The following is a 59335-nucleotide window of genomic DNA, read 5'->3' on the forward strand; positions in this document are numbered from 1 at the left end:
GCTGATGGCAATGATACCTGGGATTATTTATGGGTTTTCATAAAAAAGAAAGAGGAAAATACAGAACTGCACGACTTCTCTCTTCCTTCCCCTTTTCCCAACCCCCTCCCCACAGAGGAGTTTAATTTTAAATGATAAATGTGGAAATTAGAGACCGTCGAGAAAATCCAATTTGGTGAGGAGTTTTAAAAATCCCATAATAAACGCAGAGTGAAATGTATGATTTAATGCGGGGCGCCAATGGCTGCTATTATGTGCTATTAGCAAATCGGGGTTGAGAGTGAATCTTTATCACTTGGTGAGTGCGGGCTAGGCCTGCCTTTGCTTCTGCTATTGATTTGTAGCCGCTTGTCATAATGACATCGGGAAGCAATGAATGGAAGATGTGCTTTTGATAGGATTGAAGGGGTGCAAAGGGGGGAGAAAAAATTCAGCAAGTTTTCTATCTCTTCTGCCTGATTAGATTTTTTTCTTCTTTTAAGAGCTTTCACATTCCAATAAAAATGCTAAATCAGCTCTGAAGCAGAATTGTTAGGGAGTAAATAGCTAGTCACATTTAAAGAAGGAAAAGATCTGACTTTACAGCTCTGACTTTACAGCAGTGGATGAATCTAAAGAATATTTCTGGCTCCACAAAAATGATAGTGGTGGGTGGTGTGAGGGTGGCTGAGAGCTGGGTAAGAGCATCTGCACTGATGGCACTGCAGACAGCCAGGCCCAGATAAGGTGGTGTGTGCACCTGACGTGGCTCATCAGAATACATGGAAATTAAATTGCTGATGTGTCTTTATTTAAGAAAAGGAGAATATGATTCTTGATCTCTGAACCAAAGGTGCCTGAAATGAAAAACCCAGACTTTGCCTTATAGAAGCAAATAATAAAAGTCTCCTTTGCATGTGGGAAAGGGAGATCTTTGTCACTTTAATTATAGACATTTCTCAACGGAAATCTAAAACAAGTTTTGATCAAAGGGAGTATAATTGCTGCACTAGTTGGCAAACGCAGTATGCCTGTACTGAAGGACATTCTGGAACACAGGTTCTTGGGAGACAAGAATAGGCTTGCTATCCAGCCATGGCTCTGGTGCATGTGGTGAATAAGACAAAATCTGTGTGTACTCAGGAGTGTACCTGTGTATGGGTCTACTCATGATGGCCCCCATGAATTTGCATTTCTTATTAGAAGATCCTTGCCATTTTAATTTCCTGCCTCTCTATCATTCTGCCCTCCCTGGGAAAGGGAGGAGGGGCTGTGTGCTTCCTGAGGAGCAGAACTCCACTTTGAGTTCCTTCTTTATGAAAGTCCATACAGATTTTCTCTTGTTATTGTTATTATTATTACTCCAGTCTGTTATGATGAAGAGCTGTAGGCTGATTAAGGGTTGTGACTCTGATAGCCAGTTCCTCCCTTTTGCCCTAACTAGCCTTAACTATTCTTACTTACAGAAACCTTCATGGGACAGCTGAATGAGCCTGCTTTACAGGGCTCACTGGCAGAGCATGAAATGGCAGATTAGAAATCAATGCAGAGAGTCCAAGTGCATACTTCATCACTCAGGAGAAAGAAATACAGTATTTCTGGTCTGAGCCTTGTACTCATTAAAATCACATCCTTTAAAATAACTTTTAATTTAAAACAGTGATCAGTAGGAGTGGGGAAAATTTTATGCAGAGGGAATTTTCCAAAGGAGGACAAGCTGAAGGCAGCGTGCAGATGAAGTATGTTGTTTACCGTACTGCCCATTGGCTTTATGGAGCTCTCTATGTGTGTGCACTGCTTGTGTTCAGTAAAAGTTTGTTTGTAACCTAATGGACCCATAACATGGCAGCCCAGGGAAGCTGAAAATACTCAGGAAAGGGATCAGAAAGACAGACCTGCTTGTGGGAGATGGCTGGCAGTGCTTGCTGAGGGCAGCCTCACAGGAGCGACGAGGCCTTGTGCGAGAGCGTGGGGCGGGCTGGGGTGTGTGAGGCACAAGGCACAGCAGCAGCAGGAGGCCCAGCAGCGCCCGGCAGTGTGAAGCAGGGGCAGGAACCGACGGGACACAGCCTGGGACAGAGACGGGGGCAGCCGGACCGTGCCCTGTCCCGTGCTCCCAAGCTGGCTGTCAGCGGGCAGAGGAGCTGGCCTGCGGAGCCAGCCCGGAGCCTGCGCCACCTCCCAGCGCGGATCTGGCTGCCCGGCGGCCGACGGCACGCTGCGCGGTCTGCCCTAGCAGCAGCCCCGCTGGGCAGCAGCGCCTGGGCAGGTTGGCCACGGGGTCACTGCTAACCAAGGTCTGGAGCCCTTGGACTGTGCAAATCCCCTCAGCTATCTCCAGCACCCACGGAGATAATATTGTTCCTCAAGGCAAGATGTGAAATGGAGTGAAACATAAATAGCAGCAAGGGGAAGAAGAGAGAGATGTGCATAAAGAGGGCTTGTGTTCATTCTCCTTTAAAAGCAGTGTGGTGTTTGGGGTGTTGCACATTTTCTCACTGGAAGTGTGCTTCAGTTTAGCTGTGTAGTGTGTGGAGTTTGAGAACAAGACTTTTTCATTAAGCAAATATCTATCTCCTTTACTGGGTTTCTGTCATTGTTTCCAGTGAGATGGAGCTGAAGTGTCTGGTCCCAGCCTGCAACTTTAATTAGGGCTTCTGTACTTGTAGTTGCAGGAGGTTTGGAGGATGTCCTTGTTTGGTTGAGAGTTAATTTACTTCATAATATGGTAGATCATATGGTGTTATGTTTTGGATTTGTAATGCAAATAGTGCTGATAATGTACTGATGTTTTAGGTGTTGCAGAGCAATGCTTACTCAGAATCAAGGACTTTTCAGCTTCTCATGCTGCCCTGCCAGTGAGGAGGCTGGGGGTGCGCAAGAAGCCGGGAGGGACAGAACCAGGACAGATGATCCCAACTGGCCAAAGGGATATCTGATACCATATGGTGTTATGCTGAACAATAAAATGGGGGAGTTAGCCAGTGGAACTGTTGCTGTTCAGAGTCTGGCTGGGCATTGGTGAGCTGGTGGTGAGCAGTTGTATTCTGTACCACTTTTTTCCTTTCCTTTCCCTATTAAACTGTCTTTATCTCAACCTACAGGTTTTCTAATTTTTTGCCCTTCTGAATCTTGTCCCCCCATCCAGCTGGGGTGGGATGGGGAGTCAGCAAGCAGCTGTGTGGTGCTCAGTTGCTTACCGGGGTTAAACCATCTACCACTGCAGATGCTCTGCTCTCTCTACATTTCCAGATACTCTGCAGAAGTTGGAAGGAGGCTCAGAGCATTTACCCAGACCTTCTATGTTTGCTATAGCAGAAATAAAAATAAGTGAATTCCAGCAAGAACCAACCTGCTTAGAAGCGATTACAGTATACTAAATGTGCAAACTGCTACAAACTTAAATTTTCACTTCACACAAAGCATACTGTGTACTTTGTCTTTCTTTCTTGTTTGGAGTTCGAGATGAAGCCAGAGCTGTTACTGTTGGAATGTATTAAAGGAGAACATAAACTGTGTTTTAAATATACAATTCTGAATTTGGAATTGAGATTTGATACTCTTGTAGAAAGTCCATTTTTTGGCCTGTAACTGGATTTTACTGAGTTGAGGCCATGAACTAATTTTGGTGGGAAGGAATATGTTATTCCACAATGGAGTGGAGGATGAAACTATTCACTACTGGCTTGGTTTTCTTTGTGTGTTTCTCTTTTTGCTTGTTTGTTTTATGTTCCTGAAGTCTGGGCATATTACAGTAAGTATTGGCTGAAGAATTAATAGGCACTGTGCAGAGGATGCAGCTGAAAATGCATGATGAATTAGGCTAATGCATAGACTTTTCATCTACCTTCACATTGTTGTGTATAATGGAAAACATGTTAAAATACACTATGGTTGCAGTTAACTTTGCAGTCCAAATATGTATTCCTATATATGAAGGAGTTCCCATTCATTCAGAACCTAATTATGTGTTTACTGATCCCATCTTGGACCAGTCTTGTTCCCATTATAGTTGCTGGCAAAATGCTCATTGACATCCAAGGTGCAGGAGAAGGGCTGCACTGCTCTCCTTGCCTGTTCTGTCACCCTGGCTTACAGCTGTCTCATTGCGGACAGAATTGGCACTCAGATGTGGAACATGGGTTTGTTCCTTGCCAGCCATCCAGCACAAGCAGGGAATAAGGCTGAGGACTTGAGGAAATAATTGAGATTTATGTGAAGGGATAGTAATGTATGCACACAGCTTGTCTTCATCATTCTGAGCTTTGAGTATTTATCTTCCCTGCTTTAATATTAATCCTGTTGGTATTTCTGTGGTTGGCTGTTTTTATTGGTGGACCTTAAGAAAAGAAATTGCTTTCTCTCTTCTACCCTGAACTAGAAGAGAATAGCTACCAGGAGAGAGAATGTACATGCAAGTGTGCAGCAGTGAAAAATGAAGACACCATGCAGTAGAGTTGTATGGAACTGTATGTTTTTAAAATCCTCAGTGTTTTAAATGCAATGTAGCACCTCAGCCTATCTTTTACAGCATTCCAGGTTCCTATAGAGACTTTGTGCTATACTCAGTAGACAAGTTCTTTATATCCGGTTGGGATATTCAATGCCATTTGCTTCCATTTAGAGCATGAAAGGAACAAGCCTGTTTCAAAGCACCATTCTCCTCATCTAAACATGCTCAAATTGCAATGTATCCTTCTGCCCTAGCTGAATCCCAATATATTGTACATAAATGTAGATGCTTTATCTACCTGCTAATTTTCAAGATATGTCTACCTACTCTAATCCTAAAGCTATTATGAAAAAGGAATAGAATTTGCAAAGAACATGCATGTATTTTATAAAATTAAGAACTGAAACCAACCAAAAAAAATTAAACGTATATAATTTGTCAACTAAAGATGCTAACTGTAGAGATGGGAGACATACTGGGTAGTAATGAGAATTTTGCCTGTCATGATAATAATAGAGGAGCCAGTTTTATGCACTTGTAGGCTTACCTTTTTGAGTTACAGCTTTAAAACACAGTTCTGTATTATGTTGCTTTGGCACTAAAAATAAGTTAGATAAGAATTTAGGAAGGGTAATCTTTTGAACAGCTCAGCCATATCAGTCACTTTTAAAAACAGGAACAACAGAAATGCCCTGCATGTTCCATCTATTCCAGTATTCAGTCTCCAGCAGTGGCAGGCAAGATGCTGCGTAGGGCAAGTCCACAAGCCCCAGTGCTATGAGCAGTAGGTTCCCTCTAGGGTGCACAGGCATTGGTTTTGGGATAGTTGAAAGTGTATCTCTGTTTCCTTACGCTTGCTGAGTTCCTGACAGTATCTACTGGCTAGTCATTTATTCTTCATTCTGGGATGATTTAGTGTTATTTTGCTTATTTATAACTCTTTCCACCGTTTCTTTTATTTTCTAAACATAGTAAATAATATACCTTCAAGAATTTCCATTATGTGGCTGACAAATGCTCCAATTTTACTCAAGTTCTTTGTTCTTCCGTAAACCCTCAGGTGATAGATCCAGGTCAAAAAGAAAGCATGCAACAGAGTTCCAAGTAAGAGCCAAGCCTTTTGACCTTTAGTAGATGTACAAGACTGTGTCTTCAAAGGCAATGTACTGCTTGCTTAGTTACTTGATACTGAAGGAAAATACCTTTTTGCAAGTTGTTAAAACCAGGCCAGACATAACTGTACTGCAGTCTGATGTCTGCTTTCTCCATTCTCAGATATGAACCTGTGCTCAACTTCACAAGCTGCTATCCTACTGGAGATAGGAAAGTACTTGCTACAGAAATTCAATGCAAACTCTTGATGTGTCTCATGTTGCTTTTTTGCTACAGACAAAATAGAGGGGATTACCACCTGACCTGCCTTTGTTCAAGAGCATCTGTTGACTATGAATCACAAAGGGTCAGACTCTTTAGGAATCCATCTCACCTCTCAAGAGCAAGTCATTTCAGCATGCTTGTACAAACAGAATGGATTATTTCTTAGGCATGAATGAAACTGTGGGAGCCCTTTGCTAGATGGGAAGTGCTATTTTGGACCAGTCTTCCATGGTGTTTGATAATAATATAACAACCTGATCCTCTGCATTTATTTATGAAAGTAAATGGAAGCCAGGAATCAACACTGGAAAGCTTTTGGTGCTAATGCAATATTACTTCTAGAATGGTTGCTTGTGTGATACTTCTAAAAAGATGAATCAGCAAAAGTACAAAAGGCAGCATGCCAAACTGTTTTCTGTCTTGTTCTATTGGCTCTTACGTGCAAATTTTATAATAGCAGTAGAGGAGGTTGATATGACAACATCTTTCAAATATGAAGAAGCTTCTGCCAAGGGGAAAGGAATAATCTGTTTTCTGTGTTTAAGAATTAATGATTTAAATAGCAGGTAGGTTAGATTAGCTGCTCTGAACCTGTAGTCTGTAGACCCCTGGGGTTCTTTTGCAGGCTCTCTGGTCCATCTGTCTTTAAGTGTTAGCAGACTTGCTTTTTCCAGTTAAGAGTAATCGTTCATGTTGTGATTTTTTTATATGTAGATTTTTATTGGCATCTTCAGGAACAAAGCTGAAGGTATACTGACAAGTTCCTGAGTAACCTGATCTGATTAGACCTGCTCTGAGGAGAGGGTTAAACAAGGTGACCTCTGGAGGTCCTTTCCACCCTTAGATTATTCTTTCGTACTATGTATTTTCAGAGAGCTCAGAGACATCTTTTTGCAAGGTTGCAGGGAGAGGCCAGTTTTAGGCCTTTGTATGTTTTGTCCCAAGAGTACTGAGATTATGTGGCCTATGGCATGACTCTCAACAGTCTGAGGCAAGTTGCACTAACTTCTAATGACTATCACTGTAAGCTGAGACATATTAATTATGCTAACGCCTTTCTTTGTTCTGTGACAAGGGCAGAGTAGCACAAGCCTAGTTTGACCTTGTATATTGGACTACATGTAAAATAAACCAAGGCTTGAGACAAAAAACCCTAGTAAAATCTGGGCATCTTTAAGTTGAAAGAATTATTTGTACTAAGACAAGGCATTTGGGCAGCTGGATTATTTCTATAATAAGCAAAGATATAATTACAATTCCAAAGAATATTTTTAAATGTGTATGTTGCAGGGAGAATTGGCAACTGTTTTCTAGGAATTTCTTCTCTGGCAGTTAGGTGAGGAAGAAGCATTTTCATATGGCCACCTATAGTCCTTGACTAGAATCCTGCATTTACTATTGCATTACTGTTCCCTGTTCTCTGTAGCCAAAAGGAAGAGGAAGTTACTGTTAGTACATGGGGGCAGCTAAAGCTTTAAATATTTTCTCTCACCTTATCTTTGCTTTACCCCTCATATTTCTTTGCTTTGTATTTCATGAGTCTGGCATAACCCTAGACATAGAAACCTTTAAAACTTCAGTGGCTAAGTGAAACAATGGCATATCAAACCATAGCATAAGTTTGGTAAGACTTTTTCAGAGACTGAAGATATAGATTATCTGAGCTACCTGTTTTTCCTCTGTCTTTTATATGCTTTTCTTTGGTTTAAAAGGGAGGAGGGGATAGTGGGCTTTAACAGCAGCTTTTAAAAATCTCTCTTCTTTCTAGCAAGTACAGGTGACGTATCTTTGATAGCTCCAAAAAGCACATTGGTTATTTTCAATTTGGAAGGTTTTATATAATAGCACTGTGTTTGTTCCCAAAGACAAATTCAGTGATGCTTACTGAGTTACTGTCTGTTAAAAGAGGGTCTCAGATGTTCTCCATGATGATAGGCATCCAGAGCCCTGTCCCACTGCACATGAGCCTCTACTCCCCGGAACCAGCTAGGGTTTAATTTCCAAACAAGACTAGCTGAAGCTCTGCTGGAGTTTCTCAAAGTCCCCAGTAAAGATGAAAATTTACTTAGTCATGATCTTTTCAACAAGATGCAGAAAAATTCTTCCGTGGGTAGTTATAAGGTAGTCTGTCCACTGCCAAATGTTCTTTCTAATTTTCTTGTTTCAGAATAAACAAAGAACTTTCATATCATAAAGCACAAGTGCCTTTGCAGTAATTCCATCCAAGATCTAATCAGGTGTTGTGGACAGTATTGTCTTGTAGTTGTGAATTGTTCAAGTTAGTTGATTTCTGTCCTCATTATGTAAACACTTAAATATTCACAGTCTTTGCTATAGAGCCCTTCTTCAGAACCTAAGGGTGCAGTTTCTGGAGCTATTTAAACATAGATAACCTTCCACGATAAGCAGAAAAATTCCATCCCTCTCATCTTTCCTTCCTAGCCTTTAACTTTTGATCCTTCAGCTACCTTGTGCTGGTATTGGTGCTCCTTCAGCTGCAGCATGAGATTGAGAAGAGAGGTAGCCTGGGTGAGAACTGATGCGGGTTAGTGTCACAGGGGAGATGGCAGGAACACGCAGGAGGAGGAAGGCAGGATGTCCCCCCCCTCCTCCTTTGGTATAATAGATTAAACCCATAGTGAAATGCCAGCCTGACTTTGGATGAAGGGTGCAACATGTTCAAGATTCACTGCTTTGGGATGGAGGAACTGCAAGATAAACTCTAAACTATTTTCAGTGATCAAGGATTGTGGTGTTAAAGCTAACAGGTGAGATGACAGCCATACATCACTTCAGCAAACAGAGCACTTGCTTCCATGTGCTCTGCTGGGAGTCAATGGCTCTGTGGGACACGTGCCAGGTGCTTCAGGAGCATCCTCTAGCCATATATCTCACGGGGCAGGCAGAAGGAATGTGCTAAGCAATAGTCTCACTCGCAGGCTTCTGGATGACAAATATTGCTTAAACGAGTCCATTAAAGTAAAATAAACCCTTCTCAATGTACATGGGGAAGCATATATAACACAATATATGAAGCACATGTATATTTGCTATATTTAAAACCTGAATCTATGAGAATGGTCTAATATATACTTTGAATAAGATACATTCAGAGCTGCCAAATGGGAAACAGTGTTTTGAGAAAATTTGTGGGTTTTGAGAAAATTTTAACCCTCTCCCAGGGCAGTTTTCTCCTGCAACTCCACAGCCTCTGGAAGTAATGAAGCTATAGAAGACAAGTGGAAGTAAGGATCTTTAGGTTCAGCAGAGCTAGTTTTTCAAGCAACATAAAATCCACCAAAACACCTGGGTAGAAAAAGGAAAGTCAGGAATGGAGAAGAATATCTGGAGTTATGAGTGCTGGAGTGTGCTTTGTCTGGGTCCTGGAAATGGGAAATAAAGACAGCTGAAGGAGAGAAAGAAAAATAAAATAGGGAGTATGGAACAGAAAAGTGTGTCAAAGCCTGGGTCAGTGAGTTATGTCATGAAGTGATGTGTCCTGTTGGCCTAGTGGGGTTGAACTAGAAGGACATAAGCATAGTATTGAATTCTTCAACAAAAGAGATGAGAACAGGTCAAGAATAGACCTTTGTATCCCACTAACAGCTTGTGAAAGGGAGGCAAGATCCTTGCTACATATCACCCCAAGTCAAGTACGTTGCATGTTCCATGATTTTAGGTTTGTGGGTAAGAAGGGTGATGAAGTAACAGAAGGTAAAATCACCCCCCTTTGAGGGGGCAAAAAATGTCATGGTGGGCTGGTGAGAGATGAGAGTACGGTGGCACGTGAAAAGAGATGATGAGAGCTGCAGAGAGAAGGGAGAATGCAGTATGGTGAAAAGAACTCTGAAGTTCAACTGATCTTGTGTTGGTTTGGGCACCATGCTTTAGGATTCTTGCAGTGCTGTTCCCTCACGCTGGTGATAGTGCCCTCTGGAAGGTACCATACCTGCCTGTAGGGAGCCCTGATGGCGGTAGGCTCTGTGCTCTCCAGTGAGGGACCACTCAAACAAGACATCTGGAACCAATGGGGTTTGTGCCTTTCATTGGACTGTGTTTTTCTGTATACTTCGTCAGCCTGAAAGTCTGGTGAGACCCAAACTACATTGTAATTATTTCCATGCAAGACAGCAAAGGTTTCTATTTAAAACAAAACTTAGTCTGATATACCTTCCCTGGCAAATAAGCTTGAACAATTAAAGGTTTTTAACAGTAAAAAAAGTATGTTTCAATTATGTTTCAGAGGATTATAATCTACCACCTTGTCTAAGTGGAGAAAGAACAGGTGGCAAAATGAGGTTTCTCTCTACAGCTTAAATGAAATCAGTCCTCACCAACCCCGGTTAGTTCTTTGCCTGCTTATTCCTGTGTTAATTTAATATGGATCTTCATAGGGGCTTAATTTGAGAGCAAGGAGGCAGCAGCTATGTTCTGTCTCCTATCTCTGTACAGATCCTCCCCTCATCGTCTCAGCAGACAACACTTTGGCTTGCTGCCTTGGAAGAATATTTACTACAGTGACTGTCAGAGGAGGGGGATTTGTGAAGACTGGGATTTTTCAAGTGGGTCTCAGTCCTGCTGGCTCGCAGACAGTGAACTGTAAAGGGTCATGAATGCTGTGACTACTCAGGAGCTTCAGCCATTTTACCCCACTTGAAGTTTTGGGAACAACTATAGGAATCAGCTTTGACAAGGTATCAGTGCATTCTACATTAGAAATAATTTCTAGGCCTTGAGCTGGCTTCAAAAAAAAAAAAAAAAAAAAGCTGGAGAGACTTTAATTACATCTCCACTAGTGATAAAACAGTACGGTGCCCCAAAATTAATGTGACTGATGTCTATATTCTATTGAAAAACGAGAGCTGTCCTTTCCACATAGAAAACAATGCACACTTTTATTGTCAATCAGAATTTCCTCTAATGCCTGCCAACAAAAAGGTCCTGTCCTTCTGGGCTACAAACTATTTGTTTCTCTTGTACAACCTCTATAAACGTGATGTGTCTGTCGTTGTTCAGAAAAGGAGAGCTGATGCCTGGGGTATCTACATCTTTTATGTTCGGGAGGGAAGGAATAGGCTTTGCAGTGGGATTTGAGTCTGAATCACAAACTATAATTTTATTGGAAATGGAAGAGTAGATGCAGTGAAAAAATGAAGAGGGAAGTGCTATGAACTCTTTGAAAATTCCTGCACTTCCTATTAATAGATCTGTGTTTAAAACAATGTGAAAAATTAAATCTCTCTAAGGCATTGAACCATGTGCGTTCCCACGAGTGCTCAGCATGTGTCTGTGCTCCACAGATCAGATATTGTCCCTCCCATATTGGCTCCAGGCTTGCATTGCAACAGGAACTTTGGTGGGTCTTGTAGCATCACGGCTTTAGAGATTCATAGCTGGCTTTGTGATTTTATAAAACATTTGTGTTCTCCATACTTTATTAGTCACTGACAGACTCATTGTTTATAACATACTTCTCAGCAAGCTGTTTGCAACTCATCGCCCTGCTTGCTTTATAGTCTATAAATATTTAATTCTTTAATAAACTGCTTATATGTAATATCAAATGACTGATGCATTTCTTTCCCCTCTTCAGCAGTGTTACTATTTGCAAAACAATTCTTTTTTTGAATATCAATATGTCCCATAAATGCTTGAATTTCCTTTTCTAAATAGCAATTTCTTCAGGGTATTTGGTGAAATGACAAGCAGAGCAGTGGTTCCTGTAGTGTTATAACAACTGCCCCTTCCTAAAGCCTTCATGGGGAGATTCACTTCAAAATGGTCACAGACTTGTAATCAGAAATCGTTTGGGACAGTAGTGGCGATATTTCACAGCTATGCATGTCAAAGAGCAGCGGTAGCCTGGACAGGCCAGAACACCCTTACAGAAGCCACATGAGAGCATGCTCACTACTATGCAGATCATGATGGGTATCACTGAGTGAGCGTTGTTTTTGCTCACTGCAGGCTGCATCACCACCTCCTCTGCTTCACACGTGGGCCTGTTGCAGGTATGGTCCAATGCAGGCTCCCCCCTGGGGAGCACTTGCAGGAAGAGTGACTGTAGGCTTTTGCTCCTGAGCTGCTCGACTCCCTCCTCCCTGGGGTTTCCTCTTACCTGGGAGCAGGCAGCGGGCTGGCAGTAGCAGGTTGCTCCCAGTCTCTCTTCCTTCTGGCCCCCCTCCAGTGGTGGTGTTGAATGCCCCCCTCCATGAGGTTGGAGTAAGGAAATCGAGACTGAGACTGCGCCACCAATTCTGTACTTCAGAGCCTGCTTTTTGTTTTTTTTTTTTTTTCATACCCTCCCCCTCATGGCACATTTGTCTTTAGCCTTCTGCCCTTTCAGCCCTGACCTTCCCCTTCCCTAATGAGGAAGGCTCACAGTCTGCGAAGGCGCTGTCCAGGACTGAGGTTCCTGTTGTGCTGAGCCTCCCTGCCAGAGCAGAACCAGGTCTGGGGAAGGATTCATGTACCTGGAACAATGACAAGGACAGTGTTGCCTTGTCTTTGGTTTTGTCCTTCCATGTTGCCAGGCACCATTTTTGACAGAGAGCCTCTGTATAAAGCTGTCGCAAGGCTGGAGACCAGAGCGACAGGGTGGCATGGCGCGGCATCTTCTCGGTTGCTGTTCTGCAAGGTCTAGGTCACAAGTGCCACTGTTCTGGGATCAGAAAGCAGTTGGATAGGGTGGATGGGGTGGCAGTGATCTGCTCAGGTCACTTCAGCTCGTCACAGCTGCTCGGTTCCTTACAGCAGACAGGCTTTGAGCTGATCACTGTATTCTAGGCTGGCTGGCACACCTGCTGCATTTTGTCAGGATGACAACGTGTCTTCTCTGAGCCTTCGATAATGTTGTGTGGTCATGGATGGAATATTCACATCTAACCTCAGAGTCGGATTGATGATCAGGCTATCTCTTGTGCCATGAATCTTTGCACTTTTTGAAACTGCGAGCAGAGAGAGCCTGGATTCTTGCCTAGAGGTGGTACTGGTGTCCTATTTTTTATCAGAACTGGCAGGCTGTTGCCTTGTACTCAGTCTCCCAGGTGGCTTTGCATGTGTGCATGTGTATGACAAATGCATCTGTTGACATGCAGGAAGGAACAAGATGCAGAGAACAGCTAGGTGGGCCCGTGGTTATGAATCTTTAAGCAGCACTGGGCAGCAACATCCCTCTTTGCTGTGGGCCTCTGCATCCTCTACCCGTTAGTTTTAGACAGATGCTAACTAGCACGTGATCTGTTTGGGGCTCTTAGTGCTCCCTTCGTGGCGGAGCCTTCCTAAAGGAGACCTGGTTGCTGCTTGCTCAGAGGTCCACAGCCTCCTTTGGGCAGATGCTCATACTGTATCCTTGTCTGTGTCAGACAGCATACTTTTTAGAGGCAGGAGAACCACCCCAGCCTGACAGCTGGGGATCTGCTCAGTATTGTTCCTGGAGTCACTGGTAAGGTCTGTGTGTGCCCACAGGAAGGGAGAAGAGGACAACTCCTCCCAGAAAGGTCCCATCTGCATTGCCTTTCCTCTCTGTCCTGCCTGCTCTCTTTCTGGGTGTAGAGAAGAGTCATGCTCCCTCCCTGAAGACCTGGCATCAACCTGAGCCTTGTTCACACCAGAAGGTAGTTTGCTGTGTAGGCAAAGCCATTTGGGATCTGTGTGAGGCAAGCACACAAGAAAGACCCTCCTAAATCTAATGTCAAACAATGAAGGAAGTAGGGTGTTGCTGTTTGGTGCTGCCCATTCTTTGTTAACCCTTTCTTCACATATGTAGGTGCATGCCCCTGATCCAGAAGAGCATTCATAGCAGAGCAGAGTAGCCAAGAAGTCCCATTCCAACATGCACACATTTTTGTATCACATTTTATCCGGTGATAACATTCACTGTTTTGAGAAAGAAGCGGCTGAAGTAGCTCCTACCCTGCTGCCAGCTCTCTGGTGGCACAAGCAGCCAGGAGGAGCCCTGCCTTGCCCGGCTTCGCCACGCTGCAGACACAGAGCCAGCAGGGCAGAGACCCACTGCATCGGAGCTGCTGTCCCCTGAGAAGCACATGTGAGCCTGGCATTAACCAGCAGCAGCGTCTAAACACCAACACACACTGCTGTGCTGTCGTTCCACCTTCAAGGCTGTCATCAGGCCCCTCCTTTGCAGATCTGTGGAACTTAACACATTCACCCTCCAGTTCCTCTTCCGTTCCCCTCCTACCACGCACTTCACTGAAATTTCTGAATGGAAACACAGAATTGTCTCGGCATCCAGCTCCCAGCCCTCAGAGACTCCAGGCAGTGAGTGTGCCTTGTGCCCTGGCTTAAGTATGAGTAATGATAAATAAGTAAATCACGCAGTGGGCTGTGCTATTCCCTAATGAGCCTGTTTGTCCCAAGCACTGTGCAGAAAACACTCTTCTCCTTGGCGATAACCTTTCTGCATATTAACATTATGCATGTATTCATGTGACTTCCTCTGCCTCTCCACCACCTCCTTCAACTCATTTGAATAAAAATAATTTATGTGGACATTCCTTCAGTCAGGATCCCCCCCCCAATAATATTTCGTTGATGCTGTGCACCCAAATGGGGTCGTTATGCTTTCGCATATCATTAGGGCTTTATAAAGAACAACAGCGACATCTGCATGTGCCGCAGCGCTACAGAGATGGGGGAAAAAAATACAGAAAACAAACCCCAAATGAGCTCCAAGCTTGTCTGGCTCTGTCTTTCCTCAGTGCCTTTGCCACCACCATGGACACAAGTAATTGTACAGTGTAATCACATCACAGCTCATCTGAATATTCATAACCAAGACAAAGACTTGGAGGAGAAGAAAAGTGGGGGAGGGAGGAGAAGGAGAATTCAAATATAAAACAGCATTTCATTTTGAAGCAAAGTTCTGCATTCAGCTCAAGAGATTGTCTTGATATCTATATTGTCTGTCTGTCTGCCATTCAAAGCCGGTGGGTAGTGGTAGCATTGCACACATAGCCCCCTTCCACTGGGAAAGAAAATAAAGCAAAACAGCAAACAGCAAAAGAACTGCCCCCAGCAAAAGTGATATTTGAAGAGTCGCCAACGGTGGCTAACCAGCTGCTGTTTTACCACGAAAGAAACAGTCTATTGAGGGAGCTTTATAAAGACCCCAATTAATATGTTGTGCATGTATAAGATCTACAAAGAGCCCACTGTGTTCCTCCCCCCGCAACCACCACCTTCTCGTCCTGATCAGTGCCAGTGGAGAAGGATCTGAGCTACCAAATAATTGATTAATCACCTCAGCGGTGACAACACCCCTCTCCAAAATAAAGAGAGAAGAAAAACAAACACAGAAAGAGGCAACTGTTCACTAATTAGTTTGTAAATTACCGCTGGTTCCATCCTTCTTTTTACCTTCAAAAAAAAAAAAAAAAAAAAAAGAGAAAGAGTAGAGAAATATAATCCCCATCTCAATGTATATGTTGTCTTCATTTCTTTTGTTTTACTCTGGCATCCTTTACTAATATTAACCAAGAAGTGTGGTGTTTGTCGAAGCTGTGGCTGGCTCTGCCAGTTCGTTCCCCAAAGAGCTCCTATTTCCATTCCACTGGAGCTTATATTCCTTTAAATGTCTAGCGCAGCATCATTTCCCCCTTTCTAATACATCACTCTGCTGGAATTAGAAGAATCCAAGGTTATATCCAACTTCAAAGGTTTCCAAGTCATCATGATTTTAGTAAATGTAGAAGACAGATCATGGAACAAGTCCCTGGCTTTTGAAGATAGGCATCATAGGGACCTTTCTCTCTCTGTCTCTTTCTCGCTCTCCCTCTCTCCCCCCCAACTTTGTACCTCTCCAGCTCTGAACGTCCCGCGCTAATGCAGTTTAATGATATGCAAATGAAATATGCATAAAACCATTCTACTGTATGATGATTAAACACTGGAGACATTAACAGCCGACGCTTCACTGTTTGACTATAATAATCTTTCCCGAACATCCACTTTGATTGCGGAGTTATGGAAACCCATAGCAGTTGGCAGAGAGAGAGAGAGAGAGAGAGAAGGAAGGAGAGATGCAGGGACGCATCACCCATCTCTGCATTTATCCCACTCCAGGAGACGTTTCCCCCCCTTTGTACTGCGTTCCTACTGCTGTCTTTTGTAATCCATCCATGCGGTCGCACCAGGGCGATTAACGGGAAAAAAAAACCTCTTTTCTCTTAATGTTTCAAAGCTCATTAGCCAAACGATTATTCCTCATTAACAGCGAAAGCTCATTCATTAAAAGAAAAAATATGCCCAAAAGATGCCAGCGCTGTTAATCCCGAGCCCTGTAGCTGGGCTGTAAATCCCATGCTAGTATTTTCCATGCAGAAGGGAAGCGCGCCAATCCACAAAAAAAAAAAAAAAAAAAAAAAAAAAAAGCAAAAAGAAAACATTTTGTGTGTTTTGTAAAATCCGCAAGAGAGGCAATTAATATTCCCGTTGTATGACTTTATTTTTTTGTCTCTCCCTTTTGTTTCCAGTGCCCTTCCCTGGCTCAGCGCCCGGTGCCAACAGAACACCTTGCAGGATCCTCAGCAACGCAGACAACGTAAGTAGCCAGCTGTCCCTTGACGCCCTCTTCCAAAAGCCTCAAGCCCTCCGGACCCTGCAGAGTGTGTGTGGCTCTTTCCCTCGCTCACCCCTCCGGAGTGCCACCTGGGTTTCACAAGTAGCACCTTCCAAATCTCTCTGTCTTCAAGTTTGTGCATGTCTGTGTGGCATCCCTCCTCCTCCTTCACTCCCATAGTGGATCTTGCAAAGGGCTTCAGATCGGCCCCATTCATCTCCCTGGTGATAGCAGTGAATGTAGATAAATCTCTGACTGCCTGCTTGCTGCTGGAGTATGATTTTTATTTTGTCTTCTGTGTATACCTAGGTCAAAAAGTGGGATGTATACTCACATTGTATAAGTGCGTGTGTGTGTGTGTGTATGTGTGTGTGTCTAAATGTGTCTCACCCAAGCACACAAACATACATCCCTCTGCGTGTGTATATGTATATTACATGCGTGCACACAAATATATATATCCACACACGTATGTGTGTATACACAGAGGTATACACACATACCTAGCACACACACACACTCGCACATCTAATCTGCAATCATCTGAGGCATTGTGTGCATATGTGTATGTGTGTCCATACACACACTTCTGTGTGTGCGTATGTGCATACACAGGCATCTCTCGCTCCATCTATAAACATTCCCTCTCCTCCCAGCAGAGGCTGTATGCAGCTGTGATCCTGCCCTATAAGAGCGGTATTCCTCCCTTCCTTCGGCATGCTGTTTGGAGACCTTCATGCTCCTTTCTCGGAGTCTCTCCCGAGCTGCAGAATTGGCATCTTTCCCTGAGGTTGTCCGAATGGCAAATGGCATCATCCGTAGCCAGCATTCTTGCAGCTTCTTATGGCATTTCTCTCTCGATGTCGGCTACTCCCTTTTGTTTGTTGTTGTTGACTGGGCTGGGTGTGGTTGTTGTTTTTTTTTTTTGGAGTTAATTGTAAATGAACCTGAATGGCAAACACGCCAACAGCTTGCAAAAAAAAAGAAAAAAAGAAAAAAAAAAAAAAAAAAGAAAGCCCCACACAAACGCCTTCTGCTGCGACAGATGCCCATGTTGCCCCTGGCATGGAGAACGGGCACAAGGGGTTTGTTGTTGAGGTTTTTTCTTTTGCTGTTTTTATTGTTCGCGTTTCCTTTTTCCCTCTATTTTTAAAGACTCCAAGATGCCGGCCTCGGCTTGGAACAGAACGGTGTCATGGCGGAGACGACGGCCTTTGTCTCACAGGGTGTGAAAGCATCCGTTGTGCTGGCTCCACTGCGGCAGAATGACGTTTAAAGGGGGGAAAAAGTGCTGGAAGTCAGGGTCGTGCCGTGCTGGTGGGGGAGCCCCGCTCCCCAGTAGCTGCGCGCGTCCGAGGAAGGGCTTGCAGCGGAAGAACCTCGTCTGTAATCCTGGCACTCGCGCCTTCGGTCGCTGCTCGCTGTTTGCTCCTGGGGGTCTGGATAATCTCCCTTAGCGTTACCGCACTGTCTGGCCCGCGCACAGGGCCCCCGTAACATATACCCGCCGCCGTTATCACACGGAACTGTGGCGTTGCCACTGAATGGATGGCACTGTGCCAACTCTTCTGCCATCCGCCCTTGCAGCTTTTTTTTCCTCCCTCCTCCCTCCCTCTCTCCCCTCCTCCTCCTCCTCCCGTCGACTTGACGTTAATTAACACACGGGTTAATTGATTTTAAAAGCTGAAGAATTACAGTTAACTTTTCCCACAGGGTACAGCCGCCAGCCGCCTGGCACGGCTCTGCCGCCCGTGCCGGTGCAGGGGGGCAGGGAAGCGCCCGCAGCAAAACCACGGCGGGCTGAGGGAGGCTGCCTGCCCACGGCGGAGGGAGCCAGCACGCTCCCGCCTCGTCCTTCCCAATATGTCACCATCGTGGTTTGCGATAAACAATCCAAACAATCCCTCCCCTCTGCACTCCCGCCACCCTCCCGGCAGGAATGCAGGCTCTGCCCAAGTCGAAGCAGCAAGGCTTTCCCCCCAAAGGCTCGCGGTAACACGCCGGCGGCCAGCCCTGGCTGGATTTCACACCGCAGGGCTCCCCATCCCAAGCAACCTGGAGATGGCGAGGTGGGGAGTTTGAGGACTGCTGTCTTTTCTCCATTTATCCTGTTTTCCCGGGCGTTTTTTTGTTTCCTTAATTGGCTCAGATATGTCGCTTGGGGTGAGGAATCTCAACCACGGGAAAGTTAGTTCATTGTAATTACAAGAGAAATAAACCATGTGAGGGCTTTGTTTTTTTGCGTTCGCTCTCCCTCGCCCCAATCTCTGCTGCAAGTGAGGGTGAATGACAGTGCAGTTGGGAGGAGATGTGGCAGTGCTGGGAACTTGCCGCTTTCACCTTCTTGCGCTTTCATTTTATTTCATTTTGTTTTTTAAAAGCATGAAGCAAGTGAAGCGACAAGAGGAATCCATTATGCAAATCAGGTCACATTTGCATAATGCCTCATGACTGGAATATGCAAATGACTTGTATAATTTATGAGTGCCAGTGTCTGTCTAAAAGTGTTTCCCAGAATTTATAAAAAGTGAGACGTGGGGAGGGCAGCTGGGCTCACTGCCCTGCCAGGAGGGCTCTGTGCTTTCTTTTCAAAGTCTTCCTTCAGACCAGCAGCTGAAATGCTCATTAATGAGAAACAAGCCCCCCTTTCCACGCGTTTCCCCTCATCTTGTTTTCTGTTTCTCACCCCGCCAAGCCCCCACCTGCTCAACTCCGAACTTCTCCAGAAGGCGACCGACTAGTGCACCAGAGCCGGGACTCCTCCGCAGCCAGGCAGCTCTGGGCAGGCTGGCTTGGTCCGTGATTCACTCTGGATGGCTCTGTGGCTGCTACCAGCAGGAGAGACTGTACCTTTCAGGCATGCTGTCTCTGTGGGCACAGCACGCAGAGTGTGTGGACGCCTGCCTCTGACGTGCATGGGGGGATTGCTGCTCATCCAAAACGCGCCGCAACTCATGCCTTGAGTTGGAGACCTGTGCCTGACCTTCCAAAGAGCAGCAAGGTCAGTGCAGGGGTGGCAATGCTGCTGGGAGAGACCTCAGGCTTCCTGCATAGAGCAGGCAGCGTCTGGTTTCAGCAATGAAAAGGTCTCTGGAATACTCTGGAAATGCAGGATAGGGGCCAAGATTGTGGGTTGTTTTTTTTCGTTCTGCATGGTTGAAGATCTCAGAAGCACCAGGAGAATGCAGGTAGGCTCTCATTTCATAGGGGGACGCTGCTGCTCTGAGCTGTCTGCACAGGGAGAGGTAAATAATAACAAACCCTGGCACGTGGAAAGCTGCAGTGTGACTGCAACTGCGGCGTCTTTGGAGCATGCGAATCACAGGCTGCCCGGTCCCAGGCATTATCGCGTGGGTGGCAACAGGGTGGTGAGTCCCAGGGCTGGGGCAGCTCAGTGGCAGCCTTCCTCAGTTCTGATCTCAGCTCTGGGACATCCTGAAATGGCTTTGGGGCAGGAAAGTATGGTTTGCTTTTCATGAGAATCTGTGTTTTGGGTTGTAAAAACACATGTGTTTCTCTATTTTGTTTCAAAACATTTTTTATTGTGTTAGTTATATAAACTGATGAATCTTTAATTTGCAATCTGATTCAAAATAATGTACGTTTTCCTATGCTTTATTTAATAGTTGTATATGCATGGAGAGTACTGGTCTTGATTCTGACAGTGTGTGTTATATAAAACTTCTCCAACACAATGTAATGATTTCCTAAACTGTGCTCTTAACTGTGAGTGTAGGATTTCTAGTGTGGGAATGTAAGTGGAGACTCTGCATTCAGTATAGAGAGAACAAAACTGGCTTGTCTTCTGTCGTGACAGGCAAGGTGAGAAGCACCAGCCCATCCAGACTCCAAAGCATGTTTCGCTCATGACTGCACCACTTTGGTGCCCTCCTTTTGCACTGTGGGGATGACTGTCCTCCAGAGCTGGTCCTCACTGTTGAAATAAGCATATAAGTAGCTGAGTTTGACATGCAGCTTGTCCACAGCAAAGGGCTGGATCACTAGAAATACCTGGTGTGTCTGCCAAGGGCAGCAGGAGGCAGGCGCTCTGTGAGGAGACGTGGAGTTACAGCTACGTGGAGGGCCAAGGGCAGTGGAAGGGAACAGCGTGGTGGCCCTGGGCAGTGTCCTGGGTGGCACTGTCAGGGGTGCTTATACCTCCAAGTAAGAGTCCCTGCTTTATTCATCACAAAAGTTACTTTAATTGGAAAGGAGAGGAAATGATCTGTTTGCTTGTTAGGGCATTTGGTGCAAGGTCAGAGGATCCCACACCAGGATTTTAGAGTTGTTCTCCAGTGGTGCCTGCAGTGGCCGTTCTTGCAGGGACTGGCTGGCACTGAGGCCTGAGGTCACAAGGTGGGAGGAGAACCCCGGTGGCTGTATAACAACTTGCAGGTGCTGGAATTCCATCTCTGTTTGGGGAAAGCCCACAGCTCCTTCTGGAGGGCTGACTGTGCTCTCATCTGTATGGGTTGCTGGCTCTGGTGTTCCTTGCCTACCACTGGTTCTAACCCATGTGGCACAAGGAGAGTATCAACACTGCGGGCACAGGAGCAGCAATGGAGCTCTCTACCCCTTCTTGGGGCACACTGCACAATTCATGTTTCCCTACCACACCTGCTCTCTCCCAATGCACGGAACTGCCCTTGAAACCTGGCACACCATCCTGACCTGCCCTGCTCTGCTGTCCCCAGAGAGAGCTGCCTGCTAGGGCACTCTCTCCCTTCCAGTGTTTCGGGATGAAAAAGGATCTTTCAGGTGGGAGAATGACAACTCATCTGGTATATGCACTGACACTTCCACATTTACCAAAGATTTTCTGGCCTTTGTAGATCATGTAACAATGGTCTGTAGCATGGCAAATCCTTCACACAGTATTATTCATTTATTGTCTGTTTTATTATTGAAGTGGTGTTTCTTGCCAGCTGAACAGAGTGCACCTGACAAACTTGTGTTTTCTTCCCGTGTCTTCCAGTGCTTGGCCTCTGGTTTCCTACCTGCTACATTTGAATGATTCCCTGCAGCCCTCTCCTTGAGACTTACCCAGGCCTTTCTCTGCAATTCTTGCCTTCTGTACCCTGAGGGAGGTAAGCCATCTGAAACACCAATCAAGCTGACTGGCAGAGTCATACAAAATGGCACCTATTGTGCTGTTGAAATGTCTTCCTGACCTGGCATTGTTTAGGCAATTTGCTCTTTAGCACATTAATATGAGTGCTTATTATGTCTGTATTGAAGTCATCTAGTCTTCTTTGAGAGGGACTTATTTGGACAGCCATGTTTGCATCCTGATAAGGGACCCTCAAGTATCATCAAGTCCAGCTCCCAGCTTTACTTACTTTAAAATGTTTTTTGTTGGCATTGGTGCAAAACTCAACCAGTCATGGAGAAAGTATATTTCTAGTGTGAAGGATGAGAAATATGAAGGGTATGTATCTCTAACCACGGATTTCCAAATTACATACTGTAAAAATTAATATGGAAAGTAACTGTTGGACAAGTGGCATACAGTTCTCCATTTAGCAGCCCATCATCATTTTCCTCTTGACTTTTGTACTTCAAAGTCATCACAGGGAAAAAGACTGTTGTAATAGTCTTGTCTACATAAAGCCAGGATTAAGCAAGGACTTAATGGACTTTATTGCATTTTTGTTAATTGAGGAGTTTGCAGTGAGGGACTTCAGTGACAATTCTCATCTTTTCTATCCAAAGAGTACCCCTTGGGGTTTTCCCAACAGTAATGTCTAAATTGCAGAATCGTGAAGGAGAGAGGTTGCATAGCATACCTGTAGGATTTTTTGCTAGCCGTGGCTGTTCCAGGCAGGAGGTTGTTTTTTGCATGTGGGACTTTTGGCATCTCATCTCTTAGGACAAGCAGAACACTTTATCACAGAACATCCTGACAGGCACAAAGACCACTGGCCACCTCCTTTGCCATGAACACTGACCATGCAGTCATACTGTGTTTTTTCCTTCTGTCCTTCAGTCACTTAATAATGCACAGGAGATCTCCCTCTCGGCCCATAACAGTGGAGGTTCTCTAAGAGCTTTTGGTGCTGGGTCTCACTGGAAGTTCTGCACACTGTATCACACCAATCCCCTTTATTCATGTGCTCATTCAGAGATCTGCAATGGACTTGTGAGCTGAGGCTTCTCTGAATGTGGGGGCCTCCCCAGCAGCATGGTTTAACCATGTGCTGACTGACATTATTTGCCATTATAATTTCCACCAAGAAGAGTTCCTACATTCAACATAGAATCCTTGTTTTAAAGAATCACATCTCTCTTGCCACCTCCCATTCCTCAAATATGAATGCTGGTTTAAGCCATTATAATACAGTAATAGATGGTCACCTGGAGCTCCAGTTCCTTCCTCACCGATCCTGAATAAGGCATGCAACATCAGCCAATGCCAGCCTGGGTTGCGTGGACACTTTTCATTTTCCACTCCTGCAAGTGTTGTTCCTTGACAGCTTGAGCTATTGATGCCAATGTAGCAACCCATGTTCTGAGCTGCCAGCTTCATCCTGGCCTTTTTCACTTTTTCACAAGAAAGATGAGGTGCAGGCAAAAGTCTGAGCACTGCTTTCTGAACAGTTCCATGAAGGCATCAGTTTGCCAGCAACAAGCATCAGCTGTCAGTGTTGCATTACCAGCCTTGGCACACCTGATGGATGTGCCTGACATAAAAAACAGCTTGTCTGCATGGGACTTACTGCCTGATGGTTGTAGGATAACAACAGTTGTAAGCAAAGTGTGTAAAATCTTTAAATCTTTAACAAATCTCTCATTAATCCCAACTAAGTAGATTAAAGCTGACTGCAGGCTTTAAAAGGAAGCAAGTTGATCACTTGTAGGGCAGAGAAAGTATATACAATGAAAAACAGTCAGATAGGCTGTAATGTGCAGTTCCGTTGTTTATAGTCTAGATAAAGCTAGGATGGCAGTCAGACCCCTGGACCTGGGTTAAAATGGAGCCAAAGATTCAGTGAGATGGCTCTGTACAATATGATTCTGTATAGAGTGGTTAAAAAATATCAAAGATGCTACAGGCAGATATTGTCTGTGCAGTGCAAAGGAAATGGAGTGTTTCTGTGTGAATGGTATCTTGAAAGAAACAAAGCAGGGTGCTGAAGTCCCATACGAAAATCAGGATCTTTCGTAGGATCATATAATAGAATCATAGAATGGCTCAGGTTGGAAGGGATCCTGGTTCTTCATCAGGGTTCAGCCTGATGTTAAGGTCCTGAATATCAGAAGGTCCTGTTTGTGGCCTCTGGTAGTCTGTCTACAGTAGTCACTGGAACTGATCTGTATTTGTGATACACAACTCTGATTGGCAATGAAGTGATTAAATACTGTAGCACAATAAAATTCAGCTTTATATTTACATTTTGCTCCATTAATCAAAGGAAGGGATTTTGTAAGGTTAGACTCTTAGCTTAGACTCTTGGAGTGATTAGAGGTTTTTCTTCATTGCAAACACGTTTTCCTGTTCTAAACACGTATTCCCAAGTGTAAAAAGTCCAGAAACATTACTAGCTGTCGGTGCCACAAGTACAGGTGAAAGCTCTTCAGCAAAGGCCAGCCATAGATTTAAAAACATTCCTACTGTAATTGACTGACATGCTCTCAGCTGGTGCTCTCCCCTTTGCTCACCTGTCCACCCACCTTATTTGCCTGCTCACTTAGTTGTCTCTGGCTCTATACCCAGGGCCATATACTATCTGTCACTCTTTTGCCTGTCCTGGTGCCTTGTTTCAGTGATGCCTATTTTCTTTGCTAGTTCAGTGATTTGGTTTTCTCTGTCTTTGCCATTGACTCTCATCATGGTGCTGTTTCCAGGTCAACAATGACTAGCACAGTCTGCTCCAGCATCGGCATGTATGTGTTTCAGTGGTAACACTGTGATGACTGGTGCTAAAACTGGCAGCAATACCTACTGCTTCTGTGGTTGTATGGCTGCATGAAAACACTGATGTCAGCTCCTGAAGATGCAAGGTGACAGTCAGGTCAGTGGCAGGTTTTCTGAGTTCAGTGGTAAGCAAGGGAAAGCAGGATGCAGGATAAGTCTTCTGAAGGGACAAATGCTGCTTTATCTGCAAAGCCTGAATGAGCATGGGTTCAACAACAGAGCCCTTGGCAGTTTTCCCACACTGGCAGGTGGTGTTCTCCTATTTCAAGAGCAGCTGAAATTTGAGGGTGCTTTGTGAGCTGGGCAAATGGTAACCTCCCTGTTCCCTACTCACCATGTGAGATGGGCAGAACAATAGATTTGATAAAGGTAATTCAGACTGGGCCTTCACCATGCAGTTGTTGTTCTTCAGTGGTAGAAGAGGATATTGTACTTAGGATGTGCTGAGATCCACTCACCTTCCTTCCCAGATAGTCAGCTTTCTCACCCAGCAAACTGCCTAAGGGTGCAATAAGTAGGTTAATGCTTGCTTTAGGGTTAGCCTGAGGGTGAGAGTTCCCCATAGGCACAGCAGAGTTGTGTTTGTTCTGTGTGTGTGTAAGTTCATGCACGTGGAAACCGTCACGGTGAATACCTGCTGCTGCCATTTAGTTTTATGTCCTTCCCTTCTCATTTCTGTCACAGCAGTGGAAACCCGCATAACTTTGTGGCTGATTACTGAATACCAGTTATCTTCTTGTGATAATTTGGTTCAATGATGCCTTGAGTCACTCTTTTGAAAAAAATAAATAAATAAACCAAAAAAATAAAGGAAAAAAAAAAAACAGTTTTGACTCTTTTGTTTGGAAACAAGTAGAAAGAGCAAGGGGCAAGAACAGAGAAACAGGAAACAGAAGCAATTCAAAAGGTGGCAATTACATCCCTGGGTATGATTTGCATGCTGCAAACATTAATGTATTATAACATGGAGAAACAGCTATTGCTTTGTCTCCTATTTCCAATGCACAGCATGTGTGCTAGGTTCCTTCATGGTTCTCCAGTCTCAGAATGTGGAGCATTCTGAGGCACAGGCAGCTGAACATCTTCTTGAAGAGGGTCAAGAGAGCCAAAGGCATCTCTTTTGGGCTTTGAAGCCCCATAGCTCAGATCAAAGCAGGCAGCAGTAATGTAGCTCCCAGAAAACTGATTAGTTCTTTTGTGCCATCCCAGCCTGGGGGTACCTCTGTGGTGCTCTCCAGGGCTGAAGGAGGGGCGCTGGTGCCCTGTGTGCGCTGCAGCACATGCATCTTCTGGGAAGAGCTATGGGAGAGGCAAACACACCTGCTCATCTCAGAGGCTCTTTGACTTGGTCACTTCTTGCCTTGTGCTTAGAGAAAAGTGACCCTGAGCTTAGGCTGTAAGCTTCAGAGCAGTGTAGCTGTTCCTGTGCTCAGCTCCTTGAGCAGAGCATGGAAAGCCTCATCCTTCAAGAAACTCTGTGTGATGACAAGTGGCCTGCACTGCTGGCACCTCAGCAGTGACATGTCTGAAGTGGAGGTGGTAGAGGACTCTTTCCAGTGGTGCCCAGCAACAGGATAGGAGGCAACAGGCACAAACCGAAACACGGGAAGTCTGGCTGAATATCAGAAAACACTTTTTTACTGAGAGGGTGGCAGAGCACTGGAACAGGCTGCCCGGAGAGGCTGTGGAGTCTCCTTCTCTGGACCAGATGTCTCGAGAGCTCCCTTCCAACCTCAGCCGTTCTGTGATTCTGTGTGATTCTGTGATAGAACTGCAGGTGAGGTTCTTTGGTAAGAGTCCAGGTGGGGCAGTCCTCGTGGGAACAAGGAGGATAGGGTGACGAAGCTCTTGCAGAATGAAGGAGCTTGGGACTGGAGGGGAAGCAGAGTGTTGTGCCATTACAAGCAGGATTGGAATGCTCTTCTTCAAAGTGACTTGAGTAATTCATACTGTAGCAGGATCCAACAGAAGCACATTTGACTACCAAGCAAGAGTGGGTTGTTTCTTTCCTGAAGTATGCTGGTCTGCACAGTCTCTTACATTAGGTTGATTCACTGTATGGTAGCCATTTGCACCCTCAAGTGAGTTCTTTTCACTGTGAAACTGTAGAAGCCATCAGTGAATATACTGAAGGGTGTTTTAAATGCAGGAAGTGACCAGGAAATGTGCTAACAGAATTCAGGCAAGAAAGTGTGGATTCCAGTTGCATGGACAGTGTGCAGCATCTGGTGCAGCTTCCACACGCTCAGACACTGCTCGAGGGTTGTTGGCCAGCTCCACCTGCACACTGCACAGGCAGAGACCCAGCCAAGTACAGCAGAAGGTTGCAGAAAAAAAATAGACCAAGGCTTCAGAATTTTCTCCCACAAAATGCTGAAATAACTACTGAATTGTACTACACTAGAGTATTTTAAGACCTTTTAAAATAAAGCAAAGAACAACTGTAAGCACTCTAAGTAAACACCGAAGCACAAGGTGTGAATGTCCAGTTGTGCTTCTCAGACATGCATGCAAACACCCAGAAAGTGCCAATATCAACATATTCAGTAGGTGCAGGGAACTAAGTCACCAAAACAGGGGCTGCTCAGACCTCCCTCTCTGCAGAGCAACAGTCTGCCCCTTCAGAAAAGATCCCAAAAAATCCTTTGGAATTTTGCAATGGTTTAATCTTAGATTTTCTCTGTATATTTGTATAACTAAGCAATTTCTGCATTCTCTGTGTTTTTTTCCCTTGTCTTTGATGCTTCTTTGAAGAATCATCCATATTTAAATGTGAATTGTTTTTAAAAATGAATTATTTAATTCATGGTGTAAAATCCTGTCTAAACATTCTTATCTTCATTTAAAAGAGACATTCATTGATTAATTACCAAATTAAGTTACTCTGAACCCAAATCAAAGAGTTTGCTCTAGATTTTGCAACAGTTAGATTAAATAATTTTAAACTGATTTGCAAGTGATGCTGTTTTTACCTTATACAAGGCTTTGTTTTCAATTCTGCCATGCTTATATGCCTTTCATTGCATCCTTTTTCCATTTCTCATTCATTCTTCCAGTTTCCTGTCTCTTGTCTTCCCTTCTCACCCTCCAATGTTGTAGCTTTTTTTTCTTCTTCTCCCTTTTTCTCCACTGTCACTGGCAATTTATTAGTGGTCTTCTGGTCTCCAAGTCAGTGTGCATGTGCTTAAACCTTAGTATTCAAAGTCAATTTACCATTTAAACTTTAATGTTGATGCTACGATGTTTAACTTGAATGTAATATTACCTTATGTTGTCCCATAAAGTTAGTATTAGAGTCTTTTCTATTAAAAGAGTCCCTTTTTGATGGCTTGCCACTTCTTTACCCACTTTAAAATTATATTTTCTATGTTCTGTTTTTGTCTTGGAATTATTTTTTGGTTTGATTTCTTGGGAAAAAAAAAAAAAAAAAAAAAAGAACATTTCTTCAAAAAATGAGTTTAATAGAAAAAAAAAAAAAAAAAGTGCATGGCTTGTTCAAGACTGGAGGGCCACCTTACAGATATTTTCTTGAAAAACTCAAAAGCATCTGTGCTTCAGTGTAAAGACCTCAAAATTTTTGCCAGAATATTTTAGCAAGGTGCTGCACTTTGCCTTTAGATTTAGCCTTAACTTAAAAATTTCTTAACCTCCCATCCTGTTGGCAATGCGTGTCTCCATTCCCTGCGTGTGTACTCTATTCTCATACGAGCACAGTAGTACCACACCCTGCCTGCATTCCCAGACTGCAATTGGGCATTCATGATTCAGTCCAGCCTTTTTGTGCATATGCCTTACAATCTTACTCTCTGATTATATGCTGCAGCAGTTAGGTCATGGATTGATTATTGCTTTCTGAATGGACCAAATGTATAGCAGAGACGGTTGCAGTTTGTGGGACTTCTCACCCAACTGTTGTGGAAACCTGGAAGTGTTAATGAATGACAGACAGTGGCCAAAGATGTGAGAGATAAAAGGAAATATTGACTGATTAACTTTTCTGTGTATATTGTCCAACTTGTGAATGGATGAGTCCAGGACAGTATATGGTCATTAGCTGGAGTCTATCATATGCTTATACAGAAGGGCCCAAATTATACTGACAACCTAAAGTATACCATATCCAATGTTCTATTAGTATCTTCTAATTGTAGCATTTTTTCTTAAAAAAGTTCTATTCTAGGCACTATTTTTAAATTAAGAAATGAAACCTTTTCTTGTGCATGCTTCCACGCTTAGTCCAGCTAATGAAAACTGCAAGGGTGAGGCATTCTTTGAAAGCCTTCCTCAGTAGTTAATGTTAGCAGAGACACCAGAGCATTCTCCTGGCTATTAATCTACAGATAATAGAAGGTCCATTTCTTAAGTACACACAGAAAAGGAGAAGAAGAAATACTGGCTATGACACAAAATGAATTGTCTTTCTCCATGCCCTTGTAACCTAGGGCATGTAGTGCAGTCTGCCAGCCATTGCGTTACAGATTTAAAAGTGCTGGAATCTCTCAGTTCTTTAGCAGGTTGCCTGATGGATTGGTGAGTAATGTACTTGAAGAGTGCATTACTAAGCCCCAGACTAATGGCTAGCTCTTGCCCATGGCTTTTGCTATAGATCATTCATTGTACTATTCATAAGCTCTCTGCCAGTCTGTGTCTGGCACTTGTGCTGCTGCTGTTAACACCATTTTCCTGATGAATTCTGCACGAACATCCCCCACATTTTCAGAAGGCAGGTAGTAAACAAGAAGAAAAGAGTGAGTCATAGTTCTCCAGCAATTCTCCTCATGCTCTTTTGGAAGACACGTAAAGGATAAGCTGATGGACGTGGTACTCATTGGCTCAGTATTACTTAGGCCTGTAAAAAACACTTGGGTTTTTGCACGCCTCGGGGTACCTTGCCATCCTTTAATGAGGAAGTTTGCTTTCCTGAGAACACTGATGTTCCAGATCACAGTGAGTAAGACAGAAAGGCAACTGCGTTGCTGAGTATAGCTCTTCATAAAGGAGCTAGTTAGTTTCTCTGATGTGTATTCTGCTGTGCTAGAAAGAGATGCCTGGAGGTAATTATAAAGTTTTGGCCATTGTGTGAGTTAAATGAGGTCCAAGCTTCACAGAAAAGACCATGTCCAGGGCTGACCTGTGGGCTGGCTTTGGTGAACAAGGCTGGTGTGTGCAGAGGTCTAGGAATGAGTTGCCCTGCTTTCAGTCCCCAGCCAAGCTTTGAAAGTTGTTCTCTTTCTTTAGACTTTAGGAAAACTGCCCAGGAGCTGTGGTTCCCTGGTGTGGTTGAAACTAGCTGGACATCTCCCAGCTCTTTTCACTTGGAGCATGGCACAACCATGTGAAATAGCAATCGTCAGCTAATAGCTTGAACCAGTGACCCAGCCCACCTCCTGATGTTTGAGCTATCCAGGACCCTTTCCAATTCCTGAATCTAGTAGCTTTGCTGGTAGAGAAGGTTTAAGCTTTGTTCTGTTATTCTGTGTTCTTTGGCTTAACATTTTTGCAAGTTACTTAAAAATAAACTTCTACAGTTCTTTATTAGTGTATTCCTGATGAGCTTATGAAAGGGATAAAGTCTTCATGCTAACGGTTTCTTCAACAGTAATCATAGTAAACTTTACTGCTTAAACTGCACATCAGAAATAAAATTGTAAAAACAATGCAGGTGAGGAAAATTATCCAGTAGACAGCAAGCCATGGAACTAGAAATAGCAAACTGAGCAAGAAACACTTTACATTTTCTAGTTTACTCCACGTGTAAGAATGTTGTGCATTTTGAAGGGATAGTTGTAATGGCATCAATGCATTCAGGGTGATAGACATTTTATTCTTGTATAGAAATACCTGTTTTTACAAGGGCTATTTTTCTGTATACACTTCAAAAATGGCTTCAGCACCTTTTCATTGCCCCAAGCAGAAAGCGAATTCTGGTTCTTTGTAGTATGCACATTAATTCAACAACCAAAAGTCTCAGGGTATTTTGCACACAGAAATAGGTGGAGGATGCAAAGGGTTTCAGACAAAGACAATGCTGCTGAAAAAAAAAAAAAAATACTATAAAAACAGAAATTCCCAGTGAGTATTGTCAATCAGCTTATTTGCATGCTCTTTTGGAAGATGTTTCTAGTAATAAAGCGTCATCAGTTTGTTATTTCTCTTGACCAATCTTTCTCAACCTCCCTATAGAAAATCTTGTAGTGGCCTATATTTAAGTGAGAATATCCTCTGCTTGTATCCCATCTTCTAGCTTGAGTTTTCTTTCTTTAACAAGCACAACAGCATGCTGCTCTATCTTCAAAGAGGAAATTAATTCCGTCCGCAAAAGGGTCAAGTGCTAGAAAGTGCATAGCAATGCAGTTTGCATGGCAGGATCCAGGAGATATGATGCTAATAAGATTCTAAGATGAGAACAGCAGACTGGCTCTAGGGATTCAGATGAAGGGTTCTGTAAATTTTAAAAGAAATGGTCTCCAAAAACTAATGATGTCTGCTTTCCAATTCATTAATAATGTGGAGCGGGGAGATGGGAGTGAGAAGCAGGCCATGCTTTGAAATATCAAAATGTAACAAGGAAAAAAACAGTGAGAACTCATCTCATTGGGGTCATAAAGCTGGGAGAAACAGGCAGGCTGCAGGGAAACATAGTGTCAGTGCCTAGAGGGGAGGAAATTGCACTGTATGTTCTGCTATGTGTAATTTATGCACAGACTCTTTGCCAATGTTGATGTAAAAAATTCTATGCTGAAAAGGATGTTGCTGTATTGACAGAGCTTTTTCAATGTTCTTGTTTAAGGTGACTTACTACCTGGGATGTCTGATGGATTTTAAAATGCATCTGAATTGTCTTAGCATATTTACAAATGACTCTTTGTAAACCTTCCCCTTCACCTTTTTGCATTGCATTCACGAAACTGAGTAACAAGAACCTGAACCTTGTTTGTAGTTAATAGTGGAAGAAAACCCCTCAGGCAAAGCCTAATGAACCAAGAGCAATTCTGAGCTTTCCTCTGTAATATCTGGAGAGACTGTGCCTTTCCAAGGGCTGCCTGGACACATCGTGTGACCTTGCTGCTTTACATCATTAAAATTTCCCATTACTGCTATAGTGTTTGCATGGAGGTGCTATTGTGCAGATATTATGCCAGAGTCTCTCCCTTATGCATGCAGAGTTTGCAGCTAATAGAAAATGTCTGTGCTTGAACAGTTTCCAGAGTGGGAAGGTGTGCAGCAGGAGGATTTAGCTCTGACTTTTATTTTGACAAGGCTATTATGATTTGCAGAGCAAGGTTAAGGTTTTCCTCCTAGTTCCTCTTTTTTTTTCTGTGTGCTATTTTCCCATCTCGCCTCTAAACCTCCCATCAGCGAGGACTGGAGAGGTTCTGGGGAGCCCTTCCCGGTGGTGCTCGGGTGCCAGCCCCATGCCTGCAGAGCTGCTGCTGCAGGACACTGCTCCTGCTGCGCTGACAAACGGCACACCCCAGGTGCAGCCCGGACCTGCCACAGGTGCTGTGCTGGCCCCCTCATACTGGGCACTCTCCTAGGCCCAGGTGTTTGATGGGGTATTTTTGAACCACAGTAAGACTGGCCTCCTTTGTTTGCTGTATTTGGTTTCCCTGACACTTTTTTCCTGTGGTCTGCTTCCACAGTTTCTAGGTCCCATCTGTTTTCTTAAGCTTGAGTCACGTTATCTCAGCAGCAAGTCATTCTCAAGACAAGTGATTTCTCTCAGGTACACAAGCAGGAGTTCAAAGGAGTGTTTAGTAAGTGGTACTGCGTGCTTGGGTACCCTGTCTACTCAGAAGAGTGGTCTTCATGAGGGCTTCTGCTGAGCTGCAGAGGCAAGTGGCTCAGCCGAGAGTCTGGGATGTGGTGGGCAGTCTCTGGGAAATAGCTCACAGCATCTGGCCAGGAGGATGGAGACGAGTTTTGTCTCCTTGCTAAAGCCACAGCCATGGAAGTAGGTGATGTGGGGCTCTGCAAGCATGTTCTCAGAGCAGGTTTTTCTTCCTATGGTTATCAACACTTTGTATTTTTTATCCAGATACCACGAGGTCCTCAGTATTGCCAGGTATTCTCCAATTGTTCCTACAGCAAACCATGAATGCATTGGCACTAACTTCAAAAGCCACAGCCCTCACCTTTGTTTTTTTTCTGAATATTCGTGGTCTCCAGTGATCATAAATCAGCCTGACTTTACAGACTTTCCCATGAACTGCAGGGATGATATAGCCATGTGTATCAAATCTTCCACTTTCCTCATATTTATGTTTCAAATGCTTCCTTGGAGAAGAGCTGAGGAATTTGTTTCCTCGGGAAATCTCAAGATCAATTGATAACAAATTTCTTGAAGGTTTTCCAGTGAAGTTCCTGCTTGTTATTCAGTTTCTCAGCACAAGGTCACAGAATGACTTGCCTGCAGCCACACAGTCGGTCAGCGGAGCAGACAAGTTCACAGCTGCTTCAGTGGAGATACATTGTGTACATCGGGACTGTTTCATGGCATTGGTACCGATATAAAAAGCAGCTGTTTTATGGAGGCCTTTTTTGTTGATGTTCTTAATGAAGACATTTAGCAACTGAGTTGTTTTTTGTCAGAGATCTTCCAACAGAAATCATTCTGGATTGGAACATGGTAGCAACATGACCATAACTACCAGGACCTTGGCATGAGCAGTTATTTTCTTAAGGTCTTTGCTTGTGGTGAAGGGAAAATGAGACAGCATTCCAGTGTTAAATGTAAAGATTTCATAAACCCAAATTTCCTGAGTTCTGTACCCAAACTAGACTGATGTGTGACGTCCATCTCACCCTGCCAAAGTTATGCATTTCTTTCTGATTTGTATCAGTTTGTTGCTGACAGTTTTTTCCAAACCTTTATCTGAGAGATGAAATAAATACCAGGGTGTTGTTTTTTTTTTTTTGCTGGAGGAAAAAAAAATCCAAGTTTTCTGTCTTCAAAACCTAAAACTTCTGTTATAAATTGGGGACCTACTGCTGGACATATTTCACAGTCTTCCATAGTGACAAACATGTCCTGTCCTCATCAACCTGGAAGAGCCTAAAAAAGAACTACAAATTGAGACATCTAAGTTTCTGCAAATCTAGGAGTGAGACACCTATAACTGTGTCACACAGGTTCCAAACAGCCTGTATAATCCTTTTGAAATGCAGTAGGATGCTCTAGAAACCAATGAACTCTCTAATATTCTGGGTGTTGCACTGGAACCTGTTCTTCAGGTGAGAAGCCCTGCTCTAGGTGACCCTGCTTGAGCAGGGGGGTTGGACCAGATGATCTCTGGAGGTCCCTTCCAACCTCAAACATTCTGTGATTCTGTGTTTCTTTCCCCCTGTGCTGTAGTTTCCACTGCAGCACACTAGTTTTTTTTGTGCTTGCAGTATCAGTTAAGGTTATATGCATTCTTTGCGCGTGCAGCAGACAAAGTAGACAAAAATATTGGAAATATAATACCTGTGATTTTAGTCTCACAGTACCCTGCTTATAGAGAGCTACAGTCATGTTTCTCGTCTTGTAGCTATTCTTTGCAGTCCAAAAGACTTCCTCTCGTGGAATAATAATCCTCAGTAACCCCAAATACACTGTCCTGAGCATTTTAAAATGGCATCTCTAATTAGAGAAGACATTTATGCATCTGTGATGCTGGAAGTCATCTCACACACCAGTGACATCACCTGTAAGCTTATTGTAGCAGAAACCAGGCTTAACCTGCCTGGCTCACATACCCTCTGAACTGTCAGAAAAGACACTCTTTGGTCTGCACTTAGGCATTTGATTTAGTTCTGATACACAGCTCCTTGCAAAAGACACTGTTAGGGAAGCACCAGCTGTTTCACTTCTGTAAGCAGATAGCTCCTGCCCTCCTTCACCAGGGCTTAGCTGTTAGGAGCATGAGACATTTCAACAATTGCCTCTGCTGCACCAATTTATAAAGCAAGTTCTTCTTGCATGGCTGTAGGGTAACAGAAAAGCAGGGGTACAAGAAAGACATGAAGAACTGTTACCTATCCATCCTCATATCCTCAAGTGTGCCAGACCTGACAGGTGTGGTGAATAATCTAGTAGTGAAGGCTTCTGAGGATGGAGATCTCATGAATCTGCAGCCTGAAACAATGAATTCCAGGTCTAAATATTATTTCCTCTAAAAAACTTTTCCTATTCTTACCAAATATAATTTAAGACCATGACTATTTGTGCTTTCTGTTGCTGGCATGGGGAAAGTATTGTAATCTCACTGTTTGCAGGAGTCATGTTTTTATTTATTTGAAGAGGAAATTCCCTCAGTTGTTCTTTCTTCAACCTAACCAAATGAATTCCTTCACCTCCTCCCTTAGGGTTCATGTTTCCAGATCTCAGTTCATTTGCACCATTCACCTCTGGTAATTTTCCAGCTGCTGCACTAATCCTTTGAAGTGCACTGCCCCACGCTGGGTACCATGTTTCAGTTGGGGATCAAGCACGAGGGTGACATCACATGCTGTGCGGGCTACAACCTGTTCATTCATCCAATATAACATTTTATTTTTTCACAACAGTGCAATATCATTAGCTTCTGTTTGTATGGGTCCACATTAGTACTAGCCCTTCTCAATAAGTCTGTCACTTTAGTGTGTGCCCAATAACTCATATTTCATGTGTCATCACATAATATGCAGCTTGGAGATGAGGAATCCTGCAGTAAGAGGAGATGAGCAGTGGGATGAACATGTCTACACCCTTCAAGTTCATATAGTGTGTCAGAATGTAGGAGTGTCAGGCAGGAAAGATTTATATAGGCTGAGCTGTCGACTTATAGATCTACTTGTTTCATCACAGAACCTTGAATTTTCTATTGAGGAGGGAATTCAGAGATCTGTCAGAGTGATCATGTCTTGATGGTACTCATCCATTGCCTTATGATCCTTATTCTGCTCCTTTTCACTCATGCAGTGTTTCCCCAGCAGTTCCCTTCTAGCATGTAACACCAAGCAGGACTCTCTGATTATTCCTCGTGACGTGTTTAAAAATGCCTAGATCCACAGTAGCCATGCTGTATAAAATATCTGGTGACAAGTGAGCTCATTTCAGATAACAAACGAGATTTCTGTGGAAATTTGTGCCAGACCAATACACTGCCAGGCCAGCACAGCTGAGTGGCCAGCCCCAGGCCAGCCAGCATGTGAACACTGGCACCTGTGCAGCTCCCGCAGCTGTACCTGGGGACAGGGATTTATGTTTTTTGCTACAAACACTTTTTCAAATCTAATTATGCAACTTTTAGTACTATGAATTGCTAATCTGTGGGAGATAGATCTACAATGAGCTTTATAAATAACTGCAGAATGAAATGCACCATTTCTTCCTGATCATAACTCCTGTGCTCTGCTTCCACCCTCGTTTTCAGGTGAATCTCAGATTCTCTGTGCTGAAGCTAGTTCTTACCACTACTGCCCTCCACAAACATCTCTTCTCAGTACTGAGTCAAACCCTGAGAGTCTCTCAGCCTAAGCCAGGAGGGCAGAGGCAGGCAGAGGGGTGTTTGTTGTGCCAGGCAGTCCTGTTTGGAGATGAACACAGTAACACATTTCTTGAGTTTACCATTCTGAAACAGAAGAGTAACTCCAGATATCTGTTGCAAGAACAGGGTCATGCTTCTGGTGCCCCATGGAGCCCCAATGTGTGGATCAGCTGCAAGCTGCCAGGGGCCCTCCACTGCAGGGAAGAGACATTGGTCCTCACCGAAACCAAATGATGGTAATGTCTAGACCAGGCCCCATCTGGGAGCACAGAGACCACAGCGACTGGCTTTACTGCAGATAAAGATAGGCCTTGAATTCCACGGCAGGACTCTGTTCTTATGACAGATACCCAAAGGCAGATTTTCTTTTAATTAAATATGAAAATCTATAATGCAGTCAGCATGGCGCATCTTGGTATGTTTATTTTTATACCTCATTTATTTGCTTTTGTTCTCAACATATGCTTTCATTATGAGAGAGATTTTCATACTGACCATCTGTGCATTATGAATGAATTTAAGTTAAAACTGGAGGAGCTGGGGAGTGGCATAGAGGTCAGTTGTCTTTTTTAATATCTCAGTGGAAATGGGTGTCATTCACAGTTGTGGAATGAACACAAACTAGTCTTTCTTAAAATAATACTGAAATTGTAAAGTTGATACTTTTAAACTGTTCTCTTTAGGTTTCAGGATTAACAGACATTTGAGATTAGTGAAATATTTCATACCTTGTGTACTTATCATTTAATTTTCTGTCTCTACATTCAGAAAATATTTATTGTTTCAGTAATATTCTGCCTACATTTTAATATTTCTTTCTGCAGCCAAAGGGTTAAAAAAGCATTTAATTTGCCCAGCTCCGAAGGTGATGACATTTATCTGTGTGTTTGTGTGACTGTAACTGCAGTTCTGTATCCTGTCCATTTCCAAGGCCCAGGGAATATATTAGATATCACCAGGCAGAGCCCTCTGGATGTCATGAAAACAAGAAGGGAGCTTGAGCTTGCCAAACCCTGTCTGGTATAGTTACCTAGACCGGTACTTGTCTGCAAAGGGCTGCTGCTTTCTCTGTTCGTATTTCTGCTCTGCCGGTCCTCTTGGTATGGTTTGAAATGATGAAGCATCCCATACACACCTTCCTGCTGAGCAGGGTGCAGGTGTGGCAGGAGGGTTGCCAGTGTGAGCCCTGCAGCGTCTGTAGGTAGCACACGGTGGTGGAAGAGCTCAGTGCCTCTGCAGCCCTGCAAGGAAACTGGAAGCACTGGTTTCCAGCTCTCCCCCTCTCTGCCATGGGGCAGACTTAGGGACATCACGGAACCAAGTGGAGCAGCACCAGTAGGGTGGGCAGCTGCAGTGGGGAACCACAGCGTTTGGTCTTGCAGGGATTCAGAACTCTGTAGAGGTGGCTGTTTGGCAGAACCACCGCAGGAGTCTCTGCCTGAGTGTCATGACTCCTTCAAGCTTTTAATTCCTCTGCATCTCCCAGCTTTTACTCCTCCTTCCTCTTTGCCTTGTTATTTTTCCTTTTGACCACTTTTCTATGCTCTTAGGTCAAGGGCTTGCCCTGTGGAAAGAAAAAGCTTAGCCGAAAATTAAGAGGTTTAATCAAAGCTTCTCCAGACAGCATGAACAATCAGCAAACATTGAACTGGACAAAATGAAAGGCCATTCAGATGGAAACAGAAGGGGCCCACAGATCTCCCTTAACAAAGAACTTGATGCCATTTCCACCACCCCATGTGCCACACATTACTGCAGAGGTTGTGGGTGAAGCCTGGGGAGGTGGGCAGTGGTGGGGCAAGGGCACCATCACATAACATTTCCTCTCTCAGAAACTACAGCTGATGCCAGTGCTGTTGGCGATATGTCCAGAGGCTGCAGGAATTCACAGGGAAAGAGCTTCTCTGTCCTGTGCCCCACTCTCAGGATATGCTCACCTGCCTCAGGCTCTGGCTGTGCCCTGAGTGCCACCCTACCCCCTCATGAAAGGATGAATGTGATGAAAGCAGCAGCAGAGGTGGGGCAGCTTTCCTGAGCTCACAGGCTCACAGGTGTGGCTCCTCCTTGAGGCACTGGAGAAGAAACATCCATCCCTGGTGGATACAAGCCCCCAAGTACCCCTGCACTGCAGGTTCAATCCCAAGGCCCTAGGTGCCAAGTCACCAGACACAGCCAGCTTGAGCACTGCGCTGTGGGAGCAGCCCTGGGAGCTTGGCAGTGGGGTGCAGCTGGGACAGGCGTACTCTGCTTGTTGCAAGAACTGCACTATATTCCTTTCTAACAAAAAGTGTGCATTTCCTGTCCTTTCATATGCCTTTTGGCTGCATGGCATCGTGTGCCCCATACTAAGCATGTGAATGCTTAGGTACATAGGCCCTGCCGAAAGTGAGATGGTTCCCCTCCATTTCCCACCCAAAAGAAAAACGTGTTCGCATCTCATCAGGCAGCTGCCAGAGCCATTATCTGCTAACTGGATGGCCTCTCCCTTCGGCTGCTGGCTCAGCACCCACAGTTGCAGCAGCACTCCCTTCGCTGTGCTTGCAGAGGTAGGATTGGGATTTGCACCCCCAAGGTCTGGGTGGTGCCTTGTAAAGAAATGCGTGCTGTGAGAGCCTGCTGCCTGCTACCCCTCCAGACATGGGAGTGGGCATGGTTTTAGTTTGGATGTCCATGTGTGCCATTGAGACTGGCTGCATCAGCCTGCTTAGAGTATAAGTTGTCTGCTTGCAGGAGACCCAGGAGGCCATAGCAAGTGCCTGTGCTCTGCAAAATGCATATACTGTCATTGTCAGCAGTGCCCCGCATACATAGCCATGAGCAGAATATTACAAGTGCTTGCAGGGATTTCTTGGGCTCAAGCTGCTTTTCTGGAAGCAGTTCACCTCTGCCTCACCAGTCTTTGCATCCTTCCTGTTACGGCAGGTGCTGTGCTCTCCTTCGTGCATGCTGTTATTTACTTTGGCAAGAGACCTTGTGAGTGGCAAGCTCCTGATCCTCGGTTTCTCTGATGGTGCTGGTATTTTGCAGCCGAAGCCAAGTAAGGCAGAGACAATGTGCTCAAGCATTCTGTCTGAGGAGAGTTTGGGTGGGGGAGAGCAAAGAAGGCTGTTAGATCTATTGCTGGCAATTTAGATTCAGAGACATTTCATCTGCAGTTCCCTCAAGTGTTGAATTGAATAAAACCAGCAGCAGCAGTGGAAAAAGAGGTGGGGGAAGGGCTCTGAGCACTCTCAGCTAAACAAAAAGAGACAGGCAGCTCATAAAAAAAAAAAAAAAAAAAAAAAAAAAGAAGGCAAAGAAGAAGGATTGCATCCTTGGGCTGAAAATACAGATTCACAAGGAAGAGAAGAGGACATGTGACAGAGCCCACCTGGCGGGCAGGGAGGGCCCTGGGCAGGCACTGCTGAAGGCTCCCAGTATTCCTGCAGTGTGAGCAGATCACAAGATTTACTTCTGGGTTTCATGATTTTCCTGGGGCTTTTTTGAAGCTCCAGCCATAGAATCAAGGAGGAAGAGCAGAGTCCCAGGCTTTATTTGTGTTTTGTTTTTTTTTTTTAAATCTACTTCACCTTCCAGTGCTGCAGGAGTAAAGTGCAAAAGTGAAACCCTCAGGGGTTAATAATTCAGACAACAAACTAATTTAGCAGTTATACTTTTGTCATCTTTTTGACATCTCTCTGCAGATGTCCTGGGTGCCTTCCAGCCAGGGGAGCTGTGCCCATGCCTCTCAGGGTGGCAGCCTGAGGTCCCACTGGGAGACACAGCACCTGCACCAGCTGCTAGCACTGTGCCCACTGCCCAGCCACTGGGAGGAGGGCTTGGGAAGAAAGGGCTGGTCCGCAGCAGGAGCCCAGTCTGAGCAGGACTGCCCAGGCTCCATCTCAGTTTGTGCTCCTCCCAACAAGGTCTCTTCTCCTCCTGAAAAAAAAAAAAAAAAAAAAAAAGACAGTTGCTTTCTCTGCTGCTCAAGTGGCTTGCTCCCTCCAAACAGCATGCCAGGCTCCGCAGGAGCAAGCCAGGCTCCCCAATGCCACTGGCTTTCCTCATCCTCCAACAAGCGTCATGTTGGCTGAGTGGGGAGTGAGACTTCTCTTCAGGTGCTGCCTTACTGTTTCATCAGGTGCTGTAGTGATTTAATCCAATATTGCTGTACAGAAAACCTCCATATGGCCAGGCCAGCACAGCACTTTTATAAATGCTTACCCAGCAGCAGCACAGCTGTCAGCACCTATTCAGGCACAAGGCAGAGTTTTAACATGTGTTTACTAGCATGTGCTTACTAACATGCCCAAACCATCACCTCTTCCCTGGTGTGGACATTGCATGTGGACAAGATTTGTATATGTTCACAGTCCTGAGTGACCTCATGTGTGCATGGGCTGCCTGCTGCCCGAAGGGCTGCGTGACTCAATCCTTTGCTAGCCCCTTGCATGTCTCAAGCCCCTTTACCTCGCCCATTGCAGGCCTCGTCTGCGTGAGACAGCTAATGGGGGCGCATGGGTGTTTACCAGGGGAGTATCTGGGCTGGGTGAGAGTCCTGCTAGAAAACAGTACAATATCAGAAACTGGTCCACACCAGCTTTTCTATCAATAATGGAGATAGCAGGGCAAGGCAGGGCCTGTTCACACTGCTCAGGTCCCACAGTCACTCGCTCAGACACGGGCATACAAATGGATGCTGGTTTGCAGCAACAGGGAGGCAGAAACCTGGCTGACCCAGCTCTCCACACTGCCCTGACAGAAGGTGTTTAGATGAGGAGCACATGAGGTCGGTCTTCTGCAGCTGACATCCAGCTAGCACCGAGTTAGCCACAGCCGCGCACGGCGAGGCTGAACAGCTCAGGGTGGCTCCTGGGATCCTGCTGGCTGTGGCTTGGTTGAGCACCATGCTTAAAGTGTCCTCTGCCTTTGCTGGTACTCACGTGGAAGTGCTTGTAAAAGGCAAGGATAGGTGAAGAGTTGGGACTTCTCAGGGCAGGCACTGATACCTTTCTTTCAGGTCATTCCAGCTGTAAGACAGGGGTCTTGATTTTGATCTGTCGCAAGGATTTGGGAGCCTGATTACCTACTGCCTGTAAAAGGCTGAAGAAGTCTTACTGTGAATCTAGGACCAAAGAGCAGAGAAAGAAAGGCTGGCTTATGGGCATGTATTATGCTGCCCTGATTTTCTCCCAGTGTTATCGATCTAGCGGCTTGCTAAGATACAGCCCTGCCTGCTGTAGTGGTTTAATTCATTTTTAAGCATCATTATTTTTCATGTTGTGGTCTTCCCCTGCTTGGGGTGCTTCTCATTGCCCATCCCCAAAAATGTCCATTCCTGTCTGTGTTTCATGGCATGCACTGCTCCCACATGTGTGCGTGTGCACACCAGGGAGATGGAGAGGCAGCTTCAGCTACACTAAGCAATTAAACTCCGGTAGCTCAGGGATGAGCAGGAGGCCGTGATTTTCTTTTCCTTTGCAGTAATTGCCTCTGCAATCAGCTTTGATCACCCGAGAGCAGAGGAGATGAGTGCTGCAAGTTGACATCAGTGGTTTTAATATATCCATTTACATATACAGGAGCAGTGCAGCATACAGCTTTCCATAGCGCCTCTGACCTGAAACCATCGCCGCTCCATAGACACCTCATTTAATTTAATACTTCACCGCCACTGCGGAAGCCACAGGATGGGGATGGGAGGGGGGATAATCAAGCCCTCACTCTCTCGCTCTCCGTGAATGTCTGTAGAAATGACATGAAAGTAATTGCTTTTGAAAAGCAAAGCAGAAATGGCACAATTGATTCCACTTAAATGAGAGGAAGAGGGGTGGGGGTGGGGGATGTTCACCCTAAACATGCCACCTTCTTTCCTGCTGCAAGTGAATCGCTTCATGAGGATGAAGGAAAGGTGGGTTCGTCTCCGAGCGGCACACAGGTGAAGGAGGTGAACACAGACAGGCAGCACGGCTTTGAGCAGGATGCATCCTCTTGGCTAACTCAGACCCAAAGGCAGACGCTGCTTTATGAAGCCATATGACATCCCTTGTGCAGGCTTTTCTATTGCTGAGAAGCAGGTAGGGAGCCACATAGCACTGAGCATTCTAGAGTTATTCTGCCTCCCAAACCCACTCGCCTGCCTTGCATCTGGCAGGTGCGTTTGTCCTGCATGCTGAGGAGGCGTCAGTTCCTCTCCGTCTCCAGCCCATCACAGACCAGCCGTGCAGACACAGCTTTGTGACCCCGAGCCGTCTGAAGCTGCCTGCCGGTGGGTGCCTGTCTACCTGCCAAGGGACGGATCCTGCTCCACGAGCTGCCCTGCTCACACCACCGCCTGTCCCATCGGTGCAGAGGGGAGGCCCCTGGCCTTGCCACCAGCCACCAGGCTGCAACACAAAGATGTTCCTTACTATAGCAGCATACAGGCATGTAAGCACATGAGCTCACACTTACATCCACTCCAAATTTAAATGTTTTCCTTTTTTTTCCGGTGTGCATCACACTGGACAGCTATAACCTTTTTCAATATGGGTTTGAATGGTTTACATGCATCCAGAACATGGCTTGGAGGAATGCAGGCTACTGTGCTGATAACAATGTCTTCAATACAACTTTAATGTAGACATTAAAGTCATTTTATGTTAATTACATGCAAATTGATTATTAATGTATATATTGAATGTTGACAGCTGGGTGACAGTCTTCAGTAAATATGTTTTACTAATCAGTTAGCATTTAATTAATATCGAAATTCTCTCTAGGTTTAGTAAGACAGTTAGTGAACATTAATTAGGCCCCTGACTGGCTGCATATGTTGCAGGACGTCCATGGTGCTGGCAGGGCACCACCGTGCTCAGTTGCTCCACAGGGTGCAGGCAGGCAGGTGGGCCTGGAGGGGGCTGGGGGCAGCAGTCTGGCCACAGAACAGACAGACACGTGCCCCTTAACAGGGAAGTTTCCAGAAGATGTTTCTTTAGGAGAGCTCCCCGCACACCCCATGCACAAAGCAGCCGAGGGCAGGCACGCTGCAGGGAGCAGAGGTGGTAATGCCATGGCAGGGTTTGTGGTCACATGCATCAAAGTCGTGGTGATGACAACCGAGGTGATGCCTGCTCAGTGCAACACCAGTCCTGCAGGGCTGGCCAGGCTAGCCATGATGCTAGCTTCGGATGCTCCTCCTCGCCCATTGTTTTGCACTTTCTGTCCTGGGTTTCAAAACCAGTGAGCTGTGTCTGCGCTCAACAGCAGAAGCCTTGGGTTGCTTTCAGTGGTGAGCCAAGGGACGGGGCAGGGGCAACAGGTCTGGGCAAGAGGCAAGGACACAGAGACTTGGCCAATACAGAGCCTGTGGGGCTCTCGGGTCCTCTCTTCTTCCTGGCCCTAGGAAGAGACTTGCATGGTTTTACTCATATATAGCTTATATGGGACCTGTTGATAGGGGAGGAAGGATACGCTAGATCTCTGCTGGAAATCTGTTCTGTGTGTGTTCAGCCTTGTCCCTGCACTGCTGCATGGTGGCACAGGCACTGCTCTCAGTCCAGTCTGATGTCTGATGCAAGATGTCTGTGGTGGTTGTGCCCTGCACATTATCTCGTTAGTGTGGTCGGGTAACTATGGAGTGTCCATTTCCCCGTAAAGCAAGGCTGCTCCCGGTCATCCATGACCAGTGAAAGCAGTATGTTCTTTTCACCTGCAATGGTCATTTTACTGTACATAGAACCCTTTGTTATGGCCAGGCATGGTGCAGCCCCTGCCAGCAGCGCTGCTTCTTAGTGCTGAATTTAAAACACCAAGCAGACCAATTCTGGGGCTATGTGGCCAGTGTTTTCTCTTGCTTCCCCATCACAAGTGGGGCAGGAGCCATGCAGAGCCCATGCTATCAACCCATGCATCTGCACACTCTGGCTGTGCCTGGAGTGGGTGAACAGCATCTCGGAGATGTCCATGGCAGAGGCACCAGGGCCAGTGGCGGGGGAACCGCTCCACCGCAGGGTTGCAGCAGCCCCATCAGTTCTAGCAGATCAATACTTGAGTCTTGTCACGCTAATTGCTCTTTGGTTGACATTCATGATCCTTTCCTGCTCCCTCCCTGTGTAAACTGTGTGTAGCTGGGATGCCAAGAAGTGAAAATGCCAAGCCCTCAGAGCCTGCTGCTGTTCCCTACCCTAGCTGCAGGCACCACGCTCCCTTCCCCTTCACCTCACCCAGGAAGCACCTGGTGGGGTCCTCAGCACACGGCAGAGCTGCAGCATGCAGCCGCATCAGGAGCTGGTTATTCAGCCAGCAGTTACAAGAACTGGCTTTGCTTGGCTGCCCTTTGCCCCCCTGGCCCAGCCTGTCTGACACCCCCTCTGTGAGCTGAAGCACCCCATGCAGCTGTCTCCCAGCCTTCCCCAACCCAGGGACACCACTGCTGCTGCAGCGGGCATCAGATCACACCTACCATATTGGCTTCCTGTCCCCAGAACATCAGGTTTTTGCAGCTATTGTGCACGGGGGGTGTCTCCTCCCGACAATCCCCACCCCCAGCAGCATCAGGCCTGTGCTGTTCAGGGTTTTGTTAAGCCGTTTAGTATTAATTGATTTTTTTTTCCATTTTTTCTTTCTTTCCCTGGGCGGGTCAATAGCTGGATGCTCAAGAGCAGAGGATCTATCAACTGCAGACCAAGCAGAGGGAGAGGCAGGCAGAACTGGAGCAGAAATGCAGCCGGATCCAGCAGCTCAGCCAGGACCTAGAGGCCAGCCACCAGCTGCAAGAGGAAGCTCAGAAGCAGGTAGGGGAAGATGCCAGCACAGTCTAGCTTGGTGGGCCAGGCTGGGAACTTTATTTAATGCATTCACAACGATGGTGGTAATGCGCTGTTTTCATTTAAATGACAGCATAAGGAAGGGCTAATGATGCAAAAGTGGAGTCTGTCAACTCACAGAGAGGAGGGGAAAGTCTGGGGAACCGGGGAGACTGGCTGCAGCTCTGCTGGCTGTAAATAGGTGCTTGGACTGCACTTGATTTGAGGGTGTGACTGCTGTTATGTGCAGAAGTCCTGGATGTTGATCCTATTGCTGATCTCCTCAGAGAGAAGGAAAGAGGGCGGCTGGTAAAGAAGAGGAGGGGGAGATCATGCCTCCCAGGACAGTGCTGTCCTGGCTGGTGGTAACAGCGACATGTAGTCAGCCAGGAGAAAAGGCTTGTTCAGAGCTGTTCAGCTATGATGACATGGATGAAACCCTAAATTTGCTCCAGGACATGCAGACATTTGCAATGGGAGTGCCCTCATTGCTCTGTGGACCTGACAGAGGGCCTGCTGGGCAGTGTTTGTGCCAGTCCTCACTGTGCCATGTCTGTTTGGTCCCCTGCTCTGATAGAGCTCTCTCCTCCAGTCCCTGCATTTCAGAAGCTGCCAGGAGTCAAACAGCTCAGACAGCGTATTCCTTCTGCACATGAATCTGGCTTGGGGGTGTGCGCCATTCGCATGTCTCCTCAGCCACGGGTTTATCTGCCTGCTGTCCACTCGGGCACGTATAGTCATGAATGGATTTTGACAACAAGCTGTGATTCAGATCTACAAGGCAAACACGTTCTTGGATGTGAAGAGAGCAGATCCTGAAAATCTGTGCAGCTACTGCTGCTGCACACTGTAGGATTACTTGCTTAACCTGCATCTGTCATCCATGGTACCTGCTTCTAATCTCTTTCAGCACCTCATAATCCAGAAAAATTATGTCTATTTTTAAACTTGGTAGTGAAATATTCCCAGTGTTCTGGAAGACTAAATCTGCTGCCAGGTAGTCCTGATACTATCAGATCCCAGCATGCTGGATAGCAGGAATGAACTCAGCACAGCTGGTCTGTCCAGAATGAGGGCAGCATTTTAGAATCTGGGTGGGTTTTTTCCCCTTGTTGTTTAAAGTGGAAACATTTTGCTTTCCTTAATTTGGTGATAATGAGATATGTTCGTAGCATTTGAAGGAACAGAACTAGATACTGTTCCTTGTACTGCCAAGTCATCCTTTGTTCTCCAAGTGTATATGTGTGTGTGAAGAGACAGCACAGCATGTGGGCAGAATTGCATGTTGCAAGCCTGGTTTCAGATTGCCCACTAGAGAAGGCTGGTTGCTGGCAGTTTGCTTGCTTTTCTCTGCTTGTGTACATGAATGGCGGAGGACAAATGAATCCGTGAGTGCATCAGTGTGTGCCTGCATTTTGTTCTGCATATGTGCATGGGTGACCGTGTATTGATTTGTGTGGGGAGAGCATGATAGGGCAGGAATCACACTTCTGTTGCTCCTTATAGTTACTCTGTCTTACTCCCTTCTCATCCCACTGCACCCCATCCTACCCCCCCCATCCCTTCGATTTGAAGATGCTGAGTTCAGACAAGTCTAGCTGCTTGGTTTGGGTGCGAAAGTGACAGATACAACACACCAGCTCTAAACTTTATCCTACGAAATTCCCAATTACAGTACATTAAGTCCTGTTACATAAAATTCTAACCCTGTTTGGGGTCAGAACAGTGCTCCACCTAGCTCTGTGTCTGACAGCACTTTATACACATGCCTCAGAAAGAGACAAAAAAGGGGAAGGGTTGATATTGCCCCAAGATGCTCTCCCACCTCTCTGGTTAAGGGGTTCCTAAGCCCAAGCTGGAGTCTTTGTGTTTAACAGCCACTGAGGAATTTTCATCCATAATTTATCAAATTATTTTTGTAACTCTGATTTTATCTGGCTTCTGCAATGTCTCATAGCAGCAAGCTCCACTGTTTAACCATGCACAAGATGCAGAACCACTTCTTTTTGTTTCTTATGAACCTGTCACCTGACATTTTCTGTTGTTTTTTTGGAAGAGACCATGACCAATCATTCCTTAGTCACTTTCTCTGTGACACTTGCAATTTTACAGACCTCTCATGTTTTCTTTCCGTCATCCTTATCCCAGACAGAAGGGCCCCAGTACTTTTTGTTGTTGTTAGTAGGGAAACCATCCCAACATTAATTCACCTCTTGTCACCCTTCACCATATCTTTAATTTCTTCTGTTGCTTTCAGTTCTGTTATTTGTGTAGATTCAGGGAGCACCAGAGTTTGACTGAAAACAAAACAGCCCTTCTTATCATGCCAGCTTACACCTTGCTGATCTCTTCTCCCATCTTCTTCAGTGGTGCCAAACTTTTTCCCTTGTCTCCATGTCCCCCACAACTTGTGCCAAGAGCTACTGTCCCATTCCAGGAGCACTTTTCTACCTCCATAGCCCTGGTGGTCCAAGGAAGCTCAGTGAGGAACTCCTCTGGTTGCTTGTGTATGAATCACTTTCCTTTCCCCACAGTTTCTCAGATCTCACTCCTCAGTATTTCCCCCACACACTCCAGCACTTCCTCCTCTGCTCTTGTGCCAGATGACAGACACATCTCTGGTGCAATGGCATCATTCATGTGAGGTTGATAACATCCCTGAGAGTTTGTGGGAGGGAAGACAGCAAGATGGCACTAGCCCTGTTGGTCATACACAGACCATTAAGCACTCTCTGGGAATGCTTTTGTCCTCTGCAACAGCAATTTAAATCTGTTGGTGTTTTTTCCTTATGCATTTGACTTTGTGTGGCTGCACATCAGTCCAAGGCTGCAGAATATTTCATGATCCTTTCCTCTTGCTGCTTTTCCACTGTGGTCTTTAATCACCTTGCTCCCATCTCTTCCAGTGCAGTACTTCCCACTGGAATACTTCCCAGTGGAGCCTGGAAAAGAACAGCACAGTGAACCAGCCCAAAGGTGAGAGAAGGGGAAGAGAGCTTGTGGGATTTTGTCCTGAAGAGAAGGAGCCTGTGGAAGATCACTGCCATCCCCAGATCCAGGAGGCTGCAGCATGGATATAGCTGCAGCACGCTGCAGAGGTGGAGTGAACAACACATTAAATAGATCTAAATCCAAACAGTAGAAGAGGGAAAGAAAGGGAAAAGGTGAGTGAAAATTATTTCATGTCATTTCCTACATGCTTTTGAAACTGCACAGTCCCTTCAATCTGACTCAGTATATACTGCCAGAGAGGAAAAGGAAGAATAAAGTGCATCTGACCATCACAGTGTACAGAGGAACTAAAACTGCAAGCACCATACTTGTTAGACTGCAAAATGTTCTCTTGATTTCCATTCTGATTCATATACTAGGGTGAACAGTACCTGAAACAGATAGGTAGAAAGCTACAGAAAAACAAGACAATGGCATGCACTGTTCTGTGTTGTCCTTACTGCTACAGTCCTTACATCTACTCTATTTCAGCTCTTAAGCACATTAAGTCAAGAATGCTCTCTTTTCTTTTTTCTGTGAAGAGCAATGTAGACTGGAATAAGTTGGCATTGTGAACCCATTGCCACCATCATTCTTACCATCCTGGGACCCTGCAGATCAAACTGGACTTAGAGCAGAGGTAGCTGCTCCAGACAGTGGCCTAACTGGCCCCCTCTCACTGTCCAGGCTGATTATTACTGGTCAGACAGTAAGGAGGGGAGACAGGACCTACACATACTCAGGAAAGTCACTGCATGTTAACAGGGAACCTCAGCAGCTGGCATGTTAGCACTCTAAGGTGGAGCTAAGTGGCTGACCTCAGGAGCTGGTTGCTCTTCCAGCTGGCAGAGTACAATACACTTTACAGAGTGTGAAGAGCAGGAACAGGCCTGGGGCTGCTGGCACAAGCTAACAGTAAAATAAGTGAGCAGGAGGCAGGCAACTCAAGGGACTGGAGACCAGAACTGGAAGTTCAAGAGCCTCTAGAGGCAGTGGCCTTGGGGACAGGAGCAGGTGGCCATGGGACAGCACAGAGAGAAGATGTCTCTCCAGAACAGGGCCACGTAGGGGAAACAGGAACCTGGGAAAGGCCAGCAGCCTGTAAGCCAGGCCTGTCCTTCTGCATGTGCTGCTGAGGTGAGGTTTTGAGCCAGTCATAGTTGCTGATAAATCTGCTGATTTGGGGGCTTTGTGCTCCCAGGGCTGGCAGTCCCAGGATGCCTGTAGCAGGCTGCACATATCAGGAGTCCGCAGCCTGGAGTGTCAGGTGTAATTTAGCACTGGGAGCATGAGTTATGGTCCTGCCCTTTAAAGAAAGGCTAGCAGCACAGCCCTGCCTGTCAGCCAAGTCCCCCACCTGATCATGAGCTCTCCTGGTGAATGAATCAGGATTTGGCACATCATTGTTTAATATAGCCCCCATGCTAATGTCTTTTTGAAATGAAACTGAGAAAGCTGTTAACCTCAGTTAGCCAGCTGTCCTCACAATGACCTGGATAAATCATTGTAGCAGGAGCCCCAAAGAACACCATGCTTGCTGCTTTGGAAAATGGAGCTGCCGGTGAAGGACTGTGCTCCCAGCGCATGCTAGGAAGGCTGGTGCAGCCATGCCAGAAGCCCTGCTGGTGCTCCAGGCTGGGTGTCAGGTTCTGCAGAGTTGCAAAGGCTGGAGAGTTCACTGGCACATTCCCTCCCTGAAAGCCACAAAAGGAGTCATGGCTTTATGCTGCAGATGGAAGAGAGTGCCTGGACAGAGGCTGGCATAATGGTGAGAGAAGGCGCTTTAGTTTCTAGCACCCACAGGTCAGTTGATCTGGCCTACATTCAGCATCTTGGGTCAGGTTTGGGGGTATGACATTGCAGTGTAGCTGATCTGCGTGACTATCTCATACAACCCTGAGGGTCAGTCACAGCACAGCTTGGCATCACTATGTGCAGACAGACTGCTGGGCAGAGCTGCTGCTTGTTTTCTGTCATGAGCTGATCTTTCAGCAAATTGAGAAGCTGACCTCCATCTTGAGGAGCCTCTCTCAGGAGTCAGAAAGGCACAAGCAGGAGGAACAGATGAGGCTGCAAGACATAGCACCTGTCCTTCAATATTAACCACGAAAGAGAGATGTAGTGATGTATTATCTCTAGGCTGAGCTACAAGACACTGACCTGCTGGTAAGACATCTAGGAGAACATCCAGACTCATGGCAGCCAGGGAAATCTCAGCAGCCAAAGGCCTGACTGGTCTGAGCCCAGTCTTTACGTATGCAGCTGAAGCATCTGCTTTGGTCCATCACGTGTACTGGAGTGATTTGGTGCAACAGGAGCATCATGTATTGCTCTGTAAGACCTGTCACGTGTCAGACCTAGAGCTCATGGTATGGTCCAAGTTCCTCCCTGCCAAAGCATCGCGGGCATGTGTGAAGAGTAGAGGAGATCTGCTGCAGTGTTTGTCTAGGCTGATGTGTCCTAGACAAAGACATCTTTAACAGAGCCAACATTAGCAGCCTTAGAGAAAGGTGCAGGAAATTTACAGCAGGTGGCTTGAAGCAGCTTGCTCCAGAGGCTGATTTAGAGATTGGCTCATGCTCAGGACAGGGCATTGCTCTCTGCAAAGCTGTTTTGACTCTGGGAGCTGTTATCTGTAGAAAGGCCTCATTACTTTATCTGTTTTCTCACAGGGCACTCATAGCTGCTGTCTCTTTGTGCAGCAGTGAGTTCCACCAGACGGCTTTTCTTTTGTTGTTTCTGATCTGGATGATTTTTTTTTTCTCCAGCATTACTGAGGAAAATCACACCAGCTGCATGTCAGAAACTCTTGGAAAGAGGAACAAAGCCATCTGTTCTCCATGTCCATGAAGGCATGCACAAGAATTAATGGGTGTATCCTGCACCAAGAAATATTCAGGTTAGGAACAGCTTCTAGTGGGGAGGAGAGCAAAGCACATGAACAGACTGCCAGGGGCCAGAGGATTCTGCATCACGAGAGATCTTAAAGGACAGAAACAAAAGACAGGGCACTTGTAGGTTCCCGTCTTATAACAGGAGGATGGGCTATCAGCCTCTCAAGGTTCATGCCAGCCTTGCACATTTCCTAAAACTAATCTTGCTCAAACCTTGAAACTCAACTCTGCCTTCTTCAGAGTCCCACTGTTCAGCACTCATGTGATAACAACATACCATTTACCAGTGTGATTCTCCTTTCTAACAAAGTAACTGTGCTCAAGTCTTGGAAGAGTGCTCATTTCCAACTGTGCTTCACCTGATCTTCACAAGACTCAGCCCCAGCTTTGTGCTTCAGATGGTGTAACATCTCCAGCTGTGCTGTCCATGTTCCTGTGCTGGGTATCAGTGTTGGTTTGTGGGAATACTCTTCCCTCTTTCTTGGCACCTCGTTGTTATGCTCCTGCAAACTTTGTCACAGGAGACTTGCTGAGGAGTACACGCACTACTGGTTTCCCTGTAAATTCATTTTTATGTGTCTTCCCTGTTAGTGATGTTCCTTCAACACTCTTCTCATGGAACAGGGTTCTCTTCTCTGTCCTCAGTAAGAAGCTGGGGGATTCTGTATGCACGGAGTCGGTCTCCTTCCAGCCCTCTGGAAGGACAAGTAATTAGATCCACCCAATTCCTCATACAGGACCCTTAGCACTCACCTGAATGTGCTGGGCTGATCACTCGGTGCTCCTTCACACGTTCCAGAACAGCTCACTGTCACTGTCTGGGACACTCCTGGGTAAAGATGTGCTCTGCAGGGTGAGCAGAGGCCTCAGTGCAGCTGGCTGAGAAGTGGTGCCAGAGTCCTGAATGAAGCAGGTAAAGATCAGGCCTGCCTGCCAGAACTGCACAGTTGACAGTCTCTAAGTTGTTCTCTTCAGTGATATATCCAGCAATCTGCACTGTTTCAGCTGCACTGGCGGGTGCCTGGTTTGCGCAGTAGCACTCAGGAACCTGCATGTGGAAAGAAAGCTGGATGTTGCCCCTTTTACTACCTACATATCTGGTCACAAGTTACTCAGTAGTCAGAACATGTGCTTTAACATATGCTGAAGAGAGCAAGCAGAGCCTGGAGGATGTCAGTGGGTGATGAAGGCCCTGATACCACCATCTGTATGACATGTGCTGCTGTGCCTTGGGCTTTGGCCTGAGCACTGCAGTTCCACCCTTGGTGGTAAACATAAGAGTAGATGAAGCAGAGATGGGAGTGTAGATTTGCTATTTGCTATCAGAACTTTTGGATTCAATTTCCATTCTCAGTAAAATAGCTGTGTGCAGTTTCCTACATGTGCTGCTTTGCAAATAAGTTGTGCAGGACATGGCTATCAGTCAGAGACCACCTGGAGAGCAAGGTCAGTTAGATGCTATTTAGTTTTGCTGTGCAGTGGCTGGTCCAGGCAACATGGAGGTGTGGGTCTGACTGATGGAAAGGTCTCACCTCAGTTCCTTGGTAGCTACAGGAGCCTACTGCCCTTTGCCTACCCAGTGTTTGAGTGCAGTCATGGTACTGAATAGCTGGAGAAGTAGAATTGCCTGGATATCAGCAGTTGACTTATCTGCTTTTTTCTCAGTACCTAGCAAGGGTACAATTCTTAGTGGGATGTTGCCCACCTACACAGCCTCACCCTGTCTATGGAATAGCAGCCATGTTAGTACTTAGGAGCACCCACTTGGACCATAGGTCCTCAGCAGGATGGTGGAATGAGCACACATATACCGTATACCAGAACACAGGGCAGCTCACATAGACATAGAAGACATAGACATCCCAACTCTGCTGGTAGCTTAAAGGGGCTAGACATAGACAGCCAAAATAGCCAGTGGGAACTGTGAGTGACATGGGAAGGTGAATTCTGTCATCTGTGTAGACACTGGAGAGGAACCCCAACAGGTACCTGGGCCTAAGAGCCAGTTCTACAACACAGATATTATAGGAAATAAAGGAAATTATAAAGCATTGACTAAAATGGTTTGCAAGGCTGATTTCTCTCCATGTAGCCTCTGAAGGAGCAGTCTTGGGGCTACGGAGAAATAGGCAGCCTCCAGGCTGTGAGGTTAATGCAGAGCCACAGCTGTTTGTATAGCTGCAGTCTTTAAGAGAGACTTGGGAAAACTAGCTTGGATTCCAATGAATATTTACAATTACACTGCTCCAAAGCTGAATCCAATCACATCACTGCAGTATGCAGGCTTTGTGCATCAAAAGAAAATGAGAGGAAAGCAGGAAAGATGGAGTTGCCTTTGGAGAGACTTACAGTGCAGATCTCCCTGCTTGTGGCAGAACTAAAATGCTTTATTTCTGATAGGAGCAATTTATTCTTCAGACATTTTGCTCAATATTAGAAAGTGTCTGGCCGTTTTTTGAAGTGAGTCTTCAGTAGATGGTCTTTAATTCAGAGTGAAATAAAGGAATGGAAAGTGTTGTAGTCCATAATTTTGACACTGTACTAACAAACTCCAGAAACACGGGAGGATTTCCAAACTAGAGCAAAGACCTCTTCTACTCACTTGAGTTCTAGGTTACTGTGTGGAAGAGGCCTGGACAGAGCTGCCCTTGTTAAAGTCATGCTTCTAATATGATCTTTGACTGATTACCATTAAACAGGATGATCTAACAGGGAAGGGAAAAGGAAATGCTGGATGAACATCCATTGCAGCTTAGTATTGGCCTCTTCTTTTTTTTGCAGTGGAAGGTACACAAAAAGAACGATGTAGGGGAATCACTGTATGATAATATGGAGGATTTGCAACTGCTAGACCACTGCAGAGAGCTGTGTGCAGCAGAATAGGAAGTGTGTGGCAAAACAAAGGCACTTCATGAGATAACAAAAGGAATAGTACCAAGCAGATTACCTCCAAGAGCTGCTCTGGTGGCCTGCCCATATTGTCTGCTGATCAAGTCTTCTACATGTTGCCAAGGGAAATTATCTTAGATTCTGTCTCGTATTCCTTGTGTTGGCAGCTGGGAGAGCTGTAGGAAAGGGCTTTACAAAATAAAGAGGCACACATCTGGATGCTTTGAAAAAATCTATGATGTGCTCCATCAATTCCATGTATTGGGGTGTTTTATGGAAGTCTGACACGCTGGAGCAGTTGTTGAAGAAGGCAGGCATGAGAAGGGACAAGAGTACAGAGCAGACTGGGGACAATATGATTTGCATTACCACAAATTATGCTTTTTATTCAGACATTGTATGGCATGCATCAGTGTTGCCAAAACACTGAATACTGCCTGCTGCTATAATGTACAAGGGTTGTGAATAATCTCTGGATTGCTGTGGTACTACAGTACCAAAACACCAGTGTTCTTAATTACAAATATTTAAGGTATATCCTTCCATTCCACCATAAAGACATTCCCTAGCACCATGGCAGCATGACAGCAGGTGCTTTGAGAAAGTCTGTTTAGGATTTACAGTACAAGACTGTGCACTTACTCTGACAGAGTGTGTACTTACAAGCACACCTGACCTGGAAGAGTGACATCTGAAGGGCTAGCCTCCTCCATCCCCAAGGCCCCAGCAGGCAGCATGCCTCCACCCCGAACAGAGGGTAACATGTTGCTGTTTTCACACTGCTAATCCCTTTGCATGTTTTGAAGATGATGCTGTTTCCTAGTGCATTTCATCTTGTGGCTGCACAGATCCCTTCTTCTGGATGGCAATCTTAAAGGCTGATGATGGGAAATCCCAGGAAGCTGGTCTCTGATCTAAGTCACACTGCTGGTGGAGGAAAGCACTCTGACACATGCAGGCATGGCACAGGGTGTTCCCTGCAGCTTGGCACATACTGAAGTCGATAGCCCTCAGCAGGAACTTGCATTCAATATTATACTGTCTGAGAGGCTTAAAATCAACTGTGACATTTCAGTATAGCTACAAAAATCTTGTTTTCAGTTTCTCTACTGGTAGCTTGCTTTAGAATGAGACAGTGCAATTTGGTAATTGATTCTTGGAATCCAGCTAGTACATATGCACTGGGGTATTTGGAATCATATCCTGTAGCATGAAAAAGTCATTCATTTCATTCATTTGAAGGTCCCTTGTGGGCATGGTAACTACCCAGACAAATTCCATATGAAGATGAGAAATGTGACAGAAATCAGGCAGAGGCCAGTTCTGTGTGCTGCAGAAACAGCTATGCAGTTTCGCACTGACCAGGAATCCCCTTTGCTCCATCTTGCTCTCTGCAGCTTATTGTAGGTAGGGCCTGCACCTACCACTTGTGCTGAGGGCAGAGGTACAAGTGCTGTCGGCCCCAGCATCAGGCTCACCATGAGAACAAAGAGCAGGTTTTAGTGCTGACATTGGCTGGCTGATGCCACGGCAAATTGTTTGCTGGGACATACAAACTTCCACTGTCATGGAAGCCAGCTCTGCCGCTGTCAGCCAGCTCTGCCACTGCTAGGAGTGAGCTTTGTTTAAAAGCGGACTAGTCTGTGAAGGCTGAGCTGTATCCTGACATGGCAGTGCAGAGGTAGGGTCACCAGCACACCACTGCAATATTTTGGACTTTTTGGATACATGTCCTTAGAAAAAGACTAGAAATGGACTTAGAAATGGACTAAGACCCATTGTCTTTTCAAGGCCAAGCTGGATGGGGCCTTGGCCAACCTTATCTAGTGGGCGGCATCCTTGTCCATGGCAGGGGGATTGGAGTTACATGATCTTAAAGGTCCCTTCCAACCCAAGCCATTCTATGATTCTATGAAATGGAGAACAGACATACTGAGACAGGTCATACTGTCAGGGTCAGTCCTTGCAAATGATCCTGGAGCACTGAAGGGAAATAAGAACAACTTATGACTTTGCAGTCAGCTGAGTCTGTCTAGCCTACTGTTGTCTCTGATTGTGGTCAAGAGCTATTATCTTGGGCAATGTAAGAAGAGGGCATAGCTATTGCAGTACTGCTCTGCAAGCTTCCAACAATCTGCAGCTCGGAGGCTTCAGAAGCAAAACTGAGGTCTTGTATTTAATCATTGCAACTGTTTTTTTTTTTTTTTTGAAGTGGACAGTATTTAATCTCTTTCTGAATGCATATGAACTTTGGAGACCCTTTGGATCCTTTGTCAAGCAGTTTGACACAACATAGGGCATACAAAAATGCTGTTTGTTTTGTAGTTGTTACCTGCTAATTTATGGGGTGCTGCTGGCTCTTACATGGAAGGGACAACAAGAACTCATACTGCAGTCAACCTCTGTGTGCCAAACTTGATTTTATAATCCTCCGTCATACTTCCCTTCAGCTGTCTCTTCTCCAGGCTAAAGAGACTTTCTACTTTTTCCTCATATGGAAGATATTCTTTGTATTTGATCTTGCTTGTTGCTCTTCTCTGAAACCCTTCCAACTCTTATTTTTCTTGAGAGGCAGACCAGAACTGCATATGGTAATCACAATGCAGTTTCCACTATGGATCTATTCAGTGGCATAACTATGATCTGCTCTCCATTATTTTCATAATAATTCTTAACAGTAAGTTTGCCTTTGGATTGCTCCTGGGCACTGAGCAAACATTTCCATAGAACCATCTCTATCCGTCTATATCTGTTTTTATCTAGTGTAGCCCCAAGCCCTCATTCTTGAGGAAGGAGTAGAGCTACAGCACCTGGAGCTGCAAGTGAAACCTTGTAATAAAGAAAGTGCTGCCCCAGAACTTTAGCAGGGTTAAGATTACCTGGCTGTGTCTCGTGCCTTCAAGATCAGGGACAGCTGCTAAACATCTGAAAACCAAGAAATGATGAGTTAAGATCAGTTAAGTCTCACAACAGTGCAGACCTGTCCTTTTCCAGGCGTGTCTGCTCTCAAGTACCAGCACCACCTGAGAGGCCATATAGCATTGTGGGAAGAGCACAGAAGCCTTCTCCTTGCTGAAACAAAGCTCAAGTTCAGGTCAAGCAGAAGAGCCAGGAATTGCCCACATTTGCCCTGCACTTGGACAGTGAGTGTCCCTAAACAAACACTCTGCACCTGTTAAATGTGGTCAGCCTTTCACTCCTGTTGCAAGGATTCCTTCTGAGATAGCACCTTCACTCCCCATACCAAGCACAAAGGCTACTGCTACGCAGGCCACGAGACTTCTCAAAGCCCCACGTGGCACAAAGGCTGGCCTGTGCACTTCAGCTGATGACTGCAGGATTCAGTGCTGAAGAGAGGTTGACTTAATTGCTCAAGAGCTCAGCCGGTTGGCTGTCACCAACCTTTCACCATTCAGCACAAGCACACCTAACCAACGAATGCAGATAAATGCTGAAGTCAAGTCACTATCAATGAACACAAATAATGGCAGGTTCTCTTAGTGCTTCCTCGTGTTTTCTTTCTGTGGATTCACAGACTGAGCAGGAAGGGATCGGGAGTCTGACCTTCAGTAACAGCAGTCAAGAAAATTTCACCATGTTACTGCTGCATTCAATAACTTGTTTGACAAAGGCAGTTTCAGAAGTGCATTCAGCTGGACTTGAAGACATCGAGATGGTAAATGCACTACTTCCTCCCTTGGCCGTCAATCCCTTTGCATCACTCTTACTGAATTTTTGTCTCTGATTATTGCTGTGACAATAGGGCTAAAGAAAGTTTATAAAACTGTGGTACGTTCTCAACTTTGTTTCTCCTGGTTTTGATGTTTCATCTTTTCTGTATCTTAGAATACTCATTTCTTTTTTTTTGGCCAGAATGAAGGTTAACCATAAGGAAAAGAAAGTCATGAGGATCCTCTTTCTGCCCATTTCTGCAATCCAGTACCCACCTTCCCCTCTTTTTCAGTTTCCCCGTGGTCCCCAACCACCAGAGCCTTTTCTACTTACACAGCTCCCTCTTTCTGTCTCTCCTAAACCCCATTTTCCCCTTATCTTTTCCTACCTGCCATTGCCATTGCTGCTGGTTCAGGAGGAAATTGACAAAGCTGGGCAGGGGCATTGGACTACAAGATACCAAGAGGCCCCTGCCAACTGCAGTGACACTGCTTCTGTGACACTGGGCCTGTCCCCACCAGGGAGCTGGAAAGACAGAGGAGGAGGCAGAGGCCTGTGCACTCTCAGCGAAGCTCCCGGGCAGAACCTGCTGCCTTGTGCCAGGGGTAAGAAGCAGTACAAGGTGTTTGGGCAATAGGAACATCCACGGTTGGCCACGTGTGACTGGGACGGGTGGGTGCCCCCTGTGCACCACCAGCTGCCCATACAGCCCTCCCCACCGGCTGCACAGGGGAAGGCGGGGGCTGGAGGGATGAAGGAGGCACAGAGCGCTTCTGTCTGCTCCAGGATTTGGCTTGGGCTCTTGGCAGGTACTGGAAACGCAGCAGGCCAGGTTCCCACCTATTTCTGCCACTGCAGCTGTTTCCTCCTAGTCTCTATTTTTCATTTTTCCCTGCCCTGGAGGGGACCCTCTCCCAGGAGCTGCAATGTGTGTGGGGTTTTTTTGTTTGTGTGTTTTTTTTTTTTTTTTTTTTTAATAAGTATTTTTCAAGTAGCTGGCTGAGTCCCTGGAAAGGATAATGAGATCATTTTCATTGTAGAATGCAAAGCCATGCAGGACTCTCCTGTTTGTTATTTCTCCCCTGTAGACTCTGACCACGCTGCCGATAATTTATGTTTGTTGATATTCCTCACCAGCCAAACATACAGCCTGTGCCCTAGACAGTACCCAAATGCGATTAGCCCTGAGGTACCGGCTTCCTACCAACACAGAGAATTGGAAATTATCGCTAGAAATGCAGAGAAATAACCTTTAAGGCTCATCAGAATTCCGCAAGCGCAGCCCCCGCTCCCGGTTTCCCTGTCACGAACCCAGCCGGGTGCTGCAGCGGCTCCGCGGGCGGGCGGGCCCGGACCCCCCCCCCCCCCCCCCGCCGCCCGCCGGCCTCTGCGGCGCCTCCGCACCCCCGGGACGGGCAGCGCCCGCCGCGGCCTCGGGGCCCGAGCGCGTCCGCGGTGCCGGAGCCGCGCTGCCGAACGGCCGGGACCGCTCACGGAACCGGCGCCGCCACCGCGCTGCCGAGCGCTGCGGCCCCCCCCCGGGCCCCGGCCCCCGGCCCCGCAGCCGCCTCCCGCCCTCCGTGGCCGCGGCGGGGCCCCCTCCTCCCGCCCGCCGCAGCGCTGGGCAAGGCCGGGCGGGGGGGGCCGCGGGGGCCGCGGGGGCTCCGGAGAACAAAGGTTCCGCGGGGCCTCCGCAGCGCCGCGCCCCGGCCGCCGCGGGGAGGGGCCGCCGCCATGGCGGGGCCGCGGTAGCGCGGGGCGAGGGCGACCCCTGCCGGGCGCCGCCGGTACCGACGGAGGGGCGGACCGCGCCCCCGGCACAGCGCCCCCGGCACGGCGCCCCCTGCCCCGGCCCCCTCGACCCCCCCCGGCCCCCTGCGCCCCCTGCCCCCGCTGCACCCCCGTCCTCCTGCCCTGGTGGCCCCTGGCCCCTGCCGGCTTCGTGCCTCGTTGGCCCCATGTCCCCTCCAGCCAACCTCTCCCCATCGGGGACCTCCCTGCCATCTTTTTCAGACCTTCCTTTTTTTTAAAAAAAAAAATTATTTATTTATTTATTTTATTTTTCCTCCTTCTGCCGTGTGTCTGCTAACCCTCACAATGGACTGCTGCTTCCTTTTGGCTCCCCCCACCAATAAGCCTCCACTCTTTTTTAGGTCTCCTGTGACCTCACAGCCCCTTTTTCAGCCTTTTTGTATTGTAGAAATGACATCTACAGATCACCTCACGGCAAGGTTGAGGGGGGTGGTAGAATTAGACTGCAGTTGCCTTGGTCCCTTCCCTTCCCTTCCCTTCCCTTCCCTTCCCTTCCCTT

General features: G+C 45.9%; 1 long non-coding RNA gene across 1 annotated transcript; it reads left to right on the forward strand.

Moving 5' to 3' along the window:
* The first annotated feature begins 21404 nt into the window (after nt 1–21404).
* On the forward strand, nt 21405–57153 carry LOC116493889. The gene is made up of 4 exons (XR_004253812.1): nt 21405–21475; nt 44420–44566; nt 47485–47742; nt 50338–57153. It is a non-coding gene; the product is annotated as an uncharacterized LOC116493889 (long non-coding RNA).
* The last annotated feature ends 2182 nt before the right edge of the window (nt 57154–59335 follow it).

The sequence above is a fragment of the Aythya fuligula genome, chromosome 12 (assembly GCF_009819795.1).
Source record: "Aythya fuligula isolate bAytFul2 chromosome 12, bAytFul2.pri, whole genome shotgun sequence".
In the NCBI taxonomy this organism is placed as follows: Eukaryota; Metazoa; Chordata; class Aves; order Anseriformes; family Anatidae; genus Aythya; species Aythya fuligula.